Source organism: Cottoperca gobio, unplaced genomic scaffold, assembly GCF_900634415.1.
Source record: "Cottoperca gobio unplaced genomic scaffold, fCotGob3.1 fCotGob3_70arrow_ctg1, whole genome shotgun sequence".
NCBI classification, from domain to species: Eukaryota; Metazoa; Chordata; class Actinopteri; order Perciformes; family Bovichtidae; genus Cottoperca; species Cottoperca gobio.
In genome coordinates, this window is record NW_021167062.1 from 537,884 (window position 1) to 601,168 (window position 63,285).

Here is a 63,285-nt window from a genome sequence, read left to right on the forward strand (position 1 = left end):
CACACACACACACACACACACACACACACACACACACACACTCCCCTTAATGTCTCGGATTGGGGCAGATAAGAGTGGACAGCTGGCGAGTGTGTTGCCAGTGCGCGACAGCTGCTCCATTGTCTCCTCTCTGCCGGCAGCTGCCCACTTCAAACAATACCTCCCCCGCCTCGGCCAATCAGCGCGCGGCCCACTCCGAGAGTAACGAATCGGAAGGTAGCATGTAAATTTATGGCACGCGTGAGATTATTCCCAAAAACTTTCCTTAGAATAAATCAAGTGGTCGTGTGTGTGTGTGCGTGTGAGGGAGGAGGAGGGGGTGCGCGTGGTGTTTACGCACAAGTTGCCTTCTAACGGCACTCACAGGATCTGATTACAGACTCAACATAGAAATTAACTTTTTATACATTTTCTACACTTACAACGAATTATACTTATGTATACATGATCTCAACATCTCTGAATGTTAACTTTAAAGCATCGTCCCGGTGTTTTATCTCAGACTACAAACTGTCCAATGTTTTTTGTGTCTTAAATATATTTTGAGATTCTTTCTTCCCAGCACCTCACACACACACGCATGCACACACTCCTATTACAGTAACAAAGTGTTGTTACTCACGGTCAGTGCAGTAGTGTCCCTTCCATCCGGCGTCGCACACTATCTCCCCGCGCTCTCCACAGGTGAAGTGGCCGAAGGCATCGTCTCTCGGCCGGCAGAACACCGAGCAGCCGTCCCCGTAGTAGTGCTCATCGCACACGAAGCGGTACGAGTACTTGAGCTCCGTCTTGCCCCCGATGTGCAGGTCCTGGGACCAATCGTCTCCCACCGTCAGATGCCTCTGAGTGGTCATGGTGCTGATAACGCGGTCTGGATTCTCTAAAGTGCAGATGTGGAGGCAGACAGTGAGGGGTTAAAGGATGGGAACAAGCGTGAATGTGATACAAATTGAAAAGGGAATGGTGTTTGTTTCCTACCTGTGGAGAGGTCGTCTTTGGAGTCGGTGTGTAATGCCTCAATGATCAGCGAGAAGGTCCCCTGGGAACACAAATGGCTTCATGAGACAGGTGGCCAGCGGAGATGTGGCGATAACATCAAGCAAAGGCCCGAGGCGATTGTGCCAAACACTCACTGTGCTGAATACAAACTGCCTAACCTGATCCAGTGAAACTAAATACCTGTAAACTTTATGCGCCCTGAAGTTGATGTCAGAAATCGTGCTGCAGCGCGTTTTTACGCACGGGTTTACCAAAAATGGCGCGATTTCGCTGCCTTCACTTCTACTGTAGGGAAATTGACATGAGTGACTGTACTTACGGGCCACGTGAAGCCGAAGTTAATCCTGACGGGGTTGTTGAATGAACTCTCTGGGATGACATCGGGCACCTGGAACGAGTTGGAGCCGAGCACAGGCGTCACAGCGCCGCCGTAGGTGCACGGAGGCTCCGGGGAGGCGTTGGGCTGATAGTGCTTGAGACAGATCCTGAAGAAGGTTTTACATTCGCACTGCTGCTGGAAAGATGAGGTCAGGCCTCCCTTACAGCAGTTTTTGTTGCCCTGTACTCCCTTCTTGTTTAGGAACTCCTGCAACTTCAGCTCAAACACTCCCGAACAAAACCCCTGCGGAGGAAAGCATCTTATTTTCATTAACTATACTCACAGTACCACTTGTGTATGAGTGTGTGTTGTGGTGGGAGGGGAGGGGAGGGGGGTGACGGTTCATTGTTAGGAAGAAATAGAGAATCAGTAGCTTACCTGGCACAGCATCATGGACATGACGGCAAGAGTCAGCAGGATGACGCGCCCCATATTAAATAAATACATAATAAATAATAAATAAATAGAGTAAAAAGTCTCGGGGATCGGCTTGTCCTCAGGGTGCCTCCTCCTGTTCAATCCCTCTGAGGAAGATGCATTGAGCACGTTTCTGTCGCCTCACAGGGTTTTCTCATCAACTGCTGCCGCTGTCAGCCACGCCGCTCTCATTCATGTCCCGAGGAACGAAAAAGGATAAATCCCAAAGCTTAAAAATGAAGAATAAAATTCACAAAACAAGATGTGTGAACTTGTGCGAGTGCACGTTGTGGAATTAAAAAAAATCAGAGAAGTCCTCCAGTTCCGTTATAAAGCGTTAATCCAGTGCGTAAAGAGAGTATAAAGATGGGTTCCTTGTTTGTTTTTTTCTTTTGAAAGTGACAATTTTTAGGAAGTAGCTTTTTGTGTGAAGGTCTTGGTCTAACCCAAGGAAGATTTGTCACTGGTCCAACATGCTTCCTCCTTCCCCCCAATGTCTTTCCTCACTGTGAACTGTGCGTCTGTCTCCAGCCAAGGCCGCCTGCAGCCTGTTATATACGGCCTGACACATGCTATGGTAATAACATGCAAATGGACCCCTCCTCCTCCTCCCCGACTTCACCTCCCAATCTGGCCCGGCTCTCCACAATGGGATCCCATGCAAGTACCCCAACAGCCCCCTCATTACCCCTGCAGCAGTGCAGCACATACAGCGTTAATATCTGAGCCCAAAATGGAGACGTGTGAAAGTATTTCGACCTAATAAGAAGTGAAACATAAAAACAAGCTCTGTGTGACTCCTGCAGGCGGAGGGAACGAATATCAGAGAACCTGTTGAGGAAAAAGGATGAATTAAAGCTTCTTCCTTTTATAAAGTTAACAAAATCTTAATGAATTCACAAGTTCAAGAGAGCATCCTTAGCGCTAAGATGTAGAGGGTTAGGAGGAAACATATTCGACTCTTTCAGTTGTTTTGGGATCACATGAGTTTCTTCTACACTAAAAGTGTTTCAATCAGGAACTTTTAATCTTTAGATTCAAAAAGTTGCACGGAACCAAAATGTAAAGAGTTGTGAACAACGTCCACACGCCAGGTTTCCTTCTGACAGGAAGTTCCTGGCATGTGGTTGTATTGTTCCCTCCAGCTGTTGCTTCACTGGACAAACTTCTTTGTTTTTTGGCATCTTTAGATGTTTTGGGTAAAGTGCCAAAAACAAACCCAAAAAAACAGCTTGAAGTTGATTCAAAAGTTTAAAAAAAAAAAGTTTCTTGGTCAAACTCTGACTCAGTTAATTGTTTGCACCCCTCCTCCACCTCCTTTTCTTCCTCCCTCTTTCCTTCTCTGCATACACACCCTCTACATTTTGGTATTTCTGGTTGTGGGAAGAATTTGATGCTTTGAATCGACTCAGAAGACTAAAGAAAACATTCCTTGGCAGAGCTGCGTGGTGAGGTAAACGACTTCAGGGGCTGGACTCCTGCTTTTCCATTTTGCTCTCCCCTTCTTCTTATTCTCCGGACTAAGATTTTTTTTTTTACCGCGTGTGTGCATGTATGTGTGTGTGTGCGTGCAAAGGGGCCGCGCGCACCGGAGTCGCTCGCGTGGCCAACATGAGGGGGAACTTTTGTTATTGTGTGTGTGGTGAAGGAATAAGTTTGCTCTCTCTCCCCCTCAGCTGTATGGTAATTCTGCCAGCACCTGCTCTCCCCTCAATAACAGCGTGCGCGCGCCTCCCTTAGCTGAGCGCGCGCCCACACGTCCCATACAAAATACACTCTCCCCTTCCCTCAACACACACACACACACACACACATACACATACACACACACACACACACACACACACACACATACACACACACACACACACACACACACACACACACACACACACACACACACACAAACATATTGCATATATTTGCCTTTTCTTCTCTTCTTCGTTAAATATTATCCAAATAAGGTGTAGCACGAGGAACACAACATACATCATTTAAGTCTTGTTTGTGTCGGTGTGTGTGCACGTGCATGTGCGCGCGTGTGTGAATAAGGAGCAGGAGGTGGGGGTTGTTTCTTAATTAGGTCCTTCATTAAAAGTGTGATTTTTCTGCTGTATAAGGGGGCCTATATCAAGCTGCACGCGCGGGCTGGCGTACCGTGCACGTACATTGCGTCACTGTGCTCAGATATGCACGTCACGGCTGTTTTCTGGCGTCTCTCCGGTGTCCGTTACCTGCTGCTGTGATCCGTGCTCCTCACCGCGGTTGTCAGGGGAGGCAGCCCCCCATCACCCCCCTCAAAGTAACATGCTTTCCCTTTCTCATCCAAATTACCTTCACTTCTGATGACACATAACAAGGTTGATGTGTCGTAGTTACTTATTACCTCCAATCAATGGCAGCAACAACCAGACAAAGTCCTCCTCCGTTAATAAACCTGTCCATCTCGCTTTCACACCGCGCTACTTTCAAACCTAACGCTGGCTGAACCGTGACCATCACAATTAAGTGACAAAACAAAAAGTTTGGTGCCGCTCTGAACCCTTAAAATAGCCCAGAAAGTGAAACCATAAAGAGCTGCGGGCTTAACCTCCAATATAACCTTGTAGAGTTTGTATTAATCATGTCTATAAACCCAACATCACTGGACAGAAGTTTAAACTACGTTGAGATTATATAGTCTGCTCCCAAAATGAACTGAAGCTGAGTTCTTTTGCCGTGTTTGATATGACCCATAAACAGCAATCAATGCGTTATCAATAACCTTTGCAGTCCGTGTGTGCACCTTAATATGAACAACATCACACATAAACTAAACCAGAGGCAGAAGTTAAAGCAACCTGAGCTGAACCTGTACAACTAAAATAACAACTCTGCTCAGTTTGGACACAGTTGTCCCTACAGTATATTTTCTCCTGGCCAAGAAGCTGCTGGATGAGCTCTGACTGTTTAACTAAAGTGCTACTGTAGGGGGCTGCTGTAGTTTAACTCCTGCCCACCAGTAGCTGTGCCAAACAAAAAAGGGTGACTCGGGGTCTGACTATTCATCCATTCTCTGCGCTTTAATTTCCATTGATTGTGAATGCAGGAGGGAGGGAGGAAGGGGGTCTTCAGTGAAGGACCACGACACGCCTTCAGACGCGGACAGACCCTTACAAGCCATCTGCCACTAACTACCCCCCTCCACATCCAGAAAACGACGTTTATTTCCCTCCTTCCCTCCCTCCCTCCTTCCCTCCTTCCCTCCTCCGCCCTGAAGCGCACGTCTCTATGCGCCCCTGTCCACCGCGCTCAGTCTACACTCAACTGGAAGCATGTTAAAGGACCTGTAACGGTATGGGCCCTCCGGGGCCATATGGCGAGGGGGAAGCCAGGAGGGTTTTTTTTCCTTTTTGGTCCCCGAAGAGGAGACACCACATGGTCACTCGTGGGAACGTAAACACGGCGCGCATCACACGATATCGATCATATGAAGCGCGATTGGGGGGTTAGGGGAGGGGGGGGGGCGGTGGGTGAGACTGTGTTATGATCAATTGATTTTTTTTAACACTGATACCTCATCAGTCTAGGAAATATCGACACATCTTCACCCGGAGTGAAAGCTTGTTGCGCAGTGAGTTGAGCCTGTGGCGGTGCCACGGTTGGTGGTTCAACTCCCTGAATGATTCAGGAGGAGCAAGGCAGCAGACCAACACTGCCAGGGTTGGATGGAGTTGAGAGGGGGTGCGGGAGTGGGAGGGGTGTCTAAAATGTAGGCTAAGAGCCTCAAGGAAATGGAAGGTATTGAATCAGCACTTTCTCAGGAGATGCTTTTACGCACAGCTCCTCCGAGATAATGAAAACGTTTCATTAACGTGATGACAAGTTACCGTAATAATCCCATGAAATAATACAATTAGTCCACGGTACCGTAGAGTGAGTTTATGGGTGCTTTATTGTACTTAATTCAATTTTAATTAAAAACAAATGGATAGGATATTTGATGTGACGTATTATCATAACGTCTATCTGTTTTGAGACCCATGATTACAGACTAGACCTGGGCTGTCTTACTCTGTCTGGTTCGCCAGTTTTACCTGCTGAAACGCAGAGATCAACAGGCTCCTTTGTGTCCAGATCAGATTACTGTGGCCAGCTGCTGGTAGAGGGGGCCACAGGCCAGATCCGCGGCTCCCCAGGGCTCTTCAGGGCTCCGCGAGGCTCCCCACGGCTTCCCACGGCTCATCGAGGCTCCCGGTCCGGGCTGCTGTCTCATTTGCATACGTTGCTGCTACTGGAGACGTGCTGAGCTTAAGTTTATGGGAAGAGTGCCGCAGTAATTACGTGGGGGGCCCAGAGACGTGTGTGTGTGCGTGTGTGTGTGTGTGTGTGTGTGTGTGTGTGTGCACAGAGGCACTGGAGGCCTAAGGGGGAGGCAAAGAGGGAGCTGTACGCGGCCAGTCGCGTGCCAATGTTTATGAAAACACATCTGCTGCGCACCCCGGGGTGACGCATCACAACATATGCGGGTCCCTATGAATAAAATCGATAATTCAACAACAGATACTGTGCGCGACACGTTCACCCTCAACAAGTACTCAAGTTAGTGTCGATGAGAGATCAACCTGCTATAATGATGATGAGCTAAAGGGTTAAACAAACATCAACAACTAAACGTGACGTCATGTTTTATAAAGTCATTATGGGGTAAAACCTCACGGTTGTGTATTCAAGTTCCTCTAAGAATATGTTATGCTTATTATATGGATACAATATTAGAGATAACAAAGAACTAATAAGGTCATTCTGAGCTCCATGATATATCTTCTAAAGTGCCTCCCAAATGTCCCTCTGTGTAAGAATATTACAAATACCATCGGTGACAAACCAAAAGAAAAACCTGATGCAATAAGATAATTACAAATGCTTCCGCACACCTGCACTGCAAGATAAGCAGCTAACATCCTATCAGACACCTCTCTCCATATAAACACCAAACATTTGCTGTAGTGTCACACTGTAGGTCGCGTCACCACTTTGGACTGAAGTAACTTTAATTAGAATTCCATCAGAGGATGAATCCTGCTCACGTTGGTGACATTGAGGTTGACATTTGTGGCTTTGAGTGAAGTATCTCAACAACTTTGATTGGATTGAAAGTTTGTGCAAACAAATCTACTCAAGGAAAGAGTGAGAAAACAAAGTGACGTCCAGACCTTGACATGAATCATAACAAACAAAGGATGATATCATTCTAGTACTTGATTTAAATGAGTGTAATGACGAGTGTTTAAGGGGAGGCTCTGTTCGATGTGGCGTGTGTTCATGTGTGTTGTGCACGTAAGAGTGGAAGCTTTTTCAAATTAGAATATTTTGCATTGTAATCATTTTGATCCTCTGACGTTTCAGCGATAGGTCAACATTTCTATGAGCTGCGAAACTAAACATTCCCATCAGCCTTAGCTGCATAGCGTGGCTGTGGACTCTTAGTCTGCTTTGTATTTAATTCGTCATCTTTCTGATGCCAAGATAACAATCGTTATATTATTGTTTGTGAAGATGAAAGTAGAGGAGAAGATAAACCCAGAACCCGTGTAACACGACGTTCTCTCCTGCTGAGGGCCCTGCTATGATACCATACTGTTGCTGTGCAGCTGTATCATAAACACTACATACATGTGGACACACTTGTGTGATTGTTGACCATCTGATTGGACATTAATCTGCTGCTCTGGTTTCAGGTTCTCTTGCAGATGTTGTAAGCTGGCTGCAGGGAATTGTTCCCGTTCAGCAGCAAGAGCTTCAGCGAGGTCCAACACGGATGTTGAGCTCGCAGTCGGCGCTCCACTTTGGGTATTTCAGTTATCAATTCATTTGTGGATTTCCAATGAATGTATTTATTGTTTAAGATATAAAATGGAAAAAAAGAAAACGGCACAATGCCCGAAGTGACCTTTAAAATATTAGTCCAAAAAAGTCCAAAAGTCAAAGATTATTAATTTACTGTGAAGTAAAACACGAGGAATAACTCATATTGGACGAGCTGGACACAGGGACCCCCCAACAACTACATGTGTATAACAGTGAGTTGCATATTAAACTGGGCCTATAATCACGTGTAGGGCCATGTTTAAACATCTTTATAGTGTATATAATACTAAACTATTAAATAATAATACATAGTCACTAGTTCACCTTCATGGACACGTGCCGCAGTGATTCAGCGCAGGTGAGCGAGCTCACGGGTTTATCGAGGATTCAGGTGAAACAGACTCAATCATCAATGTTGTTTTTACGAATAGTCAAATTTAAGTTTGATAATAGTATGTTGGATTCGTGTAATGTGTATTTCCAAACATATTTACATTTTTAAAACCTTCGAAACATTATCAAATAATGATTTTTTAATTGGAGTCCAAACAACAACAGACCAAAATACGTGTTTCCATGTTGTGTAATCAATGTTGAAAAAACAATGTTTGATTTGCATCTTTACTTTTGGACCCAGAAGAAGTGCAATTATCCATTTGTCCACTTCCATTTGGCTTAATCACCAGTATGAATGGTGAGAGAGTAAATGGAGGAAGTCCGCCTCCCCTCCCCTCTCTCTCTAACTCTCCCTCTCTATCTCTACAACCATGAGCATCTGCCCAGAAATGAACAGATGTAGGCACCTGCGTTGTGGGCCCACATATGCACACATGTCCCCCTCCCCAAACCCCCTTTCAACCTTCCATGGGACCCGGAGCCGACCACAATGGGGAGAGATCAGGGATGCAGTAACCAAATACTGCCTATCCCCCCAGGACACTCGCTCTGTTAGAGGCATTGTCACCAGTTATATCAAGTGGCTGCACCAAACAATCTGCTGTATGACTGCTCATTTGAGACATAACATAATTCAGAGGGACAGAGGGGGCGAGGGGGGGCTGGGTGGTGTACAGAGGTGGCTGCCTGGATCATTTCTATGGCTCCAATATGGTGGGTATAAGTAGAGGGTGTTTTAAACAAGTGGGCTCAGGTTTTCTTGCAGTTGGGGTTTGATTGAATTGAGTCCAGTCTTGGGATAAGTGGCCGTTGGGCTGGTTTGGAGGGCCCGGGGGTGGCAGGTGCTAGCTGGGGTAGGAGGATGAAAGAGAGGCTTGTAGGAGCAGGGTGGGTACAAGACCAGGTTACACATAAAAAGCCTTGTTTTTGTTCTGGAAAAGAGGTCCAACAGCCCACCGGTAGATCAGCGGCGGATAATGGCGCCATAATAGCCGCTGTCCCTATCTCTCAGCTGGCGCTGGACGACAGAGGATCCACACGCACCTGTTGTTGTCCCCCTATTGTGTCCGGCTAGCGTTAGTGTGCTACACCTCAGGAATGCTCCCGTCCAGAGGCCTAGCTGCTCGTCCCAGGAGAGAGCTTAGCCACGGTGGGATGAGGGGAGGGTGTCAGGAGTGTGTGTGGAGGAGCTGGGGGGGGCGAGGGAACCAGCAGGGAAGCTTTAGAGGACAAGACAAGGAGAAGAAGGAGGGGAGGTGGAGGTGGGAGGAAGGGAGGGTGGGTGCGTTCCTCCAAAGCCAGTGTCCTCTCTCCTCCTCTCCAGGGGCCTGTCCAGAGAGCCCTGTCCTAAATCACTGGCCCCAGGGGGAAGGCTCTCCATTGTGAAGAGATGGCCCCTGCAAGCTGGGCCGCCAGCTGCCACTGCTGCAGCGTCATACCCCCCTCCTCCCCACACACTCACACACACACCTCCTCCCAGTATCCCCTCCACCTTCAGCACCATGACAATGCTCCCTGCGGCCAGGGCCACAGGCCAGCGGAGAGCATTAAAAAGGACTTGGAGGAGACTCTTGAGAAAGGCCACAGCGGAGCAACACGTTTTTTGGCGGAACATTAATGATGACAAACTCTGAGCAGGGTTACGGTGCACGACACGGTAACCTGGACACATCTGACTCCCAGACCGATAGATAGAAAGAGAGATTCATCATTTCTGTGTGATGGTGCTCACTCACTCAGTTTGTAGCCGAGGTTCTTCAGAAAAAGGAAGCTTGATTGTAGAGGCCGGACTTGAAGGTCCACAAATTACTTTAATTTAATGAAGTCGAAGGAGATTGTAATAGTTTTTCTTTGACTTCCTTTAACTGACTGCACTGTCAGCACTTCTAAATGCTTTGCGTCATATAAAATCAAATCCAGACTTCAACCTTTAGACTCAAACTATAACAGTCCCCTCTCAATCCAGGTGCATTCCACCTGGAGTATCTTTAGATCAAGATTCTTCTTGAAGATGACCAAGAAGACAAGAATCTAAACAAATCGGTGACAGATGATAGGAAAGGCCTCCAGATGAACCTCCAGTTTATGTGCTTCTTGACATAGAAGTGTGTGCAGCTGCTGGAGGATTTGTATTCTTGTGACAGAGCATGATAGTATGTGAATACCAGTTTCACACGATTGTCAGATGTTCAGAACGATCCAGGTTGCATTTTCGACTGGGAATCTCTGGTCTATACAGAAGCCTGAAAATGCAAACAAATATGGACGCCCTGTGTCAGCCAAAGTCCGACATTTAAGGTAATTAAGCCCAAATATAATGGATGTATATTTAACCATCACCAAACCAGCTCTGAACGCTCCCAAGTCGTCAACATGGGAATCATCTCGACCACCCGTCCCATGAGACACGAGCACGGCGTCAGACCCTCAATTCTGTTAAGTAAAGAAAGCCACTGTTTTTATTTGAAGCACCTGATGAGGCGTGCTGCCTCGCCAGACGTAACTGTTGCAGATTCACTAAATAGACACATTCACTGAGACTTTTTTTGTGCTTTTTAAAATTTTTATTATTTCATCCCCCACCGCCGCAGCTCTGTAGGAGGATTTTCCCATCCATAGCTAAGGGAGGCGTGCTCCATTGTGCAGCTTCTAATGATGATTGTAATGATGCCTTGTCCATCTTTGATAAGAAACAGCACGCCCCTCATTAAAGGGCCCGGGGCCTCGGTTCTCATGGCTGCCGGTCCTTCCCCAGAGTCGGACAGCAGGCGAGGGGAGGCGAGACGACACCCGTGGCACACGCCTGTTGACCGAGCCACAAAGCAAAAGCGTGTGACACTCGCCCCACCCCCGCCGGTCCCATTGTCCTCCCCGTGGGTCCCACAGACAAGACCAATCCTGTTACCCTCCCACCCCTCATCCCCCTCACTCACCCCTCCTCACAACCACAAAAACCACAACACACACTTGTATTGCTGCTCAAAATACACACACACACACACACACACACACACACACACACACACACACACACACACACACACACACACACACTCCCCTTCTTCCTTTCCCTCTCTCCTTCACAATCAATTTTACCAATCAGCTGATCTCTCTCTTTCTCACACATCCACCAGGGGTTGCCCTCATCCCCCTCACCCCCCCCCCCCCCCCCCTCTCCTTCCCCCACGCCATCAGCTGCTACGTAAGGTGGAAATCCATCATTGTGTATAAAGACGGTGCTTGTGCACGCTGCACAGCCATTACCATACACACACACACTTAGTGGGGTTTGGGGGGAGGGGGGTGGTTTGTGGGGGCTCTAATTCACTGATTCACATGCAGACAGTAATTCTTGGTGGTGTTGGAGGAGGGTGTGGCAGGTGGGTGGGGTCTGGGTTTTTAGAGATGCTGGATGGTGGTCGTGGGACGGAGAAGAGAAGAGGAGGAGGGGGGAGGCACGGGGTGATGGGGAGGGAGGAGAAGGAGGAGGAGGGGAGGGGGGTTGCCGCGGCTGCCGGGGTCAGGCCTGTGTGTCCTGGGAAAGTTGGGTTCTCCATTTAAATCTGCACATGTTGCGGCCTTCTGGTGGCTGCGTGAATGCGCACGGTGACAGATGGCCCCGGCCCATAACTATAGAGTCCGAGCACCCCGGTCCCCCGAGAGAGGGAGAGAGAAGGGGGAGAGAGAGAGGGAGAGAGAATGGAGAGAGAAAGGGGAGAGAGAGAAGGGAAAGATAAGAGGGAGGAGTAGGAGAGGTTTTTGTCTAAGTTCACTTTTTGGATCTCCTTCTTTTTTCTCTGGGAGTCTATCTCCAGGTCTCCTCTCTCTCTCTCTCTCTTCTAATCTTCTCCTTTTTCTCTCTCCCTCTTATTCGACTATCCTATCTCTCTCCTATCTCCGAATAGATAGAAAGAGGATCCCTCCTCTCTCTCTCTCTTTCTCCCTCGATCTCTCCTCTCTTATCTCTCTTCGCTCTCTCTCTCTTCTCTTTCTCCCTCTCTCTCTCTCTCTCTCTCTTCTCTATCTCTTACCCTCTATTCTCTCTCTCTTTTCTCCCTCTCTCTATCCGGTCTCTCTTCTCTCCTTTCTCTCTCTTTCTCACCTCGCTCTCTCTATCTCTCTCTCTCTCTCTAATCTCTCTCTCTCGCATATTGAGATAGAGCGAGATATACAGAGAGATATAGATATCTATAGATCAGAGACCGAGAGATATAGACAGATAGGATAGAGAGAGCAGAAGAGAGAGATAGATATATAGAGATAGCATAGAGAGAGAGATATATATATACTATCTCTCCTCCATATAGATGATAGAGATATCTTGAATCTATATGAGATAAGCGCGCTACTCTCTCTCTCTCTCTCTATCTATCTCGATATAGATATATTTTAGTAGTGGAGCAGGGAGGGACGTCTATAAGAGGAGAATGTACCGCTCAGCTGATCCCATCAAAAAGAGAGATGTGAGAAGGAGTATGTGTTTGTATCTTGGTGTGTGCTTGTGTGTGTGTGTGTGTGTGTGTGTGTGTGTGTGTGTGTGTGTGTGTGTGTGTGTGTGTGTGTGTGTGTTATAAGGGGGAGGGTTAGGTCCTTAATCCAAAACTCTCTAAATTGAGTTAATGTATTTGCCTGGTCTGCAAACTCCAATAGGAGGCCCGGGGTCCCCAAAGATTCTGATTAGATGTCTAGTTTATCAGAGGAGGAGAGCTAGCTCTGTATGGTACGTGTGTGTGTGTGTGTGTGTGTGTGTGTGTGTGTGTGTGTGTGTGTGTGTGTGGGGGGGGGGGGGGTTATGTGTCTTGTGCCAGCCTCTGGAGCAAGGTTGCTGGATGTCTCCATTCACAGACTTGGTGGATCTCTGTTGTTTTTCACTGACTCTTCGTTAATCCTGTTAAGCAGTGAATGTTGGTGTCTGGTATTTTTAGCAGATTTAAACCGCCCCGGAGCTGAGAGACAGTTCGCTCTCGCACGTCTATCTTTATGAACACCAGTTTTTAATCTTGAGAGAGGATTTTTAGGAAGTTTGGAATATTTTTTGCAGTGTGAACTTCTTTAAAGGCACGCTGAGTGTTAAGACTTGGTTTCTATGTTTGAGGTTAGAGCTGAGTGTCCTCACAAGTATGCAGAATGAGTACAAACATTTATACGCATTGCACAGACCAATGTATTTATTCAGGTTTATTGTGTGCACAGTATCACACACACAACACAATCAAGGTAATAATAAATGATGTATTAAAAAAAGATAATAATTAATGAAAATGTTAAAGAAAGACTTTGAATCTTGACTTTCTTTCTTCTCATTTTAGAATAATGTTTACTGTTTTATTTTTATTCTATTTGTTGTGTTTGGTAGAAAAGCAGTAGAGTGAAAACTGTGTGTGTGTGTGTGTGTGTGTGTGTGTGTGTGTGTGTGCGTGGTGTGTGTGTGTGTGTGTGTGTGTGTGTGTGTGTGTGTTAGTGAAAAGATGTCTTCTTCTTTACTGGTGCGTATGCTTTCACTCCCACTCACTGGTGTTTTTTGGTGCTGTTCAATGCATAGCAACACATTCTGCCTCCCACACACACACACACACACACACACACACACACACACACACACACACAGACTGCTGCTGTCTCCCCATGTTGTTTTCGCTCTGCAGCATCCTGCAGAAGTGAAGACACACACAGACTGCAGCAGGTTTTGTGATGCTTTTTGCTCGTCTCGCCTGTAATGAGAGAATTAAAACAGGTTCATATTCAAGCCTTTTATTGTAGAATCCATCTTAATCCTCACTGATTGAAGCTCCTACCTGACAGCTGCAAGTTCTGTAAAACCTCTATATGTTTCAATTAAATGCTATAGGCTATATTGACATGTTATGTCACATAGCTATTTAAATTAGTTCTTAATTTAAAAGGCCAATGAATCTCAGGTGATGGATGTGGTGCAGACATGAAACATCAAATAATCAACGAGCGTGTTGCTCAGGCTGGAGCTGCTCAGAGATGTCCTGCTGACTCCAGTATGTTTCAACCTGGAGCCTCATTTCACGTGTTTTTGTGTCTAAGTGGGAAAGAAATGTCTGAAATTGGTCCATTATTGTGCTGCAATGTTTCTGCAGTTTACCTCCACTTGCAGTTCTTGTTTCTGCCACAGGTTGTTGTCTGACAACATTATGAAAAGGACCCTGAAGAGAAATAAAACGTGTCTCTACGTTTGGCGGTTTGTTCATGTCGTTCTGCAATCTCACTATCCAACTCTCACTCACGTTTCCACTGTCACATGACACAAGTACAAACAAAGTTACTCATTATTTACGATGTCAAACAGGTCACATTTTTAACCCGAGTAGTTGTGGGTGGATTACTGAACGGACTAACAGGCCCGGGCGTCCCTAAACCAGACCCTCTGCGTGAAATCGCTGTTCATTTCTTTACGCGTCCGTCAGCTGAACCGGTAAATACAATTCCTTCACATGTCAGAGACGACTTAAAAGCTGGATCAGAAACTATGAACCTGTGTATTTGACTTATTCTCCTTATTCATTTCTTGCTGGATGAGGATCATTTATTTATTTATTTATATATAACCTTTATTTAACCAGGATATGGCCTCATTGAGATTAAAAATCTCTTTTTCAAGAGTGTCCTGGCCGAGACAGGCAGCAGCACAGTTACAGACAAAAACAACAATCACAACACAACATTAATGAAAACATTTACAGACCCAGCGGTCTGCTTCAGTGTCTTTAAGAGTCGCTTTAAGTCTGTTAGAGAGACCGGCTCTCTGAGCTTCAGCTCATTCTGCAGCTGGTTCCAGGCAGCCGGAGCAGCGTAACTAAAAACCCTTTTCCCAAGTTCTGTACGGACTTTTGGGACAGTTAAAAGAAACAAGTCCTCGGAGCGAAGCCGATACGGTCCACTACATTTCCTACTAATGTAGATCCTTAGGTATTGTGGAAGAGCACCAAGAATAGCTTTATGAATAAGGATGTGCCAGTGTTTCAGTCTACGGGAGGTCAGGGAAGACCATCCAACACAAGCATATAAGGTGCAGTGGTGCGTCAGGTTTTGAGGTTTGTTATGAATCTCAGTGCCCCGTGGTCGACGGTATCCAGAGAGCTGAGGCTCTGAGACGATGCATTCATATAAACAACATCTCCATCGTCCAGCACAGAGACGTTGCAGAGACTCATCTCTTTCTGGCTTCCAAAGAAAGACAGGAGTTGTTTCTAAAATAAAAACCTAATTTTATTCTTAATTTTTTCTAAAGTTCTAAAATGTGAGGTTTAAAAGAAAGAGAATATTCAATGATAATAACAAGATATCTGAACTGAGACACAGATTCAATCTCAGAACCCTGTGAAGTGGTGATAGGAGGGAGGTTCAAGTGTTTGGTTTTTGCTTTCGAGATCATCATGAGCTTCGTCTTTCCAGCATTTAAAACAAGTTTCAAATCACACAAGTTACATTGTACAATGTTAAAAGCAGTCTGGCGCTGACAAAGAGCCTGATGTGGGGAGGACGCTGAGCAGTACTGTGTCATCAGCATAAAAATGGAAATTTGCATTTTAAACCTTGTGATTAAGATTATTTATATAAATGATAAATAACAATGGTCCTACAACCTTGGATACATTAAGAGAACTAGAAGTTATACCTTCTGCCTGCACACACTGTGATCTGCCTGATAAATAGTTTTCAATCCAACAGACAGCTTGATCTGAGAGACCTATACTGTAGAGTCTTTGTGACAATAAGGCATGATCCACTGTATCAAAAGCCTTGGATAAATCAATAAAAAGTGCTGCACTATTGTCTAAGAAATTTATAAAATCATTTACTACTTTTAAGGCGGCCGTTGTAGTGCTGTGTGTTTTCGTAAAACCAGATTGAAGGTCAGATAAAATATTATTAGTCGTTAAAAAGTCCTTTAGTTGTTGACTTACCAATGATTCCAGCATAAAGCATAAAAACACTTGAAACCAGAAATGTTCTTCCCTTGAAATGTTTTTCTTCCTCTTTCCTCTTCTGATGTTTTAATCTGTTCTCAGCTGCAGGCTCTCTCTCTCTGTCTCTCTCTCTCTCTCTGTCTCTCTGTCTCTCTGTCTCTATGTCTCTGTCTCTCTGTCTCTCTCTCTCTCTGTCTCTCTCTCTGTCTCTCTCTCTGTCTCTCTGTCTCTCTGTCTCTATGTCTGTTTGTCTGTTTGTCTGTCTCTCTTTCTGTCTCTCTGTCTCTTTGTCTCTGTCTCTCTCTCTCTCTCTCTCTCTCTCTCTCTCTCTCTCTCTCTCTCTCTCTCTCGCTCTCTCTCTCTCTCTCTCTCTCTCTCTCTCTCTCTCTCTCTATCTGTCTCTGTCTCACTGTCTCTGTCTCTGTCTCTCTCTCTCTCTCTGTCTCTGTCTCTCTCTCTCTCTCTCTCTCTCTCTCTCTCTCTCTCTCTCTCTCTCTCTCTCTCTCTCTCTCTCTATCTCTCTCTCTCTCTATCTCTCGGTGCATGCTGGGAGTTTGGTTATTTCGATACTTTATTTTTGTTTATTTATTTAATAATGGGTTTGATTTAACTTAGTTCATTGGTGACAGTTTGATTTAGTTTACTTTACCGCGAGAGCCTGTCCGAAGCGCGGGGATCCAGCTCCGCCTGGTCCTGGAAGAGCGGCTGCTGCTCTGGGTGGGTGGGGTAAGAGTAGAAGATTAGAAGAGTAGAAGATTTAAAGCAGGTGGGTGATGTAGTGGTAAAGGAGGTGGGTGGTGCAGAGGAGGTGGGTGAGGTAAGAGTAGAAGAGGTAAAGGAAGTGGGTGATGTAGTAGAGGCACCAAATAGGTATTGTAAGAGGAAAGGAGGCGGAGGAAATCGGAGGTGTAGAAGGAGAGGAGACAGGAGCAGGTAGAATAGGCTGAGATGGAGGAAGAGGCAATAAAACAAAAACCTGCCACAAAATGGAAAAAGAAAACTAAGAATGCATCCAGTGATGCCAAGAATAGTAAAGTCGGGGAGGAAGGACAGACAGGCAGGAAGCAGGGATAGGCAGAAAACTGTTTTAGTGAAGAGGAGTGTGTGTCAGACAGCAGCGACATCCCTGGTTTTACTCTGAGCAACAGCCAGAAAACAAAAATGTACCCAGTTGAAATGTTGAAAGTTTTTCTCCAACAAACAAAAAACCAACACGGAGTAAAAGTGGAGGATTACTTTCCGGATTTACTCGTTTTTATTACCTCAGCCAGATTCCATATGAGCCAAAGAGAGGAGTCTGGCCTCATTGATCAGGAGGTTTATAGATTAAATAAACCTGTGCTTAGAGTAAAACAACTAAAAAACAGTGATGATGGGTGTTTTAATTAATTAATTATTATTATTATTATTTTTTTAAATCTCAGCCATGGATACTTTTAAAGTGGGTGTTTTAAATGTGAACAGAGCCAGAGTTTTTAAAAAAAGGACACAAATATATGAAACTGCAAAATTAAAACACGCTGATGTCCTTTTTTTTACAGGAGACGCACAGCGACAGCTTTAACGAGATAGACTGGAGGAGGGAGTGGGAAGGGGAAGTCATTTTAAGCCACAACACATCTCTTAGTGGAGGAGTGGGCTTTCTCTTCTCCAAATCTTTTACTCCAGTCTCACTGGATGTCGAGCATTTTATCGAGGGGAGGTTGCTTTTAGTAAAAGCCCGGTTTGACCTTTCTAATGCTGTTTTTATAAATGTGTATGCCCCAACAATCGGTGCAGAGAGGAAGTTGTTTTTACAAAAAGTAATGATGTTTTAAATAGCTGTGCCTCGGAGGATTATTTATTTTAACTGTACAGAAAATGCTTTTTTAGATCGGAACCACGCAGAGCAGCGTCCCAGCATGTTCTGAGGCAGCTGGTCCGCTCTCATGGTCTGGTGGATGTATGGCGGAGGATCAACGCAGATGCTAAACAATACACATGGTCCCACTGCAGAGAAAATAGGATTTCCTCTGCCAGGTTAGATCGTATTTATTGTTTTAAACATCATTTTAACAATGTGCAATATTATATCTGCTGGTTTAACAGATCACTCTTTGCTTTTATGTAATGTTTTTTTTATTAGAAATGTGTTGCCAAGAAGCGCATACTGGCACTTTAACTCAGTTTTAACATTTGATAAAAATTTTAGAGAAGCTTTTATTTATTTCTGGAGTGTTTTTAGGCAGAGGAAGGGTGATTTTAACAGTCTTAGGCAGTGGTGGGACCATGGTAAGACTGAAATTAAAATGCTTTGTCAGCAACACACCCTCAACATGACATCACCAGATCTATGAAAGACCTGGAGGGTGATATAGTGGAACTTGAACAAATCAGTGAGTCCACAGGAGATCGAGGATATATTGAAATCCTCAAAGTAAAAAAAATGGCATTAGCTGACCTGCTGGACGTTAAAGTCCAGGGCGCACTGGTCCGGTCCCCGTTCCAAAACGCCACCGAAATGGATGCTCCATCTAGCTTCTTCTTCGGCCTGGAGAAGAAGAACGGACAGAAGAGGGTAATCCACTCACTGCTCACAGGGCAAGAAATAACGGAACCAAGCCAGATCAGAACATGGGCTGTGAGTTTTTATTTGTTTTTAGAGGGGTTTTTAGGGGGACTACCTCAGGTATCTGAGGAAACCAACTCACAGCTGGAGGGGCCGTTGACTACACGGGAGCTACAGACTGCTCTGCAGAAAATGCAAGGAGGACGGGCTTCCGGTATCGACGGCCTCACTGTTGAGTTTTTTAAAGCATATTGGGACATTTTAGCAACAGATCTTTTAGATGGAGCAGGTCATCCACCGGGACCAGACCTACTGTGTGCCCAGCAGGTCCATGGTAGACAATGTTTACCTAATTCGAGATGTTTTGGAGGTCTCCGGCTCATTGGGCTTTGATACTGGTCTGATTTCTCTAGACCAGGAAAAGGCCTTTGACCGCGTTGAGCACAACTTCCTCTGGAAAGTAATGGAGAAGTTTGGGTTCAGCACTGGTTTCATAGGCAAGATCAAGGCGTTGTACAGTGAAGTTGAGAGTGTGCTGAAGTTCAATGGTAGTCTGTGTGCTCCTTTTAGAGTGTGTAGAGGGGTCCGGCAGGGCTGTGCTCTGTCGGGGATGCTCTATGCGCTCTCCCTGGAACCTCTCCTCTGCAAAATATGCTCCAACCTACAAGGTCTGGTTTTACCTGGTTTTAATAGCAGATTTGTTTTATCCGCATACGCAGACGATATTATTGTTTTTATTACAAGCCAGAGAGATTTTAACAGATATAGTAAATAGTTTTAGTGTAACATCGGCAGCGAAGGTAAATTGGAAGAAAAGTGAGGCCCTCGCTGTCGGGGAGTGGCGTGGTGGTCTCCCAGTTCTTCCCCAGAGCCTCAATGACGGCCTGAAATATCTTGGTGTGTCTGTCACAGAAAAGATTCAGGGAAAGCTTTCCAAGTGGAAGTGGCTGCTCCCTCAGATGTCTTTTAAAGGTAAGGTTTTGGTTTTAAACAACCTTGTAGCATCCCAATTGTGACACCGTCTGACCTGTGTAGACCCTCCTTCAGGTATTTTAACAAAACTACGGAAAGAAATGGTGGACTTTTTTTGGGATGGTCTACACTGGGTGCCACAGGGGGTGCTGTTTTTATCCAGAGAGGAGGGGGGACAGGGCCTTGTCCACCTGGCCAGCCGAACAGCCAACCTTTAGACTTCAGTTTTTACAAAAATATCTTACCGGCCCGGCTGATTTGGTGTGGAGAGATGTGACCAGCTGCATTCTCAGACGTGTAAATAACCTGGGGCTGGATGCTGCTCTGTTTTTAACTGATTCCACTTTTTTTTAAGTTAAATGGGCTGCCTCCGTTTTATCAGGGTGTTTTTAAGTCTTGGGCCCTTTTTAATGATAAAAGGTTTCCAAAGTCGAACTCTCTGCACTGGTTGTTGAAGGAGCCTTTGATTTACAGAGCCAGGCTGGATGTCAGCAGCAGCAGCACACCCGGCCTGATGGTGGCGCTCTGCAGGTCCAAAACTCTGTACCTGCAGCAACTGGTGGATGCAGTGGGGCCGGCGCTGAGCGATGCCCGAGCCCTGGGCTTTCTGCTGGGTCTGACCTCCGCTCGAGTGGCCGAGAGGATTCTGGAGCTGTGGAGCAAGAGGCTATCGGGGAAGGAGAAGAGCCAAATAAAAGACTACAGTGACAGGAAGGTTTCTCCAGACCCAGCAGACCCTTTTCCGGAGATCAACCTGAGCCCAGGGCTGGGAGAACTGACCGGTCCCCTACTCAAGGTCACTAACCCGGCAGGACTGACTCTGCACAGAGCCGACAAAAAGACTCTATACACGAACTGTATAAAAAGCATCCACAAGAAAGGCCTGTGCAGCAGACCCTCCACTGTGTGGAGTAACAGACTGGGTGAAGGAAGTGGACCAGGCCCACAGTGGGGGGTACTTTACAAACCTCCCCTCAAAAAGCGGACAGCCGACCTCCAGTGGAGGATTTTACATGGTGCCGTCGCTTGTAACGTTTTTATCTCTGTCATTAATCCTGCTGTTTTTAACAAGTGTCCTTTCTGCAACTTATGTGAGACTGTATTCCATGTTTTTACTGAGTGTAAGAGACTCACAGAGTTCTTCTCTCTTTTAACATTGGTTTTTAGTCTTTTTAACGTAGTTTTTACCGAGAGTGTTTTTATCATGGGAGTTGCCTACAAAAAAGACAAGAAAGAAAAGTGGCAGCTCCTAAATTTCCTCTCGGGAGAGGCAAAAATGGCGATTTATATAAGCAGGAGGAACAGAGTTGAGAACAGAGAGGGGCAGGAGGCCAAGACTGTGTGGCTCTGCAGTATCAGGGCAAGACTCTGGCTCGATTTTAGGTTTCACAAACATACCGGGGATCTTGACACTTTTAAAAAACGTTGGTGTTTTAAAAATATTATCTGCACTGTGAATAATGAATGTTTACACTTTACACAGGTTTTTATTGGATAATCTTTATATATTTATAGAATTGTTATTTATAAATATATATTTTTTGATATGATAATATGATTTTTCGTTACACTTTATGAGTAAACTGTTTGTTTTAAGAATATGTAAATAAAGTGTTTTTGAAAAATCAAAAAATCTCTCTCTCTCTCTCTCTCTCTCTGTCTCTCTGTCTCTCTCTCTCTCTCTCTCTCTCTCTCTCTCTCTCTCTCTCTCTCTCTCTCTCCCTCTCTCTTTGCTGTGTATTTGCAGCTGGTGACAGTGATAAGAAACGATGAGTCATGTTGGATCAACTCCTGTGTCTTCAGTCCCCACAGCTGACGTGATTCCACCGCCAGGGGGCGTCAGTCCGCCACATCAACGCTATTTCCCATAGGCTATTTAACAGTCTGGTGAAGGTGAAGCATTGTTTGACTGTATGGATTTTGAATTATGAAGAAAAATAAACTACAATATTTATTTTTGTGTAATATAATTATTTGTTTTATATAATCAGGTGTATTCAACATGGTCTGTCTAAAGGAGCTCCATCTGGGAAGATTATGTTAAATAGATTTAACAGAATCTATTTTTAACACAAACAAACATATTATTTTATTGTTAGCCCCTGTTGCAAAAAGATATTCCACAACATGTATAAAGCAACTATTAATATGAAAGTTTAGAGTTTTATTTCCATCTCTTAATTGGCTTAAGAGGGAGACATACTGTATATTTTACTCTAAGGGATCAAGGTTTCCAGTAAGCTTAGCTCATTTCACTTGGATCTCTGGAACCTCATATGGTGCTATGCTCGGTAAGCCTCTTAGGAATCACGACCAGAGCAGATGCAGGGAGAATGCCAATCAGGAGCTCCTGCTGAGCGGAGAAACCCGACGGCTGTGCCACTGTGTGCTTCAAATCTCTGCCACGGTTCACACGAAACGCAGCTAAATATAGTTTGGTGCTTTAAGTTTACAGTTAACAAACCTAAACAGCAGCAGAAACACGCGAGCTGTCAAGGAGATGGAGCGCGTAGGGAGTTTCCAACGACTCTGAACCTTCCAGACAACAAAAACAAATCCCTTCGTATCTGAACGCAGAGACATGCTTCCTCAGGATATCGGGAAGCAGAAACCTCGCTGTGTGTCGGAACCAATGTGCAGTGTAGACAGTCCTCCGGTTCCCATTCGGCGCTTAAAGAACCGGGAATTCCCTCTGAGCGTGAAGCGCCGGCGGTCCGGTTCCGCACCTGAGCGCAAGGTGAACTGTGTCCTGGTTGGAGACGGAGCGGTGGGCAAGACCAGCCTCATCGTCAGCTACACCACTAACGGATACCCCACAGAATATGTTCCAACGGCGTTTGACAACTTCACCGGTAATGTCTGACATCAATGTAGCTGACTTTGAGCGTTACGCACAATGTTTACGCACACCTGAAAGTAAACGTTTAAGGCTTTTTGTCAGTTACATGTCAAGTTTTCCGTTTCCCTGTAGATGTTATCCATGTCCACTTGTATTTACCTCATAGAGAGACTGATTAAGAAACGCTTCCAACACACACTGCGTGCTTTTTCTTTTATCAGTGATGGTTGTGGTCGACGAAAAACCAGTGAGGCTGCAGCTCTGTGACATGGCTGGACAGGTGAGCTGCACCTTCTCTCTTTCACAGTGTGAATATGATCATACAGTAAACATATCCACTTAGCTTCTATATGTATGTGCACTTTCTTTCTCGTCCTGCTTTGGCACGATAGAAATGGGGGCAGGTTGATGGATCAATCAATGTAAGTCCTCAGTGATCAATAAGTATTTGTCAGTATGTTAGTGTTACTCTTCAACGTTAGTGTGTTTGTGTTGGTTGCCCCCTGTAGCCTGCTTTTAATCCTGGACTGAAATCCGTTAAGAGCGCTTTAGTTAAATTCCTCACCCCCCCCCCCCCCCCCCCCCCCCCCCCCCCATCAAGTAGTCCAGTAACTCCACATCTTACATCGCCCCCTGCAGGAATGCACCACGTTTGCAATTCAGAAACGTTGCCCCCTCTGTCACCCTGTGCTCCATCGCCCTCTGTTGGCTCAGAGTTTGTCATCCATCATCCAACCTTTCCCACGAGGAGCTTCTGAAACTGATCTTTAGTGAAAACAATCTACAACTAGTCAAGTTAGAAGGTCCGTTGATCTAAATTACAGCAACATCTCTGACACTCTGGATAATTAACAGACCTTTCTGGCCACAGTTTTTATAGGGACTATTTCTTCTATCAAATAAATATTATCCTGAAATCTTAGCAACAGAGACAACCTTTGGAAAATGAAACCAAAGCTTTCTGCATGAGCAGACAAAGCTGAGTGAGAATTAATTTAATCCGCCTTTAATTTTTTGTTTTTAAACAGAAGAGAAAAATAAATAGTGTTATATCGGCTTCTGATTGGTGAGTGATAGGAAACATTTGTAAGATGATTCTCTGTCTCTGTCCATTTAGTTTGAGAACAAAAGGAGGAAAAACTGAATCTAAAAACAAATTCAACCTGATAAAATATTTAATTAAAAAGACTAAAACCAAAGAAACTAAAGCACCGGGTGTATCACAGCTGATGCATCTGCTTCCTCTGAGCCTCAGAGCTCCATCAGTGAGCCTCAGAGCTCCATCAGTGAGCCTCAGAGCTCCATCAGTGAGCCTCAGAGCTCCATCAGTGAGCCTCAGAACATCAGTGAGCCTCAGAACATCAGTGAGCCTCAGAGCTCCATCAGTGGGCCTCAGAACATCAGTGAGCCTCAGAGCTCCATCAGTGGGCCTCAGAACATCAGTGAGCCTCAGAGCTCCATCAGTGAGCCTCAGAGCTCCATCAGTGAGCCTCAGAGCTCCATCAGTGGGCCTCAGAACATCAGTGAGCCTCAGAGCTCCATCAGTGAGCCTCAGAGCTCCATCAGTGAGCCTCAGAGCTCCATCAGTGAGCCTCAGAACATCAGTGAGCCTCAGAGCTCCATCAGTGAGCCTCAGAACATCAGTGAGCCTCAGAGCTCCATCAGTGAGCCTCAGAGCTCCATCAGTGAGCCTCAGAACATCAGTGAGCCTCAGAGCTCCATCAGTGAGCCTCAGAACATCAGTGAGCCTCAGAGCTCCATCAGTGAGCCTCAGAACATCAGTGAGCCTCAGAGCTCCATCAGTGAGCCTCAGAACATCAGTGAGCCTCAGAGCTCCATCAGTGAGCCTCAGAGCTCCATCAGTGAGCCTCAGAGCTCCATCAGTGAGCCTCAGAACATCAGTGAGCCTCACTGCTGCTCTGACATGTTCCTTCATCATCAACACACTGTAGTTTGTTTTGACTCCCACACACACCGTCCTGCTGCACCAAATACTCACTCGAACACTAAATGTGGATTCATCCGCCGCTGAAAATAGTCCCCGACAAATGTTCTATTTCCTCCTGTTAGTTGGATAAAGCTACAGTGAACAGCTGTTTTAGGAAAGCACTGAGACTAAAAATAATCTAAACAGACGGATTAGGGAGGTCAGAAAGTATTTAGACACACATTTTGGTCATTTCATGTATTTTTTGTTGCCAATAAGAAGGTTTATTCTAACCCATCTCCTCTGTTTCCGGCGTTGCCTCATGAAGGACGAGTTGGAGCGCCTCCGACCTCTGTGCTACAAGAACGCCGACGTGTTCCTCCTCTGCTACAGCGTGGTGCGCCCCTGCTCTCTCCGCAACCTGATCGACAGGTGGGTTCCTGAGATCCGTCAGCACTGTCCAGATGTGCCCCTGGTCCTCGTTGGCACCCAGCTGGACCTGAGGGAGGACGTCCAGGTGCTGATCCACCTGGCACAGAACCAGCAGCGGCCGGTGGGCACAGAGGAGGGCCGGCAGCATGCAGAGGAGCTCGGCGTGGTGGGTTTTGCAGAGTGCTCTGCGCTGACCCAAAAGAACCTGAAGGACGCTTTTGACGCGGCCATCTTGGCCAGCATCCAGCAGATGGACAGTTGTAGCGTGCAGCAGCAGAGGATAACTCTGAGGAAGAAGACGCCCGAAAAGATCAAGAGCCTCTCGGAGACCTGGTGGAGGAGGATCAACTGTCTGATGGTGCAGCAGAGCTGTGACTTCAAGTGAACAGCTGCAGAATTACAAACCTGGGTCAGATCATGCAAATACTCATTAGATTAAGTTTGTTCCAGCCTGCTGGCAGAAGGTGCAACATGGGTTTGGGGATTATTACCACGCAGGAAGAGACGTTCTAGAAAGAGCTCAGAAATGCAGGTTTGTGTCTCACATGGTGGCAGTTTAAATCCCCAGTGTGACAGGGAAAGTGTGGGTGAGGAACGCCACTGAGTTTACACATGAAGATCAGATCGGGAGAAATATTGAGTTGCATCTTGGGAAATGTAGTATCCGGACTCACACTAAAAAGTCATGATATCTCTACTGCTACGATATTTCCTATTCTTATAATAATCTGCCTCTCACAACTCCCACAATTTAACAGAAGTACAATATGTCATTTCTGCAGATAACCTTTAATAATTCTCTAAACCTTCAGCTGAAATGAACTTTGCAGTGCTGATCGCCTGAAATAGCTTCTAGAACACAGTACAAACATTATGACATTTTAAAACAAACCCCACAAATATTATCAGATGTTTGGTTTGATGCGTCCGACTGTCCATCAGGCGGATGGAGATCTACACTTTATTTTATACTCATTGTGTGTTGTTGGTCACTTTACACCCAAACATTACTCGTACTTTGTTTGACTTTTAGTTTGTAGTTAAGAGGAGACACTACAGGAAAAAACATTGTTTTTTTTGTCCTGCATTGGTCAATTTTTGCTTCCATAACATGTTTCCTTTCAGACTAGAGGAACGAAATCATCCAAAATCCACATTTCTGAGTTTATTTTACTAACTTTGTCTATTTGCATGCGTAGATTTCTTCTAAATTCATCAAAAGTTAGCATTAGATCAGTGTTACTCTTAATGATCCTCCTGCGGCTCGCCAAGCTTTAATTGGTGACTCGCGTGGCAGTGGGCTAAATAAAGGGGTGGTAGATATGATTTGCGTCAAATGTGGTCAATACAGATTTCATAAAAACACTCAAATCAAGCAGGGCTATTACATATAACCCATTAAAACACAGTGTCTGCTCTATTAGCCTACAAATAATACATAATAATTGATAAAAGATGCAAATATAGACAGAAACAACCTGGCACTTCATACTCGCGTTAGCTTGGCTGCTCCCGTTAAAAAAGAAAGGTACGAGCCATACAAGACGAGCAAAGGACAATTCAAGAAGTGGACAGAGGAGTTTTTATTTGTCCTCCACGAGTCGAACCTTTGTGCTTAATGTGCAAACAGACCGGCTCTGGTTCCAAGTCATTTGGAGACATTTCCAAACAACGCATCCAAAATTCAACGAAACTTACGAAACGAAAATCCAAAATAGAGCAGCTTTCTTCTGTTTCTGGACAACAAAGGCTCAAAACACGACAACTAATACAGCTGAACGATTCACTCAGGCATCCTTTGAGATCGCATGGGTTTTGGTTCCGGCAAAGAAAACCTGCTCAGACTTTTTGGCTTCAGCAGAAATATTGTTTTAAGGTAATTTAGTAATTATTATTATTATTATTATTATTATTATTATTATTATTATTATTATTATTATTATTAAGGTAATCCTGCTTTTAATGAATGTATTGGTTGACTACATTGCATATGGTATGTTCTGGGTGCAGACATGCTTTTAAATCTCCTGTTGACTTCGTCCCATCGACGTGGCTCTCGTGTAAAACATAGTGAAGATCACTGCATTAGATAATGCCTCATTTGCACATTTAAACGCCACATTGCATAAAACTTTTAATACAAAAACAATTGTCTTAATGTAAATAATGAACTGGGGAAGTTTCACGGTGATATCTGTTAGTTATTTTTACCCTATTTACCTGTAGTGTCTTACAATACAAAACAAATACTTTCTCAGACTGAGTGAGAACCCTTCACTTCTGTAGCACCAAACGTTCCACTTTCATTCCTCTCTATATTCTGCAGCTTTGTACGGAGGGCTTTGTTCACATGTCATTCGGAGCCTCATTTATATAACATTTTATTCCTAAAAACATGGCGAAAATGGATCTTTTCTATATTTGTTCATAGTTATTTTCATTGCCGTCACTGACCATGGAATATACTCAGATGCCTTGATTAAAGTTTATAAAAACTGAATACTGTATCATTTGATTTAACCAAAGGAACATTTAAAATGTCAGGGATGTTTGAAGTTTTAGTGATTGTGATTTAGGGAACAACCATCTCTTTCTAAGAACAGCCTTCAGCTGCTTCTTCACCACATCTTCTGCTCCTTATCCGCCACCAGACGAAAACAGGACATGTTGGAGAGTTAATCCATGATTGTCTCATCAGCTCTCTGATCCTCCTGATCAACTCCTGACCCAGCTCGCCTGCACTTACATGGATTTGCGAGCATAAAAAAGCATCTTTACCTCGGATACAGTTTTAGAGTCAGGAAGTCAGAAGCAGAGGTGGTTTCTCTGTAATGTCCGGGTCAGCAGAATATCACCACTCTGCTCAGCTCTCTGATTCAGAGATCCTGGTCCTCTAATAGCAGCCGACAGGACCACCTGGACTGGATTAAAGCAGCATATGGAGCCTGATTCTCTCCTCACAGACACTTCACACCTTCAGAGGAGAGCGGAGGCAGATTCCTTCAAAGGTTTATCCTCAAAGGGACTCCATGAACTGAGGTTACAGTGTGCTTTACACACTCAGGAGACACTGTAGCTGCAGCCCTGGCGGTCTTTAGAGGCCGTGTCCTCCGTAGACCGAGAAGGCTGAACCGAGCGGTCTACGGAATGAGATGGTCCGGTCTACGGGGGACTTCCTGGTACGTCACCAGCTGGTCACGCCCCTACCTTTTGCCGCTCCCGTCACCTACAACTCTCAGAAGTTATCACGCGCAGTTCACAGATTGTTTTCCCAGAGAACGGAACCAGAGATAATATTTTCCTTTTTTTATTTTCAAACTTGATTGAAGATATGCTTCATCATCGGTGTATAATGTATTTTAGACGGTGGAGGGGCATCTCATACACACTCTGGTGACCCCCCCCCAGATGATGTATCAGGAGACACCAGGTGCTTTTATTATGTATTATAATTATTATATATACTGTAAAAGTTATATTGTTTTATAATATTTTTCTGTTTATAATAATCATTCAATCATTTTCTTTGTTCGATCATTCATTTAATTCATTGATAGGTAGTTTTCTAAATTAAATAATCCCTTTTTTAAATTAATAAATGATATATACTAAATATATCCTTGAACCTTGAAAACAATTAAGTTTTCATTCATTTTCATTTATAGTTCATGTAAATTAAATGCACAATATACATCATTATATATTATTTATTTACATCTTTTTACATTTAATTAGTCAACAAGTTTCTCCAGCAGAGAGAAGAGTCTCTCCTCTCCCTGCTCTCCATCCTCTCCCTGCTCTCCTCCTCTCCCTGCTCTCCATCCTCTCCCTGCTCTCCTCTCTTCTGCCTCTCTCTCCTTGTCCCTAAAACACAACAAAATGTTAGAGCAGGTTTATCTATACACCACTAAACAAAAGAGATTAAGTTGCAAAATAAGTACACATATTATCAATAATACAATATGTATAATCAATCCGAACGATTGCACTGGACTTTTAAAGTGATATTAAACTGTCAGAAAACCAAGCAGGTAATATGAAGTATACATTATCTATACAGTCGCCACAATCTATGTAAAATATAAATCAACATTTAAAACTCTTAGGTTTGAAAGTTAAGGTCTTAGAAGTTCTACTTTAAAAGGCTAACTTTAAGCTCCTAACAGCTGCTGAGCAGCTAGCTTAACTGGCATCGACACTAACGTCCCGTAACTTAACCGTCATTTTAGTGAAAAGTTTATGTTTTAAGGTCCTTTGATTTGATAACATTATCGTTAGCTATTTGAGCGAGTTGAAACACAATACTTACATTTAAAAGTATATCCATTTGTCGTTACTGCTGGGTCGAGGGGCGCCATTTCTCGTCGGGAAAAAACTTCTCTGGGCGGGCAATGAATCTTGGGATACCTGAGGCCGCGAGTCGTCGAAATGGGACATCCCTCTCGGGACCGCTGTGAAGTAATCGGTTTACAAATGCAGCCTCCGAAGGCTGCAGCCCCTGAATTGAGACACGGCTTGCGTGGACCCTGGAGACTTTCCCCTAACCTTAACCATAACCACCACTTTAACGACTTTTACGACTTTTACGACTTTAATCACTTTAACTACTTTAACCACTTTAACTACTTTAACCACTTTAACTACTTTAACTACTTTAACTACTTTAACCACTTTAACCACTTTAACTACTTTAACCACTTTAACCACTTTAACCACTTTAACTACTTTAACCACTTTAACCACTTTAACTACTTTAACCACTTTAACTACTTTAACCACTTTAACCACTTTAACTACTTTAACCACTTTAACCACTTTAACTACTTTAACTACTTTAACCACTCGAACTACTTTAACTACTTTAACCACTTGAACTACTTTAACTACTTTAACCACTTTAACCACTTTAACTACTTTAACCACTTTAACTACTTTAACCACTTTAACCACTTTAACTACTTTAACTACTTTAACCACTTTAACTACTTTAACTACTTTAACCACTTTAACTACTTTAACCACTTTAACTACTTTAATTACTTTAACTACTTTAACCACTTTAACCACTTTAACTACTTTAACCACTTTAACCACTTTAACTACTTTAACCACTTAACTACTTTAACCACTTTAACTACTTTAATTACTTTAACTACTTTAACTACTTTAACCACTTTAACTACTTTAACCACTTTAACTACTTTAACCTTAAAGTTAAAGATTTACGTTGTTACGTTTTGTTCCCCAAAAAGGTTTTGATCCTATTGAATTCATAGAATGAATTTACTAAGCGTGAAGTATTTTGATTCATCATGTAAACGTCTTTGGTTTCATGCAGTTCTTATCTCCAGCAGCAGCCTGTCCAGAGACGTTACAGGTTACATTTCACAGGTGATCTCTGAATCAGAGACACACACAGCAGGTGTGGTTTCCTCTCTGAACATCTGGCTCTGCTTCCTCAGGACTCATGTTTTATACAGCGGATCCCTCCTGCTGAAAACAACTGTGAACAGGTACAGAATAAGAATAATAATCTGAGAGGAGACACCTGTTTTCTTAATTAAAACAATTACTTTGTTGATTTTCTTAAACTTACACTTTATTTAAATTTCAGAATATTCTGTTTTATTTTGGTTGACTTGCAGAGTCATGCAGAGTTGCCACATTTATTTAATCAATAATCAATATAATAAAACATTGTCAGGGATATTTATGGCTCACAACATTGTGGTATGAAACAGAGAGGAATCAATAAAGCACAGACACAGATACAGTTGATTCATTATTATTTCGTTGTACAAACAATAATAATGAGAACACTACCTGCTTCCAAGCACAACCGCGTAGTGTCCCAACTCATGACACCAAAATAATCTAAAACAGATGTGAAGGTCACTTCCTCATGATCACTAAAGGGTTCCCTTAACTTCATTAGAGCATGGAGTCCATGTCAGTCATGTCAAGACAATATCTTGTTTATGCACATATGGTATGGATCATAATCGGGCACTAAGGTAAACTTAATGACTAACACATTGTTCATTATATACTTTATCTTAACAACATTTTGTGGAAAAGTGGTCAAAACATTTTACAAGAAAAAACAAACAATCAATGTTGAAGTTTATTTAATTGAAGTTAAACAGCAAAACATGTTGTCCCGTGTGGGTATACAACAGCATCAGTATTTTATTAAACTATCTGCAGGGTAAAAAGATTTAAAGCGCTGAGATCCTGAGGCTCCACATTCGTGTTTCTGTTGTTGTAATACCTGCTGCTCACCAGCAGAGCTCCATAATATTCACACTTTACTTCACGTCCCGTTACTTATAAAACGGAATCAGTTATTGAAATGAAGTCCTGCAGTTGTGGGAAATTAACTAAATCAAGTGCTGCACTTTGGTCCAAATTCAAAGTACTTTTACTTTACTTGAGTATTTTCATGTTATACACCGTTATACTTCTACTCTATTACATTTGTCTTACAGCTTTAGTTACTTTTACACATCTTCATCGCCGTGCCCCGTTTCTCAGCTTCATTACAACAAGCAAAATACATTTGATCATAACTGGATTAATTATGACTGGATTATTATAGACATATGTTCATAGTGCGCCTATTTCCTGAGACGATTTGCAACATCAGTGCTGCTTGTGAAATATTGTGCAACTAAGCAAGACGTGGCTCTACTATCGACATAGTGATCGGAGGGGTGACTAGAATAATTTCCCTTCACTTACAGTCTTGTATGCAAATATTTTATTGTTAAATATCATTATGAAATGAGGGTATTCACGAACATTGTCATTATATTTCTGCATGTACAATATAAGCAAGCTTGCATTCTACTCATTGCATTTTAAATCTTCTGCTACATGTTGCTGACTCCTTCCTGCTGCTGCTACTGAAAAATAACAAGAAACTTTCCGTGTTCAAGGAAAATGTATCCACTTCAGTGCTTCTTCCATCCAGGTGAGTCTCCCTCTGGTTTGAGCAGGAGGCTCTGACCTGACTGGACTTCACACCAGGTCTTCCTGCTCCTCTGTGTCTTCTGTCTGTGCTGCAGTATCTGAGACGTTCTCATACTCAGGACAAGAGTCCAACTGGTGGGGAGAGACGACAAGATGAGGCTCAATGGACCATATTCATAAAACCTGCATACATAAAAGGGCCTCTCTCTCACCTCTATCTCTACAGGATCATGTGCTTCAGTGGTGGAGCTCAGAGCTTTCTTCTTCCTGGATTGAGTCCAACAACAACAAACGATAAAAATCTAAAACTAAAGAAAGTTGTTTTAAAAAGTGAACTGATGAGTTTTTATTGTTGTACCTCGTCCACAGATTCAGGAGAATCACATAAATCAGCAGCAAGACCACCAGAGTCGACCTGATGATAGTCATTGTTATTCTTGAATTCCCTAGAAACACACACACACACACACACACACACACACACACACACACACACACACACACACACACACACACACAAATCACTTTGTCAGTGTCTCCACCTCTGACATGATGGAGGTTCCAGACAGGAATCTTAATAAAGTTAAAGTTATGGGTTGCTGCATATTAAAATGTGAATCAGGTCTGGTGCAGGTGAATGTGGAGAACTTACCTGCCCCAACAGTCAGCTGTAAGGTGGAGTCACGACGTCCTCTGCTGTTCTGAGCTACACAGCAATAATTCCCACTGTGTTCAGATCTGAAGTCAGTGATGGTGAAGTTCTGTCCTGATTCTTTTGGTGAGTCTTCATCCTCCTTGTACCAGGTATAGTTAGCTGCTGGGTTAGCATCACTGCTACAGCTCAGAGTCACTGAACTGCCCTCCTCTATCTCAGCAGAGGGACTCACTGACACAGAGGGGAGCTTTGGACCATCTGGAGATTTAGAGAGGCCCATGTCATTCACATCAGATGGTGATGTATGTTTTAGATTTAAGAGCTTTAAGAGCTATCGTTGTCTGACAACAAATAGACCACAGTTAACAGTAAATTCACATTATTTCTCTGGAGATTGTTAATATAAGTGATGAATAAAAACAACAACATGAACCATGAACACTGCGTCTACATGACATACGTCCCTTACTGCTGGTCACAAGGGCACCAGATGTGCTGATGTTTTGTACTCACACTGGACATCTACTGAGAGAGACGATGACATGATGTGTCCATGTTGATTCTCAGACTTGCAGTAGTAGATCCCTCTGTCCTCAGAGCTGATGGAGGTGAAGTGATAACTCCCTTCTGTTCCCTGAAGCAGTGTTTGGTTCCCCTTGTACCAGGTATAGTTAGCTGCTGGGTTAGCATCACTGCTACAGCTCAGAGTCACTGAACTGCCCTCCTCTATCTCAGCAGAGGGACTCACTGACACAGAGGGAAGCTTTGGACCATCTGCAGGAGAACATTAACAGATTATTCTTTGTGACGGTCGTGTTACAACAGTACATGTGGTATATAAATTACAGTGATCAGCTGCATTTCACACTTTAAACGTGATCTGACAAATGCATGTGACGGTTTGAATCTGGTTCCCAAAACTGAATCAAAAGATAAGAATTTCAGCTGCACAGACGTTTGAGTGGTTACCAGGCAACAACCTGAGGAACTAACTGCTGGTTGACATCAGTTGACAGTTCTTGAGTCTCCTGATCAAATAGAGCAGCTAAAGACTTCATTAAGAAACAATTCAATATTATGTTAGGGAACTAATATGTACAGTAATGAAGAGTTCACAGCTCTGAATCTTGTAATGGTCCTTTACTTAATGCAGAGTTCTGGTTACTTGTGAGTGATGTGCTCAACAACACTTAACAATAAGAAAGACTTCTTTATGGTCAGTAGTGAAGTGCTCCACTTTACTGCAGGACACACACAGACGAACAGCTGGCTCATAATGAAGTATGATGTTAGTGGTTAAGTGCTGTTTAGTGCATTTCTCAGAAGTAATCAAGAACTCTGCATCAAGTAAAGGAACTATGGATTCACAGATACGTCTGAACAATAATTACAGCACATCTGAGTTCATTGACGAGTAATCAGCTGCTCTACAAACTGTGATCCTCTTTTGTTTCCTGCTAACTGCTCAAAATGTTTTGCATCCTAAAGCCTCGTGGAGCTGCTCGATGAATTACAACTGACTGTAACTGTGAAGCAAGAACGTAGCTATGATCAGTAACATCTTCTCCTGCAAAGACTGGACACATTTCAGACGTTTGTTCTTTCTAAACCAGATGTTTCACTCACATTTCACATCAATAGAGATGCTTTTAGACGTCTTCATCCCCAGCTTGTTATAGACTGTACACTGATACTGTCCAGAGTCAGAGGACCGGAGGGAGCTGAAGACGAGCTGTGGATCTTCACTAAGAGGTTTGAGGTTCCCATTCTCCTTGTACCAGGTATAGTTAGCTGCTGGGTTAGCATCACTGCTACAGCTCAGAGTCACTGAACGGCCCTCCTCTATCTCAGCAGAGGGACTCACTGACACAGAGGGAAGCTTTGGACCATCTGCAGGAGAAAAGAGTAAGTTAAAGATTAAAATATGTTATCATAGACAGTTGACCTTGTACACTATTATCTCTTCTTCTGGTGCTGCAGCAGATTCACTGAGTTATCAGCACGAACACAACGACCGTCTGTCATGAAGAAATCTTCAGAAACTGGAAACACTGTTTTAAAGTTTAACATTAACATGTAAAGTTACACAATCACTTTCATTCTGTCTCCGTTAAAACTCTTCAGTTAACTTTGAGAGTCATTAGTCATGACATCATCAATACAAGAAACGCAGCATGTCAATGTTTTATACTTCTAATATTCATGAAACACAAACATCTCACATAATAAATCACAACATGTATCTGAATGTTGCTTTAACTTTTAGTGCTTTAGCTTTGTGTCTCTATAAATACTCCTGCTGCATGTACATGAAGATGTAGAAGACTCCAGTGAGGTCACATCTGAAACTATGTTTGTAATGTTTGGTCCTGACACAGTCGAGTGAACTCACACACTGAAGGAGAACGCCGATTCTCATTTCCTCTCACAGCACAGGAGTAGTCGTCTGGAGCATTAAAGTTGACTGAATAATAATAATAAGAATAATAATAAGAAGAAGATGTTTCTGACTGTATCTTCTGTCCGTTCTTGTACCAGAGGTAACGACCATCACGAAGAACACAGCTGCTGTGACACTTCAGGTGTACCCAGTTACCTGATCTGCTCACCTGCACCTGGAGATCTGGATCTGTGAAGAAGAATCATGAATATTATTATTATATAACAAACACACATGCAAATAAACACACAACACATTTATGTTATTGTTATCTACATGCTGAACATTTGGAAATAATCAACATGAATGAAAGTGTCACCTGTGACAGACAAAGTGACTCCAGGTGATCCAGTAAAACTTCCACCTGGATGGGTTGTTATGATGCTGAACTTGTAGTCAGCTGAGTCGCTCTCTCTCACGTCTCTGATTCTCAGAGTGCAGAAGTTGTTAGAATCACTGTACTGAACACGACCTGCATACTGTGAGTCTGATCTCAGATCTACAGGTTCACCATCTTTCTCTTTAGTAAACCAGAATGTTCTCTCAACATAGTAAGTCCTGCTGGATGGGTATCTGTAGCTGCAGCTCATGACCACTGTTGATCCTGTTACAGCACAGATCTCAGTAGAGGTGTAAGTCACCCCCCAGCCACTCTGACCCTGTATCACTGTAACACAGAGCACATCAGGAACTATGATCAGACTCACAACAACATCAGGAGACTTTTATTTGTCGTGACGGTGCTTCACTCCACATTTCTCACCCGCCGTCCCACTTTAAGTGTGTTACCTGGTATATACTGTAACTAATGTAAATGTTTCTGGTTAATGCCGAAGTGAACAGATGTAGATAAAGTTAAAGTTACATCACACACAAGACTTTAAAAAAAGCTGAAGATAAACTATTAGAAGAGCAGGGTATATAAAAGTACACTGTGTCTTGCTCGGTTGCTTCTTGTTCTGTGGTCGGCTGCTTCAGAGTGTGAAAGGAAACTGTAGAGAAATGCAGAACCCCGAGGCGTGCGATGTAAAGATAACGAGAACGGCTTACTGACTGCTGATGGCTTCCAAAGGTCGACACAAACTATTCAGATTCATCTTCATCTAAGTTTTGTGATCTAAATGTTGCATCTGGCAGTAAATCTATGAAATACAATTCACTGTTAATTAACTCCCCTGAGATCTTTGTTAGCTTCTTCGGCAAAAAGAAATGTACTGACAGGCAAAAGTCTCTTTTCAGAGTTCAATTCCAGGCAGTGCATCCAGCTTGATCAGTGTCTGCAGGGGGGGGGCGGGCAGTAGAGACTACTAATGGCTGGTTGCAGTAGCTGCACGGGGGAAGATTGTGGGGAGTATCGTGAACATCCTGCACGCTGCACTAACAGCTTAGTGCGTTAGAGCGTCCACACAAAGCTGAGGAGCAGTGAGCGTGAACTGAAACAGTAAAGTGAAAAGATGACCCTCGAAACAACGAGCTGGAAGAAGTTAAAACAGTTATTTAAAGATGTGTTTTCTTCGTAAACGTATTCGTCATTACTTCCATCCACACAAACGTAGCTTTGCTGTCTTTAATGCTGCACAATACTTCTGTTTTTAAAGTTTAAGGTGTTTGCTGTCTGAGGTGCATTAGCTGCCTTACAACATGCATGTAGATGAACAGTACCTTGTACAGAGAGAAGGAAGACAACAAGTCCACTCGCTGCTGCAGTGAAACTCATCGCTGCTCCTCACGTCGAATCAGCAGGTCGATCACACACACGAGAAATACTGTCTCAGTAAATTACTATAAACATGTCAACATCAAAAGTGAGGATGAAGTCTTTGAAGACGGTGTGTTCTTCTGTGGTTGGTACCGTTGTGTTACATAGATTTCAAACAGTCTAAACCAGCCTGACTCGCTTCCTCTTTACATTATTAATATGCATGAGCTGACGACTGGGTGTACATCCCCGAGTTGAAATGAAGAAATGCTTCTTACTGTTGTCTGACGTTTGTGGAAATGACAGTGAGAGTCTTTGTGTGACCCTGAAGAACCTCTCACACTTTTCTTAAGGACAATTTGAAGAAAACACATTTTAACCACTTTTTCCTTCCCATAGTGTTGCCTGACAGCGGAGGACTACTTTACCTCAAGGCTCTCTGCAGGTTAGTGTGCAGAGGAAGAGTTTAGTGTTGAGATGTACAGATGGGGTCGGCGTCATCAGCTCCTCACAGCTTCCTGTTTGAGCGTCTGGAGGAGTTGAGGTTGTAATTCTTAATAACTTCTGAAGTAGGAGTTGTACTCCATAAAACAAACTACAAACCTGCTTCCATCGTTACTGCAGACAGAAGATGCAACAACAGGAACATACTATCTGGTGTTAACATGACAAAGCACTGCTATGCAAAGTGTTTATGGAACAATGTAGAAGTAAAGTAATAAAACTCTTAAACAGGAAGCCAAGCTGATAGAAAAGTGCTCTGTGGGGCGACACGAAGGCACAGTGGTGCTTTAAGATACATGCTAACATCAGCATGCTAACAATGACAATGTTCACATGCTTGTGTGAAGCAGGTCTATTGTTTCCATAATCACCATCTTATTTTAGCATTAGGTAATTAGCAGTAAACACAAAGTGCAGCCGAGGAGGCCTGTTGCATTACACGCCGGGTAAAATGTGACACGGAGCACTCCAGACAGCCACAGCTGTCGGAGCAACTCAGCAAAGATCCTGAAGGAGCAAAGTAGAGAAACAGAGAGAATGAAAATATAATTTAAAGCAGTAAACACTCATATTATAGTGCATCTGCTAAATGACAGTCTTACTCTTTTAATTGATTCACAAAAGGTTTATTTTTGTATAAAATACATAAGATGTTATCTTTCAATCTCTAAGATAACAAAATGAGTCTAAAAGTGATATCAATTATTCACGTGAGAAATGACAAGTACACCCACGTGTAAAGAATGGTTCCTCATTTAGTTTGTAGCGGGCGGGTGGAGGACGGGTGGAGGACGGGTGGAGGACGATCATGAGGGTGAGGCCTCACACGTCTCTGCAGCTGGTTTCACATGTTTCCACGTTAACCAGCCACGAGATCCAGTAATGTGTCAACAAAGGAAGGGAAGAAGACTGCACACGAGCAAACACATGCAAAGGATCATAAAAAGTGCAAATTGCTTTACGAGGAAAGAAATGATTCAACATGTTTGTTAGACACGATGTGTGTAGCAGAGCATGTTAATATCATCACAATATGAAAAAAAACATTGATGAATCCTGTCTGCTTATTATTATACAGGTGGTAAACAAATAAAACACTGCTGAGCACCTTCAAAATAAGAGCCTTGATGTCATAGCAAAAGTGTCACATAAACAACACCTTGTAAAATGATAGAATAAATAAGCATTGAGTATGACAAACATATGTTGTTACAGTAGTAGCTGCTAACGCCACGTAATGCTCTGTTGTCTTGTTATCTGGACACTCGGGTGAAGAGAGGGGCAGAGCTGTCGACTGATCACCATCTGGTGGTGAGTTGGATCAAGGGGTGGGGGAAGACTCTGGACAGACCTGGTAAACCCAAACGGGTAGTGCGGGTGAACTGGGAACGTCTGGAGGAAGCCCCTGTCCTGGGGATCTTTAACTCACACCTCCGGCGGAGCTTTTCAGACATCCCTGTGGAGGTTGGGGGCATTGAACCTCAGTGGGCGATGTTCAAAACCTCTATTGCTGAAGCTGCGGTGATGAGCTGTGGTCTCAAGGTCTTAGGTGCCTCCAGGGGCGGTAACCCTCGAACACCGTGGTGGACCCCGGTGGTCAGGGAAGCCGTCCGACTGAAGAAGGAGTCCTTCCGGGTTATGTTGTCCGGGAGGACTCCGGAAACAGTTGCAGGGTACCGAAGGACTAGAAGGGCGGCAGCTTCTGCCGTGTCAGAGGCAAAGCAGCGGGTGTGGGAGAAGTTCGGAGAAGCTATGGAGAAGGACTTTCGGTCGGCACCAAGGTTCTTCTGGAAAACCATCCGGCACCTCAGGAGGGGGAAGCGAGGAACCATCCAAGCTGTGTACAGCAAGGGTGGGACCCTGCTGACTTCAACTGAGAAGGTTATCGGCCGGTGGAAGGAGAACTTTGAGGAACTCCTGAATCCGACTAACACGCCCTCTATGGTTGAGGCAGAGCTGGAAGCTGATGGGGGATCATCGTCAATTTCCCTGATGGAAGCCACTGAGGTAGTCAAACAACTCCACAGTGGCAAAGCCGCAGGGGTTGAAGAGATCCGTCCAGAAATGCTGAAGGCTTTGGGTGTTGAGGGGCTGTCTTGGTTGACACGCCTCGTCAACATTGTGTGGAAGTCTGGGACAGTGCCTAGGGGGTGGCAGACCGGGGTGGTGGTCCCCCTATTTAAAAAGGGGGACCAGAGAGTGTGTGCCAACTACAGGGGTATCACACTTCTCAGCCTCCCTGGTAAAGTCTACTCCAAGTAAACTTTACCAGGTCATGACCGAAAGAACGAGATCACGGGTACAAGCGGCCGAAATGGGTTTTCTCAGACGGGTGGCTGGCGTGTCCCTTAGAGATAGGGTGAGAAGCTCAGCCATCCGTGAGAGACACAGAGCAGACAGCTGGTGGGCAGGTGAGGCGTGGCGGGGTCTGGAACGACATGAGAGGTAAGATGTTTACCATCCGAGCGTGTCAGCATGCCGACAGGTTGTAATGAGCACTGAACACAGAGCAGCTGAGGCTGACATTGATGTGACGATGGTGTCAGGAGAGCAAAGTTATTATTCATCCCTGATGAATGTCAATAGATATTTCATTAAAAATAAATATGTCAACCTCATGGGGGCGCTAGATGAAGCCGCCGTCGAATGTCTGAACAAACCACAGAAATCCATCCTGTATTTGTATTTAAATATTTGCTTTGATGAAAATAATTCTTGGCATTGTTCAGTTATGTATTATAAGTTGCTAAAGTTAGGAAGTTAAAAAAGTCATAATTCCCTCTTTAATAATTGATATGGCTGTAAAACAAACATTTCCTTCAAACAACTACATTTTTACTGAATCGACCATGAACGCATCATAATGCAGGCGACTCACGTGTCTGGTAGATTAGCTGTTGGCCCCGTTATTAAGCAAAGCAGGATGTATGTGGTGTGTGTGACACGTTCTTAAACTCTTCTTCTCACCTGTGCTACGATGTTTACTCTCTGCCTGAGCTTCCATCGCTGAACGGTCAAACTGTATCTTCTTGATAGGAGAAGGAATGAAAGTTCAAATCATCAACATTTGACTTGAAAACAATGTCTGAACTATGAGTATTAGTTAATATAATAATAGTGATGCTCACCTTATCCATAGGTGGAGAGAGAGGACGACGATGAACAGGACAAACGTGAGTGTTGTTCCGATGTGGGATCTCGATGCACCTGTAATAGAAACTCTGACGGTTCATTACAGGATGTTTGTGTCGTTAGACGGTTTCAGTGCATTTAAAACTGTTAGAATCTTGTTCACTTAATGATTCAAGGATCATTTATTGTCATTATGCAACACAGGGCTGCAGTTGTAGCTTATTACATTATGAACTACAAAAAGAAGACACCAGTATAAATACAACTGAGTAATCCTTTAGGGTCAGCTCAACACTTTATGACAGATCCAAATGTGTGTCGTAAAATAACTAACCTGCCACACAAGACGGATGTAAACTGGAATTATGACGTCCTCTTCTCCCTCTGCAGTCACGGTCAGAAGGGGTGTGATCGGGCTGTTCTGGATACACAGACACAACTGGATGGTGTAAAAGGTTACAAATGGCCGCTCAGGTAGTTGAAGTCATGTGAAATACAGCGTTAGGCCCATGAGTGTAACGTACCTGCTCCAACAGTCAGCTGTAAGGTGGAGTCACGACGTCCTCTGCTGTTCTGAGCTTCACAGTAATAATTCCCACTGAAGTCAGATCTGAAGTCAGTGATGGTGAAGATCTGTCCTGATGCTTTTGGTGAGTCTTCATCCTCCTTGTACCAGGTATAGTTAGCTGCTGGGTTAGCATCACTGCTACAGCTCAGAGTCACTGAACTGCCCTCCTCTATCTCAGCAGAGGGACTCACTGACACAGAGGGAAGCTTTGGACCATCTGCAGGAGATGAAAATATTAAAAGAATAACATGTTTTAATTATTAATAGCCTGTAGACTTGATTTCGTCCATTCACACATTTTATTACGGCCTGATTACTCCTAGCACTTGTTACAGTCGCCTCTCTGAACTGGGGCCTCGTCGACCGCCATCCACTGCAGGCAACACACTGACTTTACACTTGAAAACATCCAAACCTTCCCTTTAATGACACCGTAGTAAACTCACACAGTGAGAGAGAGCGAGAATCTTCATGTTCTTTGAAAGCACAGGAGATGTTGTCTCCGGGATAAAAGTAATCTGTATAAATAGGAGTTTCCTGGGTTATGTTTCTCTGTAGGTTCTTGAACCAGACGTAGGAAAGAGCTCCAGCTGGACTGCAGCTGCTGTGACAGCTCAGCTCTGCATGTGTATAAGACTGGTGCACTGTAACTCTGATCACCTGCACCTGCAGAGCTGGACATGTGAGGAAGAACCCACAACGTCATTGGTTAACAGAAAGAAACAAAGACATCGATTCATCAGTATCAACTAAAATGCTCAATAGATTGAATAGGATGTAAATACTGTATATTACTTCAGTTGTAGTAAAACACAATTTGTACTACTTTCTGATGATGCAATCTTTATAAAGTGTTGAGACGTTGTAAATGAACATCAGTGTGTTCATCAGTACCTGTGACAGTCAGAGTGGTACCAGGTAAACTGCTCCTCCATTCAAAGCCTCGTGTCTTGTATCTGAAGTGATACTGAGCTGAATCTGTCGCTCTCAGGTCAGAGATCCTCAGAGTGGAGCGTCCTCTCTCTGCTGGTAGGACCTGAACACGACCTGTGTACTGGGAGTCTTCACTGAGGTCCTGAGGTTTGTTAGGATCCCCCCACTGATGACTACGCTCAGGACTGAACCAGAATTTAGATGTGACAGATCCAACACTGTAGTGAGTGCAAGAAATGTCCACTGAAGAGCCTGAGGGGGCGCAGATGCTTCTGTCAGTGTAAGTCACTCTGTGGCAGCTTTGACCATAGACACCTGAAATATAACATGATTTTTAATCCGCAGAGTAACTACATGTTGTACGGCTGTAACAGAGAGCAGGTAACATTGTTCTGGGTTATTGACAGCAGGTGTGTGTTGTGGAGCAGCTGCTGTTTGAGCTTCACACGGTTAATAATTGTCTCTTATTGAGCGACGCGAGGCTGAAAGTGCAGCCAGACTTCCTCCAGTCACTTCTCACACACACATAAAAACTTTAACATGTACTTTCCTCATGCAACACCTGAATAGTGATTATTTAATTAACTACTGCACTTCAAATATATCACATCTCTGCATTGTTCATTTCTTACAGTGTTTCTGTCAGAAGTATTACTGTATACATGTAATCTTTAAGATCATTTAAACACGAACATGTTGTTGTGGACGAGAGACTTTCTACACGTCAACACAAACTGCCACAAACTAACATTAAATGCAGTGAAATTAAACCAAGATCTAACACACTAAAACAACTAATAGAGATTAATTAACGTATCACAAAGCATTTTGCACATCATACAATATATATATATAATCCCAGGGTATACTACAATATACAATATACAATATACAATATATATATATATATATAATACTGTTATATTTCAGAAGGCAGTCCACATTATTAACACAATACACTAATGTGTCTATAAAGCTGATTTGCAAAATGCTAAACACAATACATCACTTAATACAGTTAATCCATTCAAGTTGCATTGTGGGTACAGCAGGTCTAAGCCTGAGCTGCTAGAAGTGAGAATGATTTGAAGACAGAAAACTACTTTGTTGCTGCGCGAATAGTAAAAGTGTTTTTGCAATCGTCAAGATACGAAAACTCCTGCAGCCTTTTTATTAACCAAGGTTTGGCAGATAACTACACACCGCTGTTCACACTAGACACATCAATGTGTGTGTGTTTGCTAAACACTGTCATTGAAACACCTGCACCCAGAATGCACCTGTGAAAACGATTACATCACTATAAATATTCAGGAGGCCAATTTTGGAGCGCGAGTTAGAGGAAGTAATTGTGTCTGATGCTGTTATGAGTGTCGGGCATTGAGAATAAACATCTTTTATTTGTGTTCACCGTCTTTAGAGCATGCTACAAATACTTCAGTGTGTTTTACATCAGTGTGCAGTCGGCATGTGCAAAGAGCTCTTTATATATAAGAGTAATAGTGTGTGTAAGGGTGTGATGACGTTAGAAGAGTGTCTATAGTTTTGAATGAGACATGTAAGATGTGCTGTTTATAGGCTTTTGTGTGTAGAGTTTCAACACCTACTTAAACAAATGTAAGACATGTTTACCGTGTCAGTACTAGCGCTTAGCTTTAGTGCCGTGTGAAGTAGTTTAGTGTTTAGATGTGTAGTTTGTGAAATAAGGTGTGAAATGTGTTCATGCAATAAAAAAAACGTGTGAACAAGCTCCAGCAGATGCAGTGAACTCACACACTGAAGGAGCAGGGAAACCCTCGTGTCCTTTCACAGCACAGGAAAAGCTGTCTGCAGCATCAACGTAGTCTGAATATGAAGAAGAAGTTTCCTCCTGAAGGTTCTGTCCGTTCTTGTACCAGAGGTATGAAGGACGATCAGGCAGATGACAGGTGCTGTGACACTGCAGCTCTGCCCAGGGAGAAAACGATCTACTCACCTGCACCTGCACATCTGGATCTGTGCAGCAGGAACAAACACACAACAGTTAACATTATATCCCAGATGGTGAACATGCGGCACATTAGAGTCTCACCTGTGACAGATAGAGTGACTCCTGGTGACCTGGTGAATCTCCTGCTTGGTTTGTCTTTGAACTTGAACTTGTACTCGGCCGAGTCGCTCTCTCGCAGGTCTGTGATTCTTAAAGTGCAGGTCGTCTTATCACAGTAATACTTCACACGACCTGCGTACTCCGAGTCTGTGCTCAGATCCACAGGTCCTTCATCCTGCATGTCAGTAAACCATAATATTTTCTCCACTGGGACAGAACTCCTTCTTACTGTGGACGGACGTCTGCAGGCGCAGCGTATGTCCACTGTTGATCCTCTCACAGCACAGATGTGTGCAGAAATGTAAGTCAACCTGCTGCTGCTTTGTACCACTGTAACACAGAGCATTACAAACACGTCAGAAACCACCATCAGCTTCATAACATGCAGCAGGAAGATAAGTGAAATGTCAGGTTGCATCTCATCACACATCAAATCTACAAACTGTGCTCCCTCTGAAGATCAAGTTCCCTGAATGAGTGAGATAAAGGCACTAAAATGTAAACGTAGATGTACAGTACCTGAAACAGAAAGAAAGAGGACAACAAATCCACTGGTTGCTGCTGTTACACCCATCGCTGCTCCTCTCTGCTAACACAGCAGGTAGGTCGAGCACATCAACGTCAACTTAAGAAGGATGTGGCCGTGTGACACCATTGTGGTTGGCAGAGTTTGTTCAAATGTGGCACGGCTTTCTTCTGCTTCACATTATCGGAAAACAAAACTTAAGAATACGTCTGCGGCCTGTAAACAGTGAAGCTACCTCACAAAGGAAGTGAACTACAGTAAAGCCAAAGGAGAAATATAGTTTGGTAAACTAAAGATAAAACTAATTCAAACTACTTTGAAAAAACTAATCTAATTATAAATTATAACAGAATATAAAACAAAAAGTCAACAAAAAATGTGAAGTTTATTTAAAAAGTCCACTTGTTCACAGACAGAAACAAACAAATAAACTTCCCTTCTAGAAAATATTCAACTTGCACTTTTTTTGTGACCGTTTGACTAGTTTGAGCGCCCGTCTAAAATAATGAGGCCTGTTTGTTCTGTGACATCTGGCCGGGCACTGAGGTCAAAGGTCACGCGCGGTTAAAGATAAAGGGGGCGGAGCTGGGGAAGGAAGGGTCGGATACAAAATCACTCCTTTCCTTTTATGGCCCAAAATGTTAGTTTATAGTTTCAGTAAAAAAGTAATTAAACTTAATCGCTATGCAAATATGGATGTAGTTGAACAAACAGCATGTTGCTGCAAAATGTAGATAAACTATTTAATTTAGTATCAGTCCCAAAGCATTCACGTGTAGAACAGGGTTCAATCATAACAGACGAGCGGAGACACGATGCATTAGCAATGTCTGCAGGTGCTGATTCATTGGTTTACAGGTCACATGGACAGAGTGGCAGCGAGGAACACTGAGGGTGCTGAGTAAACCCAAAAGCTTTTTAATGTGGGTTTCATTCATTTATTGTTATGTCCAAACATTTTTAAATCACCTCTCGAAAAGATATGAAAATAACTCTTGACGTTAAAGCAGTTTCACGGCGGTGTTAAAGACACAGTTTGTCACTGAGCTGGGTTTTGTAGCGTTTCCAATATGGTTCAACCGGCCGTATTTGTCCAAGTAAATCCTGATGACGGATGACGTACTTCCCACCGAGCGCAGATCTCCACGCAGAGACCAGGAGTTCATCAGGGTATTCCAGACACTTCCAATAAATTAAATTCCTTCGAGGACCTCCTTACAGCAAGCGTCTTTCTGAGGACGCTGTAAACTTCCTCATCTTGTCAGTCACAAGTCCTTTCTTTGGCTATCACATACATACCATAATCCCCCCCTCTGATCACACACACATTCAGCTGTCAGTGTTCTCAGGCTTCTTCTTCTTCTTCTTCTTCTTCTTCTTCTTTAATGAGCCCGGGTGGAGGGGTTGGGAGGGTAGAGGACACAGTTAGGGTTGCCATGTTTTTTTGTCTCGACCTTGTTCGTCTGGTATGTGTTTGAAGCGGCACTTGTCGCCATAGAAACAGCCTGTTGTCCGCCAGTAGAAGCACTCGTCTCCATCTATAGGAACACACCGTCTGGACCTGCATGGACAGAACCAGAGAAGATCCTGCGTCAGATTCACATCAAACAATGAGATGCTACTAATGCATGGACACTGACGCAGCTTCACTCTCCTGAGGGCCGGCGTGTGTTTTCAAACCGCTGAGGAGAGAAGATGGAAGATGGGACTGAACAACACTAAGGGGATGTTCTCTCTTGGAAAGTCTTTATTAAGAGTTAAGAGTTTAATGTGCCCTTCAAAGTAAAACATGCTGCATAGTGCAGATGCACAGAAGTGTGTTTGTTTTTCTCTCGTCTTTGGATCTCTATCCTGAGGATCATCAATGATCACGATGTGTTCCCTGACGTCCCAGCGACATGTCTAACATTAATGCTGACCCCAACTTTAAACAAAGCTTAATGTTTATCTCTAAACGCTAAAACAACCACACAGATACACACGTGATGAGTTGCTCAGTACCCCGGGGCGAATAAGCTCTGCTGTGTTCCCGCAACGTTGGAGCCGAGGCTGGTGTTGGTCCTTTGTGGGGGGGGCAGGGTGCGCTGGACCCAACGGTCTGGGTACCTCATCACCAGCTTGCTGCTCCCCAGCTCCGCCCCCTGCAGAGGAGGAAACGGCACGTTAACAACATCCTGCCACTGTTAGTTTGGACATCAGTGTAGACGACTTCCACCTCCTCGTCCTCTGACTGTCTGCGGGTCTGAGCTGCTCCGACGTTGGAGTAGAGAGCCTCTTCCTGGTTCTGAGGGAAGCGGATGCTGGAGTAGTGAAGGTCGTCCTGCACCTGATCCAGGTTCAGCTGACGGGACAAAACTTGTAGTTAAACACCTGGTGGATTTGAGGTGGGATCACAGGAGGTGCTGACGGTTTCTGGTTTATGTTTGTGTTGTGGATCTAATGGTGCGTTCCCTTGGGGAAGGTCTTTTGGGCAGATGTGAACGGGACCAAACAACCGCTCCCTGGTCCAACTAGAAGGGGTGTTCACAGTCCGCAGTTCATTTCTGGTGTGAACACCATTTAAACCAATCACAGGAAGCCCAACATTTACGTCACTTCATTGGTTAACAACGTTTTAGTTCCAGAAGGGGCAGCGGGAGGTGAAAGGGGGGGTCTTCCTTCATCTAAACTGTAACTGCAGAAACCATCGTTTAGTTCAATGAAGCCAGGTAAGTCTCGTGTAATGAAGGGAGACCTTTTAAAGCATTGCTAATGATATGTGCTCAGTCGAAGCAATGGAGTCCATTGATTGTGATGTTCAAAGCATGAAAAACTCTTCATTTGAACTACTTGATAAAAGAAAAACCTACTTTTATGAAAACGTTTGCACGCTTTAAGGGCTGTCTTTATGTTGGGCAAATCTGTTTTCTCTATTTTGATTTATCCTATTGTAACCCTGATAATTGCATCAGTGTTAACGTTGTTCTATTTGTTTGCCTTCATGTGAAGCTCATTATTATTGTTATTGTATGAAGATGAATTCTCCACCATTATCAATAAAACACCCTCAGAATATTGGAATAGAAAGATATCCTTATGAGTGAGCCAGTAAACATATTTTACTACCAACCATCCTTTGTGAAATGACACCGAGCACGAGCGGGAAACAAAATACCTTTTGAGCATCTCATATTCTGCACTGGAATCTCCTCTCACCTGTTCTCTGGTGTCGGGTCTTTTTGCAGACTGTTGTGTGATGGACTTTCTTCTCCTGGATAGGAGGAGCAGCAGTTGCATGACTTAACTTCCACAGAGGACAAAATGTTAAATGCATTCGTGAACATAATCATAGTGACACAGAACTGCTCACCTAATCCATAGGACGACGGCGAGGAACGTGAAAGCCAGCAGAACAGCAGTGATGGATCCTGTCGCTGCTGATGTCCATGCACCTGGAGAACCAGAAGGAAACACACATGTTCCCTGTCACCTGTAGAGCTGTTTTTATATCCAGATTGTTTCAGTAAGAGATGCAGAGTGTTGGAGATGTCGTCCGTAGAGATGTCGGCCTTCTCTCCAACATCAAGGAACTTGATGTCGATCGGCTCGTGGAGCTCAAAGCTCCAAAAAGATACATTTGAAAATCTCAACAGTCTCTCTCCAGACATTATGACCCGGTTACTGGGGTTAACCCACAGACCTTGTTGTGAGCAGTTTCATGTAGGAACTATTTTCTTTACCGAACTAAACCCGGCAACCGCATCACCGCGCAGAAGGAAGCGTGCATCTACTCACGGACGAGAGGATCCTGACAGCACGAGATGTCAACATCAGTGTTGTTCTCCATCGGTGCACGCTTCCTTCTACGCGGTGATACTGTACAAAGAAAATAGTTCCTACATGAAACTCCCCACAACGAGGTCTGTGGGTTATCTTGAGGCACCGAGTCAGGATTTCTGGAAAGAGACGTCGCTGTTGAGTTTTTCTTTTAAATGTCTTAAATGTCTTTTTGTGACTTCTGGTTCCTTGATGTTGGAGAGAAGGCAGACATCTCTACGGACGACATCTCCAACACTCTGCAACTCACACCAAAACAATCTGGACTGATAAATAGCACCGTTAGGAGAAAAAAACAATATTTTTTTATTTGGGGGTTAAAACTGTCCCTCTGAGGTCAAGGATGTGGCATCCAGATTCATTCTGTAGTAAAGAGGTGAATGTGGAGAACTTACCTGCTCCAACAGTCAGCTGTAAGGTGGAGTCACGACGTCCTCTGCTGTTCTGAGCTACACAGTAGTAATTCCGATGGTGTTCAGATCTGAAGTCAGTGATGGTGAAGATCTGTCCTGATGCTTTTGGTGAGTCTTCATCCTCCTTGTACCAGGTATAGTTAGCTGCTGGGTTAGCATCACTGCTACAGCTCAGAGTCACTGAACTGCCCTCCTCTATCTCAGCAGAGGGACTCACTGACACAGAGGGAAGCTTTGGACCATCTGGAGGAGACAGATGAATTTATGAACTGATGGGTGGTGATGGCCTAGTGGTCTAGTTGTACACCTTCCAAACAAAACAACACCATTGTACTCCTGAGCAAGGTACTTAACCCTGAGCTGCTCCAGGGAGACTGTCCCTGTACTTAGTTCTACGTAAGTCGCTCTGGATAAGAGCGTCTGCTAAATGATGTAATGTAATTGATGTTGCAGCATCTGAAACTTAGCAGGTCTTGTGATGAATAAAGTGGTTTGAATCCCTTTAACAGTGCAGTGGAGCAGACACACTCTGCTAAACCTGTCCTTTGTTCAGTAGATGCAGCACGTTTATAACTCACATTTCACATTAATAAAGACATATTGAGACGTCCTCCTCCCCAGCTCGTTCTCAGCTTCACAGTAGTACTGGTCAGAGTGAGAGGACTGGATGGAGCTGAAGACGAGCTGTTGTTTCTCAATGAACAGTTGTTCCCCCTTGTACCAGGTGTATTTAGCTGCTGGGTTAGCATCACTGCTACAGCTCAGAGTCACTGAATCGTTCTTCATAATGTCCCCAGAGGGACTCAGTGACACAGAGGGAAGCCTCGGAGCATCTGGAGGAGGTAATATGAACACACATTAATATGAGTGTGTTATTCACTAAGTGTTACTCAAACACTTGTTTACATCCTATGTGTTGTATTTGTTTACATCCTTTCTTGCTATATTGCATTCTTCTTCTTCTTCTTCTTCTTCTTCTTCACTGGGTTTGCTGACACATTCTTACGCTTCTTTGAACATTACCGCCGCCAAGTGTGGATCAGTGGAACAAAGAGAAAGAATGGAGAAGCCAGTGTGTTTACAAGTCCACATAACACAATTATTCTTTAGTGAAACTAGTGGTCAGAAACTCCACCTTTCATTTCTACTCTGAGTGCATCACGCCCTACTGTCACCCAGTGGGGAAGAAACAAAGTACATTTACTCACGTGTCGTACATAAGTACAATTCTGAGGTACTGTTTCTCTGCTCCTTCATACTTCTACTTCACTACATTTGAAGTGATGACATTGTGTTTGTGAGAGGAGTAAACTCACACACTGCAGCAGAGCGGTAACTCTGGTAAGCACAGGAATAACTGTCTGCAGCATGAACGTCTTGTCCATAAGAAGCAGATGTTTCTTCCTGAATCATCGTTTCATTCTTGTACCAAACAAAGGAAGAACGTCCGGTGAGAAGACAGCTGCTGTGACAAAGCAGCTTTGGACCAGAAGGAGACCAGATCACCTGCACCTGCACATCTGCATCTGTGAACAAGGAACAGCAATGTTTTAAACATCACACCATGCACAATCTAACACTTTCTATGTCAACTCTAATCTCTTATCTAAGCGTGAGAAAAGGTCTTTTAATGTAAAACATTGATCAAGGTGTTTCTGCTCCATGTTTGTTTACAGTTGCATTTACTTCCTGTTTAATACTTTCCCTCGTGTTAAACTTCCCTTACTGTGTATATATCAAAATGATCATTTCCAATAAGAAAGCACATGATCTAATGATGATTCATTTAAATCCTGCTACATTAACGACATCATCAGTGTGTTCATCAGTACCTGTGACAGTCAGAGTGGTACCAGGTAAACTGCTCCTCCATTCAAAGCCTCGTGTCTTGTATCTGAAGTGATACTGAGCTGAATCTGTCGCTCTCAGGTCAGAGATCCTCAGAGTGGAGCGTCCTCTCTCTGCTGGTAGGACCTGAACACGACCTGTGTACTGGGAGTCTTCACTGAGGTCCTGAGGTTTGTTAGGATCCCCCCACTGATGACTACGCTCAGGACTGAACCAGAATTTAGATGTGACAGATCCAACACTGTAGTAAGTGCAAGAAATGTCCACTGAAGAGCCTGAGGGGGCGCAGATGCTTCTGTCAGTGTAAGTCACTCTGTGGCAGCTTTGACCATAGACACCTGAAATATAACATGTGTTTGGTTATTATGATAACAACTAAAGTCTTTACTGCAGTAATTCACAGCTGGTTGTGTTGCTGTGTACAGAGTTGTAAAGACACATGAAGCCATGGTACAGAACATTAGCTGATGAGTTCAACACAGCGTCATGTCAGTGGAAGACTGTGGAGTAAACTCACACACTGAGGGAGCGGCGGATTCCTCATATCCTTGTGCAGCACAGGAATAACTGTCTCCAGGATAAAAGTATGTATATGGATAAATATATTCATGTTTGCCATTTATTATCTGTCCATTGCGGTACCAGATGTAGGAAGGGTGACGAGTTGGACGACAGCTGCTGAGACACTTCAGGGTTCCATATTTACAGTCATTAACTTTGCATGAGGATGTTATTCTCTCCTGCACCTGGAAACCTGGATTTGTAAAGAAACATAAATGTAATTTTAGTCTGAACTGTCACACACACACACACACACACACACACACACACACACACACATACACACACACACACACACACAAACTGTCCAACTAAGTGTCACCTTTGACAGACAAAGTGACTCCAGGTGATCCAGTAAATCTTCCACCTGGATGGTCTGTTATGAATCTGAACTTGTAGTCAGCTGAGTCGCTCTCTCTCACGTCTGTGATTCTCAGAGTGCAGATGTTGTTAGAATCACAGTGATACTGAACACGACCTGCATACTGTGAGTCTGATCTCAGATCTACAGGTTCACCATCTTTCTCTTTAGTAAACCAGAATATTTTCTCAACATAGTAAGTCCTGCTGGATGGGTATCTGAAGGTGCATCTTATGACCACTGTTGATCCTGTTACAGCACAGATCTCAGTAGAGGTGTAAGTCACCCCCCAGTCACTCTGACCCTGTATCACTGTAACACAGAGCACATCAGGAACTATGATCAGACTCACAACAACATCAGGAGACTGAGCTGAATGTGTGGAGGTGTTTGGGCACAGAATCTTATCTACAGCAGTCAAAACGTTCCCGCTGATAAAACACATTTTCACTGAAATCTTTATACTTAATACACTTTGGACCGGAGCGTTGCGGAAAGTTTGAATGAAGTCTTTATACAAAGTACATGAGCAGCTGGAAGTGTGTGAATCCCCCGAGCTGAGAAGACATGACAATGGTTTCGCAAACTAACTGCTTGAACTTAATATTTACTGTAGTAGACTATGAATAAAGAGACAATTTGTCCCATTGTCAGACAGCTCACTGCACACTTTCCTTGGTCTTATGTTATTGTTCTGTAAAGGGAAACAAAGGATCCTGCAAGCTGTTGAGATATTAATCACCTTTACTAGAACCCCATGCACACCGTGTTGACATGCCGTCTAGTTACGGTGGCGAAGCTACAACTGCATTTCTATGAGTAATAAGCTGCTCCATCTTCTGAGGAAGAGAAGACGCTCAGCAGACCTGCAGGGTGAGAGTCACATGACCAGCGGAGGCATCAGTCTGATGACAGCTTTGCTCTCACATGCAGAGTTAATAATGTAACACTCAAACCTTTAGGTCTATCTTAGTGAAGCTACGTGCCCCTGTACGTAACTGAATGTCTTTATTTAATAATATATTAGGTTATTTTAACAATATATGTAAACAGAGTTAAATAAGTACAAAACCAGGGAATAAAAAACAAAACATTTAATTTGTGAGATGAGAACTTTGACACTAACTTGTAAAATATTAAGAACATTAGCACAGGAATATTGGCAATATTTAAAACAAAGAATTATGATTTAAGTGAATAAAGCAGAGAAAGATTGTAATAAATGTGCTGTATATAGAGAAATGTATTTCACAAGATGTTTTGCTTTGTAATGGCAGGAACATATTGCTTTGTTAAGGTCATTCTGTATTTGTATTTCTAAATGTTTTACCACACGTTAGCTAACAATAATACTCTGGAGAAACGCGCTGGATGTCATAACAATGGTTGATACAGTAGATGAACTCAGGCCTAGTATTACACAGTTTAACCACAGTGGTAAAAGCCACACATGTATGTTGTGTTCACATTCTTGGTTTTTTGCTGACTGTGCTGTACACTGCAGATGAATCCTCCGCAGCCTTTTGACTTCTTGATCTGTTGATGAAAAAACGTATTTAGCGATTTATAAACTCACAATATTGACTAAGAACAGGTTTAAAAAATACCAGACAAATGCAACAGTGAATCAAAACACTGACTGTTCCAAACTTACTGTATCAATGAAATATCGTCATGTACTCACTCTGTGGCGGCACTGGCACTCTTAAATTGGACAGTGGTGTAGTCCACATCCTCCTCTTCCTGGTGTCTGTGCAGCCTGATGTTGGAGTAGAGAGGGTCTTCCTGGTGTCTGTGCAGCCTGATGTTGGAGTAGAGAGGGTCTTCCTGGTTCTTGGAGAAGTTCACGGTGGCATAGCAAAGCTCCTGCTCCTGCTCTGCTGGTGTTTTCTGTGCTGCAGCTGAAGGGCTGTCACTCACCGAGTTTATCTGAAGGATAAACATCACAAAGACGAGGACACTTAAATACTTAGAGGGTAAGAATGCTTCATATTGGCCTGTTGCACAAAATGACCATTTAGTAAAACATCTGCAAGGTTAAAGGAGAAGGGCTTGTTCTGCAATTCTAGGGAAGTTACGAATACTTCATCGGGCCGCAAGTCTGGGGCAAAGACTGTCAGAACGCAGTCACCGTGACGTCTAGTTTTTTATTTTGATTACCGCCATCTTGTTTTTTTGGAAGCAGATGTGACACGAGAGTGTGGAGAAAGTATAACCGAACGCTGAACAAGACATTTTTAGGCGACCAAAATGTTACAATAAACTTTCATGAACTGAAAACACTGTGAAAGAGTTCAAGGTGAAAGACGGACAACACAGTGTTAGTGACCTGTCAATCACAAGGTAGCCCCGCCCTAAAGCATACGCTGCTTTATTGTTTATTGTCCTTTAAATGGGACATCATTTACTAAATGAACATAAGTTGTGTTGAAGAAGACTTGAAACTAGTGATCAAAATAAACGTATTAGGAAAATGTTTAATGAGGTAACAAATCCAGTGAGAAGTCGACTCATTTTCTGACTTCTATACAAACAGACTTCTTTTTGCAACCAGAGGAGTCGCCCCCTGCTGGCCATTACAAAGAATGCAGGTTTAAGGCTCTTCAAGCTTTCCACTTGCTTTACTTATATACACACACACACACACACACACACACACACACACACACACACACACACACACACACACACACACACACACACACACACACACCTTGCTCAAGGGCACAATGGTGGCAGCCTGGTATTTAACCTTCTGGTTGGGAAGGCGTACCACCAGACCACTAGGCTATCACCATCGCTTTTGTCATTGTAATCCCTGCTGGTCATGTATGCAACCTCACCCACAAGGGTATGGCACAGACATAGCTAGAGATTTATAAAATGGAAATGAACAGGATGGAAAAAGAGATGGTGGTAGGGATAGATTTGTAATTGGACTGCACACATGCAAGGTGCTGGACAGCCCATCGGGAGCAACTTGATTCAGTGTTTTTTGGACATATGGACATATGGACAGGGATCCAAGCGCTGTGATTGGTGGATGACCCGCTCTACATCCTGAGTACAATGTTTAGTTTGGGAAAATAAAATATCCAAATAGGGATATGAAGTTTCCAGGTGAGAGTGGACTCTGAGTGACACCTGAACTCTTCTTCCTCACCTGGGCTCTGTTGTCCGGTCTCTCTCCAGGCTCGGTGGTTTGCTTCGATGTCCTCTTTCTTCTGGATAGGAGAATGAATAAAGAAATGAATCGTCAAAAGGAAATGATTAAAGAACTGACTGAACATTACTGAATGTAATCACAGTAAAACTGAACAGCTCACCTGAACAACAGGAAGGCAGAGAGGAATATGATACCCAGAGAAATAGCAGTGATTGATCCAACAGCTACTGATGTCATTGAACCTGGGAAACAGTGACAATTAATTATGGAATTACAGCTTGTTTGGGTCCATTATCAAGTAATAACTACAGATAAAATCATAGCTCTTCAGACAGAAGCATTCTAAATAGTAACTCATGTGAACTTATGCTTTGTATTTGCGTCCCATAACATAGAAATGGTTTTTAAAACAGTGTAACACTCAATGTGCCAGTAACTATATTGGTGGTCTCTGCTGCTTGGACAGTTGTGGATCTGATTGTAGAGAGATTTTGCACCTCAGGCTAAAGATATTGACTTTGTAGTCGAATGATCAAATCTTTGTCTTGGACACTTGAACAGAGCTGTCGACTGATCCCAGCCTGGAGATGACGTAGCTCACCTGACGATGAACGCTGCCACCTCCAGAGGAATCTTTCATACAACCACGGAGAGTTTGGAGAAATGGAGTTTGGGACTCTACGAGATTCTGGCAAACCGTGAGGCGACTTAAAAAGGGAAGCAAGCCTTTTTCCAGACTGCTGTCAGAAGCAAAGAAGTGCTGACTTTGACTGGAGGATGAGAGAGAGTTGGAAGACCTGCCAGGGAAACCTTACCCATCGCTCTGGCAGAGGTCACCAATGTAGTCAAAAAGCTCCATAGTAGCAAGGTGTCGGGGGTAAGACTAAATAAAATATTGTTGGTTGACACACCACTGCAGCATAGAGGTTGGGGATGATGCCCGTGGAATGGCGGGCAGGGAAGGTAGAATATGTGTGTGTCCGAATTATTAGGGTGTCACAGAAAGTGCAATAACTAGAGCAGCAACATCTTGACTCTTGAAAGAACCCTGAAGGAGGGTAGAAGGGATTGGCAATGTCTAGATGTGTTTTGTAAACTTGGAGAAAACTGGCTCACTGGGGGGTCCTGTGGTATTATGGGATGCCGTATTATTGCTGTTTCTCCAAGCTATTTGGTTCTTGTATGACAGCAATGAGAGCTGGGACCATAGTTTTGGCAGGAAGTGAGGTATTTTCTGCGGTGGGCTTGGTGATCATCCAGGATTTCATTTCTGCTTTATGCAGATGATATAGTTCTTTATCAGCGTGGCACCTCCAGGGTTATTGTGAAGAAGTTAGGTTGAATGTCAGCACGTCCTTGGTTGGACATGTCATCTTGCTTCCTTTCGGTTGGGAGCAAAATCGCTGCCCCAATTAAAGTTTAATAAAGACAGGCAGCACTGGGTTACAGAGGCAGTAGGTAATGTGAGTTTTGATAAACGTTAGCCTGCTAACCACCATTTTTTGATTTGCAAATATATGTTGACATCTATTAGTCATCTCAAATCTCAGCTACGTAGCTAAAGACTGCAGAAATAAATTGGGTGGTGCAACTACAGTAGGCTTGTACTGTGATTGGCTCGTTTAACTGGAAGGTTAAGATCATTTATAAGTGAATGGGCTGATTAGTATGACGCACCTGAAACCACAGTCAGGTGTAAGGTGGAGTCACGACGTCCTCTGCTGTTCTGAGCTACACAGTAATAATTCCCGCTGTGTTCAGATCTAAAGTCAGTGATGGTGAAGATCTGTCCTGATGCTTTTGGTGAGTCTTCATCCTCCTTGTACCAGGTATAGTTAGCTGCTGGGTTAGCATCACTGCTACAGGTCAGAGTCACTGAACTGCCCTCCTCTATCTCAGCAGAGGGACTCACTGACACAGAGGGAAGCTTTGGACCATCTGCAGGAGAACATGTAGAAATACAGAAACAGTTTTTAGTAAAAGTATCTACTAATTATTATAAATTATATATTTATTGAGTTTTTAGCCATCATCCAGCAGATCTCACAGATGTCTACGTTGTGCCTGAACAGAACAAATGTGAGTTTAGAGCAAAACAAACTTTAAATCTAATATTTTCAGATTGTGCCACTTTGCTCTACATATCCTTGGATTAAAACGTTGGTTTCACCCTCTCAGCCGACAGTGGACATCAGTGGGATCACAACAATACAAGCAGCTGGTGGATAACAGTTTAAATAAATGATGTTTTTATCCCTAAGGTTTGCATACAGAGCTCTATGTGGCTACATGCTGTTGAGTGCTCAGGTCACCATTGGAGCTCAACCTTCTGTTGCAGCTCAGTAACGAATCATCGTCTGGACAAACACAGAGGACGTTTGTGCTAAAACAACCTGACAGTTACAAGTTACTGCTGCGGCCTCGTGTTCGCTGAAATTTAGAACTGGATCTTTCCATCCATGTAGTTGCTCTTCAAAGGTAATACTTCACAGCCAGCATGGACGAGAAGAATGATTTATATATATATATAGCATAAGATGTCTACATCACTGTCTCTACTTAAACACATTGTAAGTTGCCGTTATTTGCTGATGTTTTGTACTCACACTGGACATCTATGTGTACTGATGTGGAGTTGATCTGGCTGTACTTATTCTCAGACTTGCAGTAGTAGATCCCTCTGTCCTCAGAGCTGATGGAGGTGAAGTGATATGTGTCTTTCAGTCCCTGAAGCAGTGTTTGGTTCCCCTTGTACCAGGTATAGTTAGCTGCTGGGTTAGCATCACTGCTACAGCTCAGAGTCACTGAACTGCCCTCCTCTATCTCAGCAGAGGGACTCACTGACACAGAGGGAAGCTTTGGACCATCTGCAGGAGAAAAGAGAGAGATCTTGATGAATCTTTGTTTACAGAACAGTGTTTAGGCGTGGACTACCTCGAGTTAGATGTTATTGTGCTTACTGCAGTATGTTATTCACCTACCTTCCACCCTGCTTCATGAAACAGGGTGTTGACGCCTCTACAAAGCTAGCAGGCTAAAGTAACTGCTAATAGAGTTTCCTCTTTATGGCCCTTTTCTGGGAAGGAACTTAGTGGTGTCCCACATTCATCACAACAATGTTAAGTGACTCAAAATGTTCTCACACTGTAGAACAAACATTATTTTGTGTAGCAATGCACCGCTGGACCTCAAATGTTGGCAAACACACGTGTATTGCTATCGTCATGTCTTCAGTCAGAGCGGCGCTGCATCTCTTCCCATGTGGCTCAGCACCTCACTACTGACACCTTACGGGACATTAAATCTGTCAACACAGTGTCGAGTTTAGTCAGAGAGGAGATTGACCTCCTGTGGTTTTCTACACACACCTGGTAAGATATAACACACACATTTCAAGCTTTACGGTGAAATCATATGAAGTTCTGTAAGTTGACCGTCAGCATGAATCCTAAATCGAAGCCGTCTGGTCATTTTAAATATAAGCAACAGTCCAAAGATCATTTCCTCCAAAGAATTATAAAAGGATTGGATGGTGTCAGTGTGATTATTACAGGGAGTGTTATGAGCCTATATATAGTTCCAGTGTCACAGCATTTGTTGTTGTGGTGTGGAGTTTATCAGACTTGACTAATTAACACAATGAATGAACTGACAGCTTCTGTAAATGCTGTGAACAAGTAACGGACAACATAATAAGGCCTGTGACTGACAGACCTAAGTATAAGTAAGTATTACTTTTGTTTTGTACTCACACTGGACATCTACTGAGAGAGACGATGACATGATGTGTCCATGTTGATTCTCAGACTTGCAGTAGTAGATCCCTCTGTCCTCAGAGCTGATGGAGGTGAAGTGATAACTCCCTTCTGTTCCCTGAAGCAGTTGTTGCTTCTCCTTGTACCAGGTATACGTAGCTGCTGGGTTAGCATCACTGCTACAGCTCAGAGTCACTGAACGGCCCTCCTCTATCTCAGCAGAGGGACTCACTGACACAGAGGGAAGCTTTGGACCATCTGCAGGAGAACATTAACAGATTATTCTTTGTGACGGTCGTGTTACAACAGTACATGTGGTATATAAATTACAGTGATCAGCTGCATTTCACACTTTAAACGTGATCTGACAAATGCATGTGACGGTTTGAATCTGGTTCCCAAAACTGAATCAAAAGATAAGAATTTCAGCTGCACAGACGTTTGAGTGGTTACCAGGCAACAACCTGAGGAACTAACTGCTGGTTGACATCAGTTGACAGTTCTTGAGTCTCCTGATCAAATAGAGCAGCTAAAGACTTCATTAAGAAACAATTCGATATTATGTTAGGGAACTAATATGTACAGTAATGAAGAGTTCACAGCTCTGAATCTTGTAATGGTCCTTTACTTAATGCAGAGTTCTGGTTACTTGTGAGTGATGTGCTCAACAGCACTTAACAATAAGAAAGACTTCTTTATGGTCAGTAGTGAAGTGCTCCACTTTACTGCAGGACACACACAGACGAACAGCTGGCTCATAATGAAGTATGATGTTAGTGGTTAAGTGCTGTTTAGTGCATTTCTCAGAAGTAATCAAGAACTCTGCATCAAGTAAAGGAACTATGGATTCACAGATACGTCTGAACAATAATTACAGCACATCTGAGTTCATTGACGAGTAATCAGCTGCTCTACAAACTGTGATCCTCTTTTGTTTCCTGCTAACTGCTCAAAATGTTTTGCATCCTAAAGCCTCGTGGAGCTGCTCGATGAATTACAACTGACTGTAACTGTGAAGCAAGAACGTAGCTATGATCAGTAACATCTTCTCCTGCAAAGACTGGACACATTTCAGATGTTTGTTCTTTCTAAACCAGATGTTTCACTCACATTTCACATCAATAGAGATGCTTTTAGACGTCTTCATCCCCAGCTTGTTCTGAGCTCTGCACTGATACTGTCCAGAGTCAGAGGACCGGAGGGAGCTGAAGACGAGCTGTGGATCTTCACTAAGAGGTTTGAGGTTCCCATTCTCCTTGTACCAGGTATAGTTAGCTGCTGGGTTAGCATCACTGCTACAGCTCAGAGTCACTGAACTGCCCTCCTCTATCTCAGCAGAGGGACTCACTGACACAGAGGGAAGCTTTGGACCATCTGCAGGAGAAAAGAGTAAGTTAAAGATTAAAATATGTTATCATAGACAGTTGACCTTGTACACTATTATCTCTTCTTCTGGTGCTGCAGCAGATTCACTGAGTTATCAGCACGAACACAACGACCGTCTGTCATGAAGAAATCTTCAGAAACTGGAAACACTGTTTTAAAGTTTAACATTAACATGTAAAGTTACACAATCACTTTCATTCTGTCTCCGTTAAAACTCTTCAGTTAACTTTGAGAGTCATTAGTCATGACATCATCAATACAAGAAACGCAGCATGTCAATGTTTTATACTTCTAATATTCATGAAACACAAACATCTCACATAATAAATCACAACATGTATCTGAATGTTGCTTTAACTTTTAGTGCTTTAGCTTTGTGTCTCTAGAAATACTCCTGCTGCATGTACATGAAGATGTAGAAGACTCCAGTGAGGTCACATCTGAAACTATGTTTGTAATGTTTGGTCCTGACACAGTCGAGTGAACTCACACACTGAAGGAGAACGCCGATTCTCATTTCCTCTCACAGCACAGGAGTAGTCGTCTGGAGCATTAAAGTTGACTGAATAATAATAATAATAATAATAATAATAAGAATAAGATGTTTCTGGCTGTATCTTCTGTCCGTTCTTGTACCAGAGGTAACGACCATCACGAAGAACACAGCTGCTGTGACACTTCAGGTGTACCCAGTTACCTGATCTGCTCACCTGCACCTGGAGATCTGGATCTGTGAAGAAGAATCATGAATATTATTATTATATAACATACACACATGCAAATAAACACACAACACATTTATGTTATTGTTATCTACATGCTGAACATTTGGAAATAATCAACATGAATGAAAGTGTCACCTGTGACAGACAAAGTGACTCCAGGTGATCCAGTAAAACTTCCACCTGGATCGGGTCTGTTATGATGCTGAACTTGTAGTCAGCTGAGTCGCTCTCTCTCACGTCTCTGATTCTCAGAGTGCAGATGTTGTTAGAATCACTGTACAGAACACGACCTGCATACTGTGAGTCTGATCTCAGATCTACAGGTGCACCATCTTTCTCTTTAGTAAACCAGAATGTTCTCTTAACATAGTAAGTCCTGCTGGATGGGTATCTGTAGCTGCATCTTATGACCACTGTTGATCCTGTTACAGCACAGATCTCAGTAGAGGTGTAAGTCACCCCCCAGCCACTCTGACCCTGTATCACTGTAACACAGAGCACATCAGGAACTATGATCAGACTCACAACAACATCAGGAGACTTTTATTTGTCGTGACGGTGCTTCACTCCACATTTCTCACCCGCCGTCCCACTTTAAGTGTGTTACCTGGTATATACTGTAACTAATGTAAATGTTTCTGGTTAATGCCGAAGTGAACAGATGTAGATAAAGTTAAAGTTACATCACACACAAGACTTTAAAAAAAGCTGAAGATAAACCATTAGAAGAGCAGGGTATATAAAAGTACACTGTGTCTTGCTCGGTTGCTTCTTGTTCTGTGGTCGGCTGCTTCAGAGTGTGAAAGGAAACTGTAGAGAAATGCAGAACCCCGAGGCGTGCGATGTAAAGATAACGAGAACGGCTTACTGACTGCTGATGGCTTCCAAAGGTCGACACAAACTATTCAGATTCATCTTCATCTAAGTTTTGTGATCTAAATGTTGCATCTGGCAGTAAATCTATGAAATACAATTCACTGTTAATTAACTCCCCTGAGATCTTTGTTAGCTTCTTCGGCAAAAAGAAATGTACTGACAGGCAAAAGTCTCTTTTCAGAGTTCAATTCCAGGCAGTGCATCCAGCTTGATCAGTGTCTGCAGGGGGGGGGGGCGGGCAGTAGAGACTACTAATGGCTGGTTGCAGTAGCTGCACGGGGGAAGATTGTGGGGAGTATCGTGAACATCCTGCACGCTGCACTAACAGCTTAGTGCGTTAGAGCGTCCACACAAAGCTGAGGAGCAGTGAGCGTGAACTGAAACAGTAAAGTGAAAAGATGACCCTCGAAACAACGAGCTGGAAGAAGTTAAAACAGTTATTTAAAGATGTGTTTTCTTCGTAAACGTATTCGTCATTACTTCCATCCACACAAACGTAGCTTTACTGTCTTTAATGCTGCACAATACTTCTGTTTTTAAAGTTTAAGGTGTTTGCTGTCTGAGGTGCATTAGCTGCCTTACAACATGCATGTAGATGAACAGTACCTTGTACAGAGAGAAGGAAGACAACAAGTCCACTCGCTGCTGCAGTGAAACTCATCGCTGCTCCTCACGTCGAATCAGCAGGTCGATCACACACACGAGAAATACTGTCTCAGTAAATTACTATAAACATGTCAACATCAAAAGTGAGGATGAAGTCTTTGAAGACGGTGTGTTCTTCTGTGGTTGGTACCGTTGTGTTACATAGATTTCAAACAGTCTAAACCAGCCTGACTCGCTTCCTCTTTACATTATTAATATGCATGAGCTGACGACTGGGTGTACATCCCCGAGTTGAAATGAAGAAATGCTTCTTACTGTTGTCTGACGTTTGTGGAAATGACAGTGAGAGTCTTTGTGTGACCCTGAAGAACCTCTCACACTTTTCTTAAGGACAATTTGAAGAAAACACATTTTAACCACTTTTTCCTTCCCATAGTGTTGCCTGACAGCGGAGGACTACTTTACCTCAAGGCTCTCTGCAGGTTAGTGTGCAGAGGAAGAGTTTAGTGTTGAGATGTACAGATGGGGTCGGCGTCATCAGCTCCTCACAGCTTCCTGTTTGAGCGTCTGGAGGAGTTGAGGTTGTAATTCTTAATAACTTCTGAAGTAGGAGTTGTACTCCATAAAACAAACTACAAACCTGCTTCCATCGTTACTGCAGACAGAAGATGCAACAACAGGAACATACTATCTGGTGTTAACATGACAAAGCACTGCTATGCAAAGTGTTTATGGAACAATGCAGAATCCTCTTCTCCCTCTGCAGTCACGGTCAGAAGGGGTGTGATCGGGCTGTTCTGGATACACAGACACAACTGGATGGTGTAAAAGGTTACAAATGGCCGCTCAGGTAGTACAGGGTCAGGCCCATGAGTGTAACGTACCTGCTCCAACAGTCAGCTGTAAGGTGGAGTCACGACGTCCTCTGCTGTTCTGAGCTTCACAGTAATAATTCCCACTGAAGTCAGATCTGAAGTCAGTGATGGTGAAGATCTGTCCTGATGCTTTTGGTGATAGATAGAGGAGGGCAGTTCAGTGACTCTGAGCTGTAGCAGTGATGCTAACCCAGCAGCTAACTATACCTGGTACAAGGAGGATGAAGACTCACCAAAAGCATCAGGACAGATCTTCACCATCACTGACTTCAGACTCTGGAAAAGCTGCAGATAGAGCCATAAGAAATGTATACAACTGATTTTTCATTTATTTAATATTTAATATTTTTTTTATAGGTAATAACTTAAGCTTTATTAGTTCCAGGTTCAATATGTGCAATAAGTTCATTTCAATAAGTTTTGCCCATTATTTTGGCCCACTGTATATTTGAGTTTGACACCCCTGCCCTAGGCACGGTCCCAGACTGGATTGGAGGTACAATAGGGAGGAGATCCTGGAGCAGACCCAGACATGTTGGAGGGATTAAGTCCAGGAAAAGCTGCAGGACGTGTCTGGGGAGACATCTGAGATACTCTGCTTTGCTACAGTTGCTATCACCTTGACTGAAACCATATAAGCAGCTAACTAGAATGACTGCCTTGCGGTTGTACACCTCCGCCGA

General features: G+C 43.5%; 5 protein-coding genes across 8 annotated transcripts in view; 1 reads left to right on the forward strand and 4 right to left on the reverse strand.

The window, feature by feature from the left end:
* dla (deltaA) overlaps window positions 1-2,116 on the reverse strand; it is a 5,770-nt gene extending 3,654 nt beyond the window's left edge. Inside the window, exons 1-4 of the mRNA XM_029428339.1 lie at window positions 1,757-2,116; window positions 1,319-1,621; window positions 979-1,039; window positions 623-880 (exon numbers count right to left, since the gene is read on the reverse strand). Coding sequence (XP_029284199.1) covers window positions 623-880; window positions 979-1,039; window positions 1,319-1,621; window positions 1,757-1,825 — 691 coding nt within the window. The 5' untranslated portion in view covers window positions 1,826-2,116. The remainder of the gene's footprint in view (window positions 1-622; window positions 881-978; window positions 1,040-1,318; window positions 1,622-1,756) is intronic.
* A 19,963-nt stretch (window positions 2,117-22,079) lies between these two features.
* On the forward strand, window positions 22,080-26,138 carry LOC115006219 (rho-related GTP-binding protein RhoU-like). Its single transcript, XM_029428336.1, has 3 exons — window positions 22,080-22,350; window positions 22,559-22,617; window positions 24,593-26,138. The coding sequence occupies exons 1-3, from the start codon at window positions 22,080-22,082 to the stop codon at window positions 25,079-25,081; spliced, it is 819 nt and encodes a 272-aa protein (XP_029284196.1). The 3' UTR covers window positions 25,082-26,138.
* A 4,327-nt stretch (window positions 26,139-30,465) lies between these two features.
* Window positions 30,466-44,483, reverse strand: LOC115006211 (B-cell receptor CD22-like). 4 transcript variants are annotated; one of them, XM_029428326.1, is made up of 9 exons: window positions 44,208-44,483; window positions 43,671-44,018; window positions 43,373-43,594; window positions 41,561-41,914; window positions 41,113-41,340; window positions 32,321-32,581; window positions 32,027-32,114; window positions 31,881-31,935; window positions 30,466-31,800 (listed from the first exon to the last, which is right to left on the reverse strand). In XM_029428326.1, exons 1-9 carry the CDS (start codon window positions 44,260-44,262, stop codon window positions 31,717-31,719), a joined length of 1,695 nt encoding a protein of 564 aa, XP_029284186.1. In that variant the 5' UTR covers window positions 44,263-44,483; the 3' UTR covers window positions 30,466-31,716. The 4 variants fall into 4 exon arrangements, with proteins under 4 accessions (XP_029284186.1, XP_029284190.1, XP_029284189.1 ...); XM_029428330.1 differs by lacking the exons at window positions 41,113-41,340; window positions 41,561-41,914; window positions 43,373-43,594; window positions 43,671-44,018; window positions 44,208-44,483 and adding exons at window positions 32,986-33,097; window positions 33,950-34,213; window positions 34,716-34,946; window positions 35,083-35,430; window positions 36,426-37,088 and having other exon boundaries at window positions 32,321-32,469; XM_029428329.1 differs by lacking the exons at window positions 41,113-41,340; window positions 41,561-41,914; window positions 43,373-43,594; window positions 43,671-44,018; window positions 44,208-44,483 and adding exons at window positions 32,986-33,097; window positions 33,950-34,213; window positions 34,716-34,952; window positions 35,083-35,430; window positions 36,426-37,088 and having other exon boundaries at window positions 32,321-32,469.
* A 97-nt stretch (window positions 44,484-44,580) lies between these two features.
* Window positions 44,581-50,963, reverse strand: LOC115006213 (B-cell receptor CD22-like). The gene is made up of 9 exons (XM_029428333.1): window positions 50,809-50,963; window positions 50,276-50,629; window positions 49,760-49,969; window positions 49,022-49,276; window positions 48,426-48,686; window positions 47,564-47,645; window positions 47,410-47,464; window positions 46,216-46,555; window positions 44,581-45,775 (listed from the first exon to the last, which is right to left on the reverse strand). The coding sequence occupies exons 3-8, from the start codon at window positions 49,854-49,856 to the stop codon at window positions 46,325-46,327; spliced, it is 981 nt and encodes a 326-aa protein (XP_029284193.1). The 5' UTR covers window positions 49,857-49,969; window positions 50,276-50,629; window positions 50,809-50,963; the 3' UTR covers window positions 44,581-45,775; window positions 46,216-46,324.
* Window positions 50,964-52,541: 1,578 nt separating this feature from the next.
* LOC115006208 (carcinoembryonic antigen-related cell adhesion molecule 5-like) lies at window positions 52,542-60,172 on the reverse strand. Its single transcript, XM_029428323.1, has 9 exons — window positions 60,157-60,172; window positions 59,245-59,508; window positions 58,132-58,392; window positions 56,986-57,246; window positions 56,057-56,317; window positions 54,540-54,621; window positions 54,377-54,437; window positions 52,898-53,142; window positions 52,542-52,749 (listed from the first exon to the last, which is right to left on the reverse strand). Exons 1-9 carry the CDS (start codon window positions 60,170-60,172, stop codon window positions 52,677-52,679), a joined length of 1,524 nt encoding a protein of 507 aa, XP_029284183.1. The 3' UTR covers window positions 52,542-52,676.
* Between the last annotated feature and the right edge of the window lie 3,113 nt (window positions 60,173-63,285).

Excerpts from the sequence above, each read along its gene's own strand:
- LOC115006219 (XM_029428336.1), top strand. The coding sequence starts at position 22,080 with ATGCTTCCTCAGGATATCGGGAAGCAGAAACCTCGCTGTGTGTCGGAA. Across the intron at positions 22,351-22,558 it reads GGCGTTTGACAACTTCACCG|TGATGGTTGTGGTCGACGAA; the intron begins GTAATGTCTGAC and ends TTCTTTTATCAG. Across the intron at positions 22,618-24,592 it reads TCTGTGACATGGCTGGACAG|GACGAGTTGGAGCGCCTCCG; the intron begins GTGAGCTGCACC and ends TGCCTCATGAAG.
- LOC115006211 (XM_029428326.1), bottom strand. The coding sequence starts at position 44,262 with ATGGGTGTAACAGCAGCAACCAGTGGATTTGTTGTCCTCTTTCTTTCT. Across the intron at positions 41,341-41,560 it reads TACCACTCTGACTGTCACAG|CTCTGCAGGTGCAGGTGATC; the intron begins GTACTGATGAAC and ends TCACATGTCCAG. Across the intron at positions 31,801-31,880 it reads ATGATCCTGTAGAGATAGAG|TTGGACTCTTGTCCTGAGTA; the intron begins GTGAGAGAGAGG and ends TCTCCCCACCAG.
- LOC115006213 (XM_029428333.1), bottom strand. The coding sequence starts at position 49,856 with ATGATTCAGGAAGAAACATCTGCTTCTTATGGACAAGACGTTCATGCT. Across the intron at positions 49,277-49,759 it reads TTACCGCTCTGCTGCAGTGT|ATGCTCCGAGGCTTCCCTCT; the intron begins GTGAGTTTACTC and ends TACCTCCTCCAG. Across the intron at positions 48,687-49,021 it reads TGTCTTTATTAATGTGAAAT|ATGGTCCAAAGCTTCCCTCT; the intron begins GTGAGTTATAAA and ends TGTCTCCTCCAG.
- LOC115006208 (XM_029428323.1), bottom strand. Across the intron at positions 56,318-56,985 it reads AGTACACATAGATGTCCAGT|ATGGTCCAAAGCTTCCCTCT; the intron begins GTGAGTACAAAA and ends GTTCTCCTGCAG. Across the intron at positions 53,143-54,376 it reads GACCGGACAACAGAGCCCAG|ATAAACTCGGTGAGTGACAG; the intron begins GTGAGGAAGAAG and ends TTTATCCTTCAG.